The following is a 72,089-nucleotide window of genomic DNA, read 5'->3' as shown; positions in this document are numbered from 1 at the left end:
TGTTAGGAACTGCAAATTCAAACTTTGCGTGCATGCTTTACTTATGATTGACACCTTGCTGGACTGTGCAGGCCTAGATGGAGTGGAACTGCTCTTTAGGACAGATTTCTTCTATGTGTGAAAGCAGTACGGATTTTCTAGTAAGTCCTACAGCCCTATTCAATGATTTTCCACCTATATTATAAGGTCTACACCAGGTCAGTGCCACTGCTTGTAAAGTGTCTTTTGCACAGCTACCTGTGTGTAACTACCAGGCTGTACATGTGGTAGCCTAAAGCACAGCTTGCAGCCTACTCATGCGTGTTCAAGTGTACCCAGCACAGTACCTCCTACCCTAGAGATGCAACAGCAGCCCACTCTTAAAAGTGGACACTGGCGATAAAGACGCTAAGTCTTAGTATTGTGAATTTACAGTGAGTGAGGCTCACCCACAGTACAGTTCCAAAAATCAGGGTAGATGAAAGCAAAAAATCGTGGTGGACTAAATAGGCGTAGTCAGTTTTCGACAGGTGCCATCAGAAAACCTGTTCTCCACACAAGAACTATTTATATGGCTGACCAACCCCACACTCAGTGACAACGCTTGTCTCCTGCACTGCACTCTTCCAGCCCCAAAACTAGACTGAGATGCCTGGAAGGAGATTATCTGAGATGGGTCATCTTCTGTCACCTTGTCATCCATGCCACTGACACAGATCCTGGCCAAAAGAGTAGATCTGTTGTGCCAGTAAACTGTCCTCAGCTTACACAATACTGACATTTTGAACCACACCTCCCTGCTGCTGTATTCCTTCACTCACTTCTCCCTGATGAGAGCGAGCACATGGCATGACTGTTTTTAACTCCCTTGATTAGGAAGAGGATTGATGCTTGCACCAGGGCAGTCCATCCAATAATGCAAAGGCAATCAAGTACCAAGACGATACCCCACGTTCAAGCACCAAGAATATAGAAGAGGAAGGCGGGACTAGCTGATCCACACTGACCAACCTGATGCGCTCTCTTACATAGAAGAGAAGAACACTGCCATGGCCTTTGATCAGCCTTGATCATGCCTAAAGACTACCACCACTGACTGTGAGTGCATTGATTAAAGAAGAAAGAGTGGGAGAAGAGTACTGAGATGGGGGACAGCAAAGCCCCTTCATTTTAGAGATTTAATATGCAGTGAATGAGAAGACATCAGAGAATTGATAGACACGAGACAGCATGTGATGGGATGGGGAAGGACTGGGGCATGTGGCAATGTCATAACAGGACATAGTATCAAGTGAATTTCAAACACATATGTGTCAAATGCATACATTCACTAAACTTTCTAAGTAAAGCAGATAAAATGGTATTTGTTTTTAAACAAACTTTTTTGTTTATCATCACATATCAATATTGATTCAGTAATTAACCAACATATTATCAAAACATTGATGTAGAGCAAATTTGGCTTTTTCACTGTAGGGGGGTCATCATAATTAGGGCTCCCGATTTTATGGTATTTATTTTTTTAACATTTCCCTCTGTATTTATCCATATTTATTTTTTGCCCATCTTTTTGGTATTTATCCATATTTATTTTGTGTTTTGAGAATAAATGGAGCTGTACAATGGTATATTTCCACATTTATTTAACTGTTGAACGTGCACTCAGACATGGATGCTTGTCACGATTTAGCAAATTAAGCAGCCATGTATAACAACACACTACACTCACAGGTACACATTAGCATTGTACTACAAATATATGTTAACATATGCATGTATTTAAGGAAATCTCAACCTGTTTTTTAACTCTCCATGCTGTCTATCTGCTCAGCTGTTGCCTGGAATTCATGAAAGAGAGCATGGAGAGTCTCTCACAACAAACACTATTTTCATTATTTTTCCGCTTTTATAAAGGAATACAGACAGGAAACACATTGTTTTCTGTCTGTATTTATCTGTAAAAATCTGTAAAAAGGGAAAACCAAAAGCCTTGGTCATAATCACAAGTAGTCCACACCGAATCTATTTCTTTGTTGTATTAGCATGAGACAGTAGAACGTGAACTGTATTAACGTGAATTGTGATGTATTAGGGCCTTTTTAGTGCAAACGTGAGTGAAGAGATTAATGTTGAGATTATATGTGATTAGCCGAAAACATTAACCTGTAGAATTCGTACATGCTGCTGACAATTATTCACGTATTTGATGTGCTTATGTAACGCGTTAATTCAGAAGTGCTCAGTATATAGTGCTCACTTATATATATGTATTTCCATAAGGCCTGTGTGCTATTTCTTATGTTGGCCGATTTCTGTAGGCCTGAAATGCATTTTCCCTGGAAGCTCTCGCATTAGATTTAATAGTTTAATTTCATGTGTATATTGGATTTGGTCTTTCTCACGTTTCTGTGGCAGGTGGAAGAATCATCATTGTTACTTAGAATAATGTCTTTTTTTAGGAGTTAGACTTAGGGAGAAGAGGATACATTGAGCGTTGATACTGAAAATGGGAACTCATCGAACCATCGAACCAAGGTCATCTCACCAAAGCTTGGGAGCATCGCTGCCAAATGGAAAGTTACCTATGAGGAGGTGGTCTGACTGGATGGGGCAATTTGCAAAGCACCCTGGGATGCTACCGGTGGTATTGATGTATCGTAACTAGGGAAAGTGTCCCGGGACTTCTGCCTTGCCTTGAGAGAGAGAGAGCATCCGAGAATGAGCTCTGTATCTTTATACTACTTGATCCAACTGACTTGAAGAGACTTCTTAGGAAGTCTTCATGAGCTGACACCTTAACTGATCTTGCCTTGGGAAATGCTATGTAGGGATGTCATGTTCGTGTTAGTGTAGGGACAGATTAATGCTTTATACCCACAAACTTCCAATGAAGGGAAATCTAGATGCCTGCTCGATAATCTTTTGTATCCTGATCCTCAAACTAATTATTATATGGATGTTGCACTGCCTTAAATTCATCCTTAGATTTTCCTTTGTATTAAACTAACTAAACTTATTTGGGAGTCTGTGATTTTTAAGAGTGATATCAAATTGGAATTGAAATGATTGACATGCTAATGATTTCTCTCCCCTCCACGCTTTCATGTTTATAAAAAGAACCATCGACCTGGGATTCCAGAGCAGATCTAGAACAGGGAACCCGGCTCCTTTAGTTGGTAGCAGTGTAGGATGGTTACCACGTGAAGCGGGGGAAGAGTCCAGGAAAATCTAGAAAAGACCTAGACCCCAAGAACCCCAAGATAGAGCCCAATGATTGAAGACGGACAGCGACGGACCTTGGCAGAGACTGATGGAGTTTGATGGTGGGGCGAGAACAGCGACGAACACAGGAGTGAGTTTTAATAGAGATGCGCTGTGTATTAGATTGCGAGAGCAAGATGATTGTATGATGTCTGGCGGAGTTTGTGTGAATGTCGAATGAATGTGGTTTCGGGCCGGATTTGGTCCAGGGATTAAGATTTGAGTTTCAGGTCCCGAACTGGCCTAAGATCCCGGGATATATTAAAGGATGTAAAAAACACCGGGTTATTTTGATTGTCTGACCGCAGTTTTGAGGAGTTTTCATGAGACGTCATCGGCAGTTCCATCTAAGACAGGGAACTTTGTGTGAATGAGACATGTGGGAATTGTGTGGTAATCCTTGTGTACTTGGGTGGACTATATTGATTCAGGTGACTAGTGCAGGTCGAAGGTCTTTGTATGTAGATGTTCTTGCGTGATTGAATTCTATCGATCTTGTAGAAGACAGACTATTATGGAGTTGTGATTGCGTGAGTGAACATGGATGGAGAAATTGTGAAGGAGGGTAAACCGCTGCGAGGAGGAAAAAGGTGAAGTCAGAGGGTGCCGCGCTGCGATAGGTCGTTGGTGTAACACCATGCTGGGATTGGATGGTAGTCATCAGGAAGTTGTAATTGAGAAAAATCCTGTCTATCGAGGGGAAATTTTGATTTAATCATGCAATGTTTTAGGGTGTTACGAGATCTGTTCAGGGGAGGTCAGGGAGTTGTTACTTGAGTGGGTGAGGAAGCACCACCCGAGGATACTCCAGCACACTATATGGCAACAAACATAGGACTCCATACTATAGTTTGACTTCAAAATTGGCACAAAATTACTGAAAAAGAGAGGGATTTGGCATATGCACGTTATGGCTCATTTTGATTGGAGGTGTTGTATCAGTTGTGAGGATAGTGATGTCTTTGGTGCGGCATCTGCTCAGACCAACACAGTCTGAGGCATTAAATACATGGATGTGAGCAGCACATGCGAAGAATAGGGAGAGATTCCATGGACAAATGAAAAAGGTAATGAAGGCCTATCAGGGTGCACAGTGGGACACACAACATAAGATATGGAGAGTAGACACCATTGAGGGAGATAGGCTGTACCTGAGTTGGTGAGAGAGGGAAATAATCAGGATAGGAATGGGGGAGAAAATGGAAATGATGGGAGTGATATGGATGACAGCTTGTTAGACCGATTATTGTCAGAGCCTCCTCCACCTTACAATCCTCATTCAGAGGAAGGAAGGCGAGAACTGGAATATGCAGGGAAAGAATGTCAACACCTAAGACAGACCCTAGTGCAGGGGTAGTAGGAAGGATTTCAACTGGAGTAGAAGAAACAGGGATACCTGCTTTAGGAAGTGCAGAGTCAAGTGGAGTCAATGCTGCTTTATGGTTACCAGAAGCCCTTACGGTACCGGTCACCATCGAACAAGTAGACTTAGTGTATGACCCGAACTTAGTGGGAAACTCTAGTCAGCAACAATCAGGGTTTGTCTAAAAGAATCGGCTTAGGAGGGAACAAGACCAAGAACGGAAACAGTTCGTCTCTGGTGCCTGTGGAATCTAATACTCCTTTGCTGGCAACTGCAGATCCTTCGAGAATATGCATTGGGTCTAGTACCATACAATCTGTATCCTTAGCGAACTCAAATTCAGATTTCAGGATGCGGGAGGCTCCAGTTAGGGGACCCCTGAGAAGAACACCAGAGGCAAGTGCAGGTCAGGGATCTCTGGAAACCAGCATGTCCTAGAGAACTCAGATTTAGAAAATTGGCTGAAGAATCGGAATAGTGATAGAGAAGGACAGAATAGTACATCGAGACAGTGCATGATCAAGGCTGCGGTAAAGTAAAAATTGTTGGATGTGGTGATGTTGAAGACTGAGGTGGACGAAATAATCAGTGAAAGCTTGCCTTTGGAGAGGATAGAGACCTTATGAGCAAGACGAGCTATTGTTTGTGGCGAAGGACGTCACCCGTAAGGCGAGACTAGCAACATGAGAAATTGACGGAATTTGATCAAAAATATGACTTAGGTCTGTCTAAAACAAAGATGCTACAGTGAAACCATAGGTTGAACCACAGTGATCAGGTACTGGAAGAGAAAAGAGTAACAGGCTTGAAACCACACATTCGAGAGCTGATCATAGGGATACGCTCATGGAGTATGCTTGACAAATGGGAGGAAAGATGGTCAAAGAAAAAGAGGATTAAGATGGTGATGGGGGAAAGGCCGCCTCCGGGAGGGGGAACAGCGGGATTTGAGGTGTAGCCATTGCGACAAGTGTTTAGTGAAGGGTATATCATTGTCCCTTGGACCAGGGGTGATTTAGGCACGTTCACAAATGATTTTCTTTGGCTGAGGGAGAAGCCTGCTGAATAGTAGGCCTGGGCGGTAAATTCCGTTCCGCTCGCGGAATTTGTGGACTTTGGGTAATTTCGCGTTTCGCGGAATTGCCCAAGATTCTGCGTTCCGCGGAATTTTTTTACTTGTTTGCGTTCTCAAAATGCGTGTTTGCGAGATAATTCTTCCCGAGCATGCAAACAGCAATCGCAAGCAGGAAAAAAGCAACACGAACAAGCAATTCCACGTGTTCGCAGAATTTCTGCATGTTCGCGAGGATTTTTTACCGTTTCGCGGAGCTTTGCGTAGCGCGACTACGCAAATTCCGCCCACCCCTACGTCAATAGTACAAGCAAGTTGATAGTTTTGTAAAGATCTCGAAGGTGTTGTGGATAGACTTGAACACGTTGTTTGACATTGTGGTTCCCAGTGATTTATGGTCTGCATGTAAAATTGCTATTGATTGGCAGTCTGCGGAACTAGACAGAGATCCTTTAACCCACGGTCCTTCACCTTTGGTTATGAAAAAGTTTGAACAAGTGATTACATGGTTGCAGTCCAAAAATAACCCCACAAGATATCGATAAGGTTAAAATAGATTGAAAAACAAACACAGGAACCTAAAGAATCAGTAGATGCTTACTATGAACGGCTTTTTCAAGCCTTCAAGCAATACCCTTGACTCAAAGGACATGGGACAGTTTAGTTTCTAAATTTGTGATGGGTTTGAGACCAGAGATTAGCTTTATGATTCACAACATTTGATTTGTTGCCACAATAAGTCAGTGGATGAAATTTTACGGTATGCCAGGTATTGCGGTGTTGAGGTGGATTCCAAACACAGGAGGAATAAGGATAAGTTAATGCTGGTCCAAATGAGGAATGCACAAAGAGTAGATCAGGTGCAGACAAATGGGAGAACAATGGGTCAGAATAAGGGAAATAGTCAAGGAGGGGTTCAAAACGTTCCAAATAACTCTGAACAGCGAAAAGCGAGAGGTGTCCCTATAGACCCAAAACAGGTATAGACATTGCCACGCTAAAGAAAACAACCGCTTGCCATTTTAGTAAAAAAATCGGGCATTGGAAGTGCGAGTGTCGATTTAATGCAGCAAATCAGAAGCAAGAGGGAGAGCTAGTGCAAGTGCAAGTGCCAGATGTGATAAACACTGTGACATGGCCCAGATCCTACAATGAGGGAAGTCAGAATCAGTTAGTGCAAGTGCCACAACCTCCAAGAGTTCCGCAAAGTAATTGAGTGTACCACCAAATCCCTTTATGGCAACAATAGACATATTCTATCAGGTCCTGTTACAATGACGGTGCCTGAGGGGGGAAGAAGACTGTACCCTTGGAGCAGTCTTGGAGGTAGACCAGAGTGGACCATATGTTGAGGCAGATGTGGGCGGTCATCCCATTACATTCTTGATTGATACTGATGCTACCCGTTCTACTGTGAGATTAGCAGTTGTCCCAAACCTACCCTTCTCGGTACAATTGATTCAAGTTGTAGGAGTTGTCAATAAGAGAATGACAAACCCACTGACAAAAAAATACCAGTACAGATAGGAACCTTTCAAGACCGACACCAATTTGTGGTATGCGATTCGAGTCCAGTCTGTCTGTCAGGGTGTGATCTCTTATGTAAACTGAACTGTACCATTTATTGTACGCCAAAGGGAGTTGAACTGTAGACCAATGATGATGACATTGCATTCAAATTGGCAAATCAGAACCACTGCATAGACATGTTTCCCATATTAACAGTGGAAGACATTCAGCTGGATTTAAGAGACACCATCCTTCCAGTAGTGTGGGACTTCACCGGAGAAAGGATTGGGCTGATTTGAGGAGTTGAGCCAGTACGTATACAAATTAAGCCAAATGCAGAATTTCCAAGACTGCCCCAATGACCTTAGGAAAGTTAATGCGATTGTGACTCCATGTTGTCCTGTGGTACCGAATCCATGTGTGATCCTGTTTCAGATCCCTTGTGTAGCTGTTTGGTTTACCGTGATTGATCTGTGCCAAGCATTTTTCTCCATCCCATTGCATGAGGAAAGCCAATTTTTATTCGCTTTCCAGCTGGAAAATCGTGTTTTAACATGATGTCGTATACCTCAAGGATATACTGAAAGTCCATCTATCTTTAAGCACATTCTAAAAAAAGAACCTTGAGAGCTTGTTGTTGCCCCAGAATTCAGTGTTTCTGCAGTACATAGACGATCTCCTAATCGCATCGGAGACAGAAGAAGCTTGCAGGAACGATACTTTCACCTTACTGAGCCATTCCACTGAAAATGGACACAAGGTGTAGCCGAAGCTTCAGTACTGCTTGACAAAAGTTCAGTACTTGGATCATCGCATTAAGAAAGGTAAGAAAAAGGTGTCACCAGACCGCATTAAGGCGATCATGAAAATTAATGCACCTACCACTCAAAAAGAAGTCAGGATGTTTTTGAAAATGGTTGGCTATTGCCGAAATTGGATCCTGAATTTCTCCTTGAAGGCAAAGCCCTTACAGAGGCTGACCCACAAAGATATGAGCGATTCGGTACCCTGGGATAATGACTGCTTGGTTGCCTTCTTAGAGCTGAGAGAATGCCTTTGTCGAGCTCCAGCTTTGGGAATGCCTGATTACAACAAAAGCGTTTTCGCTATTTTACTGCGAGAGGGAGGGATGTGCTCTATACTACTAACCCAGACACACGGGGTGTCCGTAGACCAGTGGCCTACTTCTCTGCTATACTAGATCATGAAGCTTCAGTGTTGTCCGGATGTCTCAGTTCTGTTGCTGCAACAGGTATCCGCATTGAAAGATGTGAGAGTATTGTGATAGGTCATCCACTTATTGTATATGTTCCACACTCAGTTGCGCTTCTGATGACGAGAACTGAAACACAGCATTTGACGAATAATAGGCTGACAATGTATGAGCCGATTTTGCTGGCTGCTGAGAACGTGACCTTAAAGCGATGATCTGTGTTAAAATCCTGCTACCTTATTGTCTATCCCAAATGAAGATGGGGAAGATTGTCAGGACCATGACTGTCTGGATGTGACTGAACTTTGCACCAAACCGAGACCCGACATTATTGATGACCCACTGCCTGACTGTGACCAAATCCTTTTTGTTGATGGTTCAGGCTTAAGGGACAATGAGGGTTATTGTGAGCAGCGTTTGTACTATTTCTGGAGTTGTGGAAGCTGCTTGTTTACAGGGAGTATACTCCACACAAGTAGCTGAAATCATTGCCTTGACCCGTGCATGTCTTGCTTCTGATCAACAGAGTCACCATCTATACGATAGCCAGTATGGTTTCACTGTAGTTCATGACTTCAGACAGCTGTAGTCAAAGAGGGGGTTCTTAACGTCATTGGGATCTCCCATAAGAAACAGAGAGTATGTGAGACAACTGTTGGAAGCCTTGCAGCAACCAAAAGAAGTGCAGTCGTAAAATATGGGGCACATGGGTAAGGGGAAGACTTTGTGACTGCGGGCAATCGATACGCGGACGAAGTCGTCCGCTTTTGTGCAACCCATGCATGTATTTTGAATGGGGAATATTCCGGCGAGAGCACAGAAAGAAACTAGCTCAGCATGATACTAGCCATCGCAGATACCTGGGATGAGGTCAGACGTCTGCAGGGACAAGCATCAGATCAGAAACAGACTAATTGGATCAGAGCAGGATGCGAAAAAATGGAAGATGAAATTAGGGTTTCAACTGATAGTAGAGCAGTGTTGCTAGATTGTGTGCTGAGTCCTGCGGCGAAACAGATTCATGGAGCAGTTCATATTAGGAGAGATACAATAGTGAGATTGTTCAGGCAAACGTGGTTCAACCCGAGATTCAGTGTGATTGCTGATGCAGTGTGCCATTTATGTGTCACGTGGCAACAAATGATTGCTGGAAAGAAAAGAGTGGTCGCTTTGAGTCAAATTGGAATGTCAGGAGATCCTTTCAATTGAATACAGTTGGAGATTGTTGTGATGCCTAGATGTAATGGTTTGAGATACATTCTGGTTGTTGTGTGCATCTTTACACGGTAGGTGGAAGCTTATCCGACTAGAAGGTGCAATAGCCTCTCAGTAGCCAAGCTATTGCTAAGGAAGCTTATCACGCGCTTCAGGTTTTCAACTACATTATAGTCGGACAGAGGAACTCACTTCTATAGTGAGATCATGGAGCTATTGTGCACTGCCTTAAATGTTGATCAGAGACTGCATTATAGCTACAGGCCAGAGGCGTCAGGAATGGTGGGACAGATCAATGGAATTTTAATGATGAGAATAGCAAAGGTGTGTGCCTCGACATCCCTGAACTGGCCTGATGCATTGCCTTTGGTTTTGATGAATTTGCACAGCATCCCAGACAGAAGGACTGGGCTATACCCTCATGAAATCTTCATGGGGAGGGGATGCACTTGCCTGCAGTGCCATCTGCAGCGTTAATTAACATCACCAATGATTTGGTTATTGACTACTGTAAAGGATTGGCTGATGTGGTTCATTCTATGTCTCACCAGGTTGAAGTTGAGACTGCACCAACCTCAAAGAACCTCTGCCATGACTTGGGTCCAGGAGATTGGGTCCTGGTCCAATAACATGTGAGAAATAACTGTCTTGATGCATGTTGGCGAGATCCATACCAGGTGATCTTGGTGACGAACACTGTTGTGAAGTGTGGAGGGTTGCCAAACTGGATACATACCTCACACACCCGCAGAGTCTCAGGACCCTCGAAAGAAACAGCTCTTCTCCCTGAAGTGACTCCAGCTGTGGCTGCCAGACCACTGGAGAGGGCAAGCCAAGCTGTGGGGGTTCCTGACGAGACTGGATACCCACCAAGTCGAGCTGAGGGGTGTCACGCTACACAAGTCCCATGTATAGACTCTGAGGGAGACAGTAACGTTGCAAGTGGTATAGAGTTTGGCTCAGCTGAAGGGACAGTTATGGAAAATGGCCGTGTGCTGCGAAAGAAACCAGGGGTCGCCAGAGAATCATGGTCGGTGAGACAGAAAAGGTCAAACTTGAGACGTGTATTCGAGAGAGATCTTGCGCCCATATCTGAATCTTCTGAATCTGATTAACATGAGTCAGAACAATCCCAGGGGAGCTTGAAGAGATCAGGGAGAGCAAGAGTACCGTGCCAGCGATACGCCTCTCTGGAGTGGACTTACCTAGCTACAAATGCCGGGGAGACTGAGATCCGAGACATTGATACTGATAATTGAGATCGAGTTGATGGTCCCTGGAGTAAATGGCATTCTGAAATTGACAGTACCCTATCTACCGAGACTGAGTGGCTTACGGAGTTTGATTTTGGAAGATCTCACATTTACAACCTTTGGAAATCAGCCATTGCCTCAGGCGATTGAATCATTTCGCTTTGAACTTTTACGTCGTGCCATTGAAGAAGTTGGCTCTGCTCTCATAAGGGAAGTAAATTGAACTTTGTACTGTAAATAAATACAAATTATTTTGCTTAAGAAGATAACCTAGGCCCGAGTGGAAAAAGAATAAAAAATAGGGACCTTTCCATAGAAGAAGAAAGAGGGCTAGGGAAGTCTTTCAAGCTGTGCTAATATTGTGCCAAAGACGGATAATTGTTTCCACGATTTCAAGGAACTGTTTATGAACTTTACTGTGCAACACTGAGAAGCAGACGTTTGTAGATCAATTACAAAATAGACATGGGGAATTAACAGTTAAACTTGATAGTAGGTAAGAAGTTTTCAAATGGACCAAAGAAGAGTTAGCTCACAAGGCTGAGGAAAGGTATGGTCCAGTAGCTCTAGATTGGGAACAACGAGGAAAGCTTTGCATTCAACAAGTACAGACCCGCAATAACACTATCTTTGTGGGACAGAGTGCATGTGAACACACATTTCTGATTGATGTCTCTTCAAAGAAGTTCCTACAGGATGCAGTACAAGTGGTACCAAATGTGTAATTTGAATGTGGAGAAAATGCATATGCCCAACTATCGAACAATTGCTATGGTACTTGTTATGTAGCTGTTGTATTTCCTAAGATATAACATGTAGACGATTTGAAGAGTTTGGAAGGGAAGTCGCCGCATAGAGATAAACATGGTACCAGTGCAGGAGAGATTGTAGGAGACGTAGTTGGAGCAATGATACCTAGTTTGGAAGTGGTCTTAAATGATGTCAAGATAGAAGGTTGCCAACTATAATAGATACGTTGTCAATCAATACAGCTCAGTTGTTGTTTCTCGTAGATGGAGAGGTGGTTTGGATAAGAGCTATGGTGATGCAAAACCGCCTTGCTTTGGATGTGTTATTAGCAAAAGTGGGTGGCGTCTGTAAAATGTTGAAGGTCCAACAGCGCTGTACTTATATCCCTGACCATAGTAGGGATCTGAGGAAGTACATAAGTAACATCACCGAGATACATCATGACATACATGAATTGGCAACCAAGGAAAATTGGGATAAGGTTGGGAAAGGTTTTTGAAAAGTTGGAAATTGGTTTGCCAACCTTGAGAAGGGAATCCCTGGTTATATCTTGAAGCCAATAATGATAGTTGTGATCTGTGTCATCCTGCTGTTGGGAATAGTGAGAGCTTATAAGTGGCATCCCACATCGTAGTGCTCTAATATAAGGGTTCAAAACAGTCTTTGAGACCAGGGTGGTAGCCCTTACCTAAAATAGGTAGGACGGTGGCGGAGCGGAGGTGCCCCTTTTCTTAACATTACAACAAACAAAGGATGGACGGAATGCTGACAATGCAGACATTCTCCCCCAGTCAAGAGATCTGGGTTAAATCCATCGTTCTTTTGCCCAATACGCCACCCCAGTTTAGACATGGCCATATGCAAATCAGTCTTGACCCTGTGCCTCATGGGAACAGTCCAGCCCGAACTGCCAAGCCATGTCTTCCCTGGACCGGAATCAAGCATCCTAGGACCGGTTTCTGGCTATCAGCCGTCATCAGCCAGGATAGCTTGACTCCAGTGGCGTAGTGAGCACGGGTCCCACGTCTGGGAATGCCCATCCCACTTAGGGCGAAAAGCGTTACAACAAACAAAGGATGGACGGAATGCTGACAATGCAGACATTCTCCCCCAGTCAAGAGATCTGGGTTAAATCCATCGTTCTTTTGCCCACTACGCCACCCCAGTTTAGACATGGCCATATGCAAATTAGTCTTGACCCTGTGCCTCATGGGAACAGTCCAGCCCGAACTGCCAAGCCATGTCTTCCCTGGACCGGAATCAAGCATCCTAGGACCGGTTTCTGGCTATCAGCCGTCATCAGCCAGGATAGCTTGACTCCAGTGGCGTAGTGAGCACGGGTCCCACGTCTGGGAATGCCCATCCCACTTAGGGCGAAAAGCGTTACAACAAACAAAGGATGGACGGAATGCTGACAATGCAGACATTCTCCCCCAGTCAAGAGATCTGGGTTAAATCCATCGTTCTTTTGCCCACTACGCAACCCCAGTTTAGACATGGCCATATGCAAATCAGTCTTGACCCTGTGCCTCATGGGAACAGTCCAGCCCGAACTGCCAAGCCATGTCTTCCCTGGACCGGAATCAAGCATCCTAGGACCGGTTTCTGGCTATCAGCCGTCATCAGCCAGGATAGCTTGACTCCAGTGGCGTAGTGAGCACGGGTCCCACGTCTGGGAATGCCCATCCCACTTAGGGCGAAAAGCGTTACAACAAACAAAGGATGGACGGAATGCTGACAATGCAGACATTCTCCCCCAGTCAAGAGATCTGGGTTAAATCCATCGTTCTTTTGCCCACTACGCCACCCCAGTTTAGACATGGCCATATGCAAATCAGTCTTGACCCTGTGTCTCATGGGAACAGTCCAGCCCGAACTGCCAAGCCATGTCTTCCCTGGACCGGAATCAAGCATCCTAGGACCGGTTTCTGGCTATCAGCCGTCATCAGCCAGGATAGCTTGACTCCAGTGGCGTAGTGAGCACGGGTCCCACGTCTGGGAATGCCCATCCCACTTAGGGCGAAAAGCGTTACAACAAACAAAGGATGGACGGAATGCTGACAATGCAGACATTCTCCCCCAGTCAAGAGATCTGGGTTAAATCCATCGTTCTTTTGCCCACTACGCCACCCCAGTTTAGACATGGCCATATGCAAATCAGTCTTGACCCTGTGCCTCATGGGAACAGTCCAGCCCGAACTGCCAAGCCATGTCTTCCCTGGACCGGAATCAAGCATCCTAGGACCGGTTTCTGGCTATCAGCCGTCATCAGCCAGGATAGCTTGACTCCAGTGGCGTAGTGAGCACGGGTCCCACGTCTGGGAATGCCCATCCCACTTAGGGCGAAAAGCGTTACAACAAACAAAGGATGGACGGAATGCTGACAATGCAGACATTCTCCCCCAGTCAAGAGATCTGGGTTAAATCCATCGTTCTTTTGCCCACTACGCCACCCCAGTTTAGACATGGCCATATGCAAATCAGTCTTGACCCTGTGCCTCATGGGAACAGTCCAGCCCGAACTGCCAAGCCATGTCTTCCCTGGACCGGAATCAAGCATCCTAGGACCGGTTTCTGGCTATCAGCCGTCATCAGCCAGGATAGCTTGACTCCAGTGGCGTAGTGAGCACGGGTCCCACGTCTGGGAATGCCCATCCCACTTAGGGCGAAAAGCGTTACAACAAACAAAGGATGGACGGAATGCTGACAATGCAGACATTCTCCCCCAGTCAAGAGATCTGGGTTAAATCCATCGTTCTTTTGCCCACTACGCCACCCCAGTTTAGACATGGCCATATGCAAATCAGTCTTGACCCTGTGCCTCATGGAAACAGTCCAGCCCGAACTGCCAAGCCATGTCTTCCCTGGACCGGAATCAAGCATCCTAGGACCGGTTTCTGGCTATCAGCCGTCATCAGCCAGGATAGCTTGACTCCAGTGGCATAGTGAGCACGGGTCCCACGTCTGGGAATGCCCATCCCACTTAGGGCGAAAAGCGTTACAACAAACAAAGGATGGACGGAATGCTGACAATGCAGACATTCTCCCCCAGTCAAGAGATCTGGGTTAAATCCATCGTTCTTTTGCCCACTACGCCACCCCAGTTTAGACATGGCCATATGCAAATCAGTCTTGACCCTGTGCCTCATGGGAACAGTCCAGCCCGAACTGCCAAGCCATGTCTTCCCTGGACCGGAATCAAGCATCCTAGGACCGGTTTCTGGCTATCAGCCGTCATCAGCCAGGATAGCTTGACTCCAGTGGCGTAGTGAGCACGGGTCCCACGTCTGGGAATGCCCATCCCACTTAGGGCGAAAAGCGTTACAACAAACAAAGGATGGACGGAATGCTGACAATGCAGATATTCTCCCCCAGTCAAGAGATCTGGGTTAAATCCATCGTTCTTTTGCCCACTACGCCACCCCAGTTTAGACATGGCCATATGCAAATCAGTCTTGACCCTGTGCCTCATGGGAACAGTCCAGCCCGAACTGCCAAGCCATGTCTTCCCTGGACCGGAATCAAGCATCCTAGGACCGGTTTCTGGCTATCAGCCGTCATCAGCCAGGATAGCTTGACTCCAGTGGCGTAGTGAGCACGGGTCCCACGTCTGGGAATGCCCATCCCACTTAGGGCGAAAAGCGTTACAACAAACAAAGGATGGACGGAATGCTGACAATGCAGACATTCTCCCCCAGTCAAGAGATCTGGGTTAAATCCATCGTTCTTTTGCCCACTACGCCACCCCAGTTTAGACATGGCCATATGCAAATCAGTCTTGACCCTGTGCCTCATGGGAACAGTCCAGCCCGAACTGCCAAGCCATGTCTTCCCTGGACCGGAATCAAGCATCCTAGGACCGGTTTCTGGCTATCAGCCGTCATCAGCCAGGATAGCTTGACTCCAGTGGCGTAGTGAGCACGGGTCCCACGTCTGGGAATGCCCATCCCACTTAGGGCGAAAAGCGTCACAACAAACAAAGGATGGACGGAATGCTGACAATGCAGACATTCTCCCCCAGTCAAGAGATCTGGGTTAAATCCATCGTTCTTTTGCCCACTACGCCACCCCAGTTTAGACATGGCCATATGCAAATCAGTCTTGACCCTGTGCCTCATGGGAACAGTCCAGCCCGAACTGCCAAGCCATGTCTTCCCTGGACCGGAATCAAGCATCCTAGGACCGGTTTCTGGCTATCAGCCGTCATCAGCCAGGATAGCTTGACTCCAGTGGCGTAGTGAGCACGGGTCCCACGTCTGGGAATGCCCATCCCACTTAGGGCGAAAAGCGTTACAACAAACAAAGGATGGACGGAATGCTGACAATGCAGACATTCTCCCCCAGTCAAGAGATCTGGGTTAAATCCATCGTTCTTTTGCCCACTACGCCACCCCAGTTTAGACATGGCCATATGCAAATCAGTCTTGACCCTGTGCCTCATGGGAACAGTCCAGCCCGAACTGCCAAGCCATGTCTTCCCTGGACCGGAATCAAGCATCCTAGGACCGGTTTCTGGCTATCAGCCGTCATCAGCCAGGATAGCTTGACTCCAGTGGCGTAGTGAGCACGGGTCCCACGTCTGGGAATGCCCATCCCACTTAGGGCGAAAAGCGTTACAACAAACAAAGGATGGACGGAATGCTGACAATGCAGACATTCTCCCCCAGTCAAGAGATCTGGGTTAAATCCATCGTTCTTTTGCCCACTACGCCACCCCAGTTTAGACATGGCCATATGCAAATCAGTCTTGACCCTGTGCCTCATGGGAACAGTCCAGCCCGAACTGCCAAGCCATGTCTTCCCTGGACCGGAATCAAGCATCCTAGGACCGGTTTCTGGCTATCAGCCGTCATCAGCCAGGATAGCTTGACTCCAGTGGCGTAGTGAGCACGGGTCCCACGTCTGGGAATGCCCATCCCACTTAGGGCGAAAAGCGTTACAACAAACAAACAAAGGATGGACGGAATGCTGACAATGCAGACATTCTCCCCCAGTCAATAGGTAGGACGGTGGCGGAGCGGAGGTGCCCCTTTTCTTAACATTAGCCTCCTAGAACTCACATTGTCATTATTTACACACACTTTGATACCCCTGGCCACTACAAGATGGCCGTTAGACATGGTAGTACCGCCGCAACAACGGTTTAGCGCTCCAGTCTTCCAACGATAGAACCGATCATAACGAGCCTCGGTCCCTACTGGGATCACTATCCCGGGCACGCTGAAAATGTAAGTACTTTGGAAGTCGGCCTTCTCGGCTGGGCAACTTCTTTCCAATGCCCACTTTTCCCTGTGATTTCACAGCCGTCATACCTGCCACATTATTTTCAGATGGCACGCTTTAACACGGCACCTCCGCGCCACCTGATGATGCCACAGTCCTGCCTATTTTAGGTAAGCAACACCATCCCGGTCTCGAAGACTGTTTTGGACCCTTATATTAGAGCACTACGATTGATGACGCCACACGTGGGTTACGAGCACAGTGTCAAGGTGCATAATGCATATATGTTTTGCTGCCTAATTGCTCACCAGTTGTTTGTGTGTCAGCTACCACGAGCATTTTAAGGCATGAGTATTCAGGGGAACCATTACATGTTATACATGTTTGTATGCACCCTCTGTGTTTACGATGTCAGTCTCAATTCTGTGATAAAGATGGTCATTTCCTCCCCACAGCGATTTAATGGGGCATGATGTTCTTTGACAGTGATCTGCTTTGTGCCATATATCCTGAGATACATGCAACCTGAGATACGTTCCGGCAAGTACCGGCATAGTCATGACATACTCTTGATTTCTTGTGGCCATTTATATTCCATATATGGGGCATGATTTCCTGCGACAGTCATCTGTTTTGTGCCATTCTGTGATGCATACAATCTGAGAGATGCTCTGGCCAGCACCGGTGGTGATGACATACTTCAGATTTCGTGTGACTATTTACATGTACAAGCCCACGCCTTCGATACATATCCCCGATACTAAGGAGTGTGATGTATGTTGACCATGTGTACCAGCGTCGCAGTGATAACGTCACCTGCGGACATCACTGTGTTAGCTCAACCTGGGTGGTGCCCCACAGGGGTACTTACCTTGTGTCTTACAAGCTTTTATCCAAGCATGCATTTTTACATGCTTTCTTTCAGACCCCCAAAGATATTGCGGCATAGATTTGCACATTTAGCGGCACAAAAATGGAAATTTAGCTGCATTATTGCGGCACTTTATCTTAGTCGTTACCATTCCTTTTCAGCCTTAAGTCAATATAAACTGATTTATCAGGGTATTCCACTGTGAAACTGGCATGTTTCAAGTGTCTGCGGCTCTACGGAAGCACAGCTCCAATCTGCACCTCGTGAGATGGGGCCCTATTTCTCCCTGGGGTGTTCTAGAACCCATGTATGCACCCCTGCCGGGGCACCCCCCATCTATCTTACCTTGAGGATGAAGTAAAAAATACCACTAGGCCAACCCACCCTCACCATTTAGCCTCAGTCATCCATTTTAGATTTTGCCAAGGATTGCTCTGTCTGTAGCAGGGTAACATGTCCCTTGACCTCTTTAGGCCTTCCAAACTCAGAAAAGAACATCAAGATAAGCCTTCAAAAGGTTCCTGTCCCTTGCCCAACCTTCACCGATGTCATGCAAAAGTGAGCATGGGTCTGCAGGCCTGGGAGTAGAATGGGTACGCTTAGACGCCAATTCTACACTAATAACTGTAAAACTTAATCAGTGCAAAAAAGGTGTTTGCAACACACGAAACAGAGAAAATATATCATGTTTGCGTAAATCGATCAGTAAGTACAAAAATAATTTTTTATGGGTCAGTTGGTGAAAATGTTGCACCGGCATTGGTCATTCAAGGCATACATCTCTCTGTGCTGTGCAGTATAATAGAATCATGACTGTCATGAATGAAACAGGCCCTGGCACTTGGCCTGCTCTCAGAAATGCACTTCTTCTAAAATCTAGGGATTGAGAACAGTGGCTTCCTAGTTGAACTGGGCAACTCAAGTCTCGGCTCTGTTTGACTTTATGGAAGGATGCCAAGAAGTGTCTTAACGGCCTATTATGTCCGTCAGCTGCCATGCCATGCCATGTTCAGTACTAAAGAAGCCCGCTGGGGATGCCACTCGCCCTCTACTTGTCCTCGTGACTTTCTTGACCTTGCATCTATGTCCCCTGCTGACACAGAGTCAATTGAGGTGAGCAGTGGTACATTGTGGCTTTTTTTTATTATCGTTTAGGAGCGATCGTGGCCCCCTTCTCCATAAAGAAAACACATTTCCATCATGTGTACCCTGTGTTTTTATAATTTTTGGAACATACCATTCAACACGTAACATGGGGGCTCTTGCAGAAACACCTGTGTAGGAAAGCAATTTGGCTCCGCTTGAAAGGAACCAAATCTAAGCTTCTACTGACAGTAAGCATCTAGTGTGTGTGTGTGTGTCATTTCTGATCTGGCCTCATTCCGAAAGAATCGTGAAGCGAACAGTTGCTCTAACGATTATGTACAGCTAAGCCTCAAAGAGCCAGACTTTCTTCACACAACCATTCCTAGGGGATGTTTTGACTGTAGATTTTGTGAGCGCTCCACAAGCTGAGTGCAGAGAAATGCTGAGATTATTGGCAAGGGTACCTTGAAACCTGTGGCTATGATCAGACACGCTGCAGAGGGCTGAGTCTACAGAAGCTTTTCAACCAGGTAGCAGGGTCTGCCACTAACTTGTTTAACAGCCACTGTTGCCCTCAAAACAGCCACTGTTGCCCTCAGTTTGCAGGGGCGGCTGGTGACATTTGAAAATGGCGGGGCGTAAAAGTGCCCCGTAACAAAGTCGCGTCAAAACGCACTCTCAAACTAGGACCAAAACACGGGAACAATGCCTGGGAGCGCTCCCTTCCAGCCCCGCGTGGCTGGGTGCAGCTTCCTGACAAGCAGGTACAAAGGGCACGGGATTGACTCTGTCACTCACGGCGCCCGATGAAGATGGCATCATTACTTAACAAAACTGATTAGCAAAAAATTCATTTCACCCCAAGATGCTTTCCGGCATTCTCGCTGATTAGTAAGACCCGTAGGCAGCTGGGGAAACCGTCTTATCCGCCATGTACAAACAAGAAAATATAACCTGATAAAGAAATATTCCAACTCTGTATGGTTTTGTTGTTTAATGTGTTTATCTCGCAGCTTAAGGGTTCTCGATGCCTCCTCCCCGTCAGACCTATTTTATCATTTCCAACATTAACGCATAAACCTTACGACGCTTTATGCCACTCTTGTCCATTGTGGAAAACTCAAATTAAGTATTATTCCCAGGCACAGGCAGAATTAAACAGCAAGGGCCGAAAGCAATGATTTACTGCAAGCACAGAGAACAATCTATGCAGGGTGCAGAGCTCGGCAGAGGGAGATAGATATATTGTATTTTGAGGTAACTCTGAGGCCAGCCGATTGATTAAACACACTGAACAAACATTTTCAAGAAAATAAACTATACCCAGAGGCCACCCGGCATCTCATGGTCAGAGAAAAATATTCACTAATACTGAAAAAGGATTCGAGCAGAAAAAAGAGTAAAAGCTGCACTTCATGTATTATTAAAAATTAAAAAACACTTACCTGACCGCCTCTTCTCCTGGTCCGCGTTGGTGCCTCTCTGCCCCTTCAAACGGTCCGGAACACCACGTCCACGTGACGCAAGTGACTGCAACCCGGCCCTCAGCCAATCCTGGCGCTGCAGCAGCGCCAGGATTGGCTGACGGCACCGCCTACTCCTCGCCCGCCGCCTGCCCATTAGGAGACCGAGGGGCTCCTAATGGGCATGCGCAAGGCAGCAAAAACACAAGTACGCATGACTGGGCACGGAGTAAAAATTAAGCTCCATGCCCACTCATGCGCACTTGTGCTGCCTTTCCCAAAGCCGTCTGACAAAGATGTCAGTCAACATGACGCCGGACCGCCCACGGTCCGACGTCATGCTGACTGCCATTCACAGAGGAGGGAGCTAGGAGGGAGCTGCGGGCGCGGGCGCGGGCGTGGGGTCTACGCCCCCACGCCCCAATGGACGCACCGCGCCTGTCAGTTTGAGGTCTTGCAACTCAGCACAGACTAGTGCCGTTTTAGTTTGTCTCTGCATTCCTTCAATTTCGTGGGCACTTTTGTAAAAATTGCTGCATTTTTACAAAAGTGCCAATTTCACGAAAATCTCAAGGATATCATCAAGGATATTGCCGTTTTCCATGGAACATCACTGGAAAACCAGAGTTGGAGCATATTATCAAGCAGCAGTGATAATTATCGCTGACCGCTCTTAGAGCAAATATTCCTGGAACTTATCGCCATGTTAGCGCTGTATTAACAACGCTCAGCACTATGGCGATAAATATTCCAGCGATAGTGGGGATATCGCCGTTTTCCATGGAACAACGCTGGTTTTCCAGCGATCTTCCATGGAAAACGGCGATATCCTTGATGATAGGGTCTGTGGTCTTAGCCACACAATCCACCCCCCATGTCAGGTATGCCTTAGTCTGGAATTTAACAGACGTTAAATTCCAGCGTTAAGGCCCAGTTAGCGCGAAAAACAGCAGCGCTAAACTGGACGGGGCTTTGTTGTAAATACAGCGAAGCACCGTTATCGATATTTTATAATGTAGTTGGAAGGGGCATGCCTACCTTGCATCTCATTAGCGATGCAAGGCGAGGCGATAGGAAACCGGGCGCTAAGGCAAGGAAACACGCACTAGTGTGACCTTGTTAATAAAGCGATAAAATTATCGCCGCTTTTCATCCGAAAACGGACGCTAAAGCGGCGATAATGTTATCGCCAGCCCTTGATAATATGCCCCATTGTTCCATGGAAAATGGTGATATCCCCGTTATCGCTGGAATATTTATCGCCATAGCGCTTAGCGTTGTTAATACAGAGTTAACATGGCGATAAGTTCCAGCGATAGCTGGCGATAGGAATATTCGCGCTAAGAGCGGTCAGCGATAATTATCGCTGCTGCTTGATAATATGCCCCTATATGTTTTTTATCCTGATGAAGCGCTCCTGATCCCTATGACTAGATTAGGCACAAAACATTTTGACACACTTGTGAAGGAATGACCGAAGTTAGGTCTCTCCCTCGAGACGGTAGGAGACTCCCCCTACTTAGTCTCAACACCTAGATTACCTGGGTTCCTTTTAAACCCTGAGGTAGCACTCACTTGCCATATGTTTTTATGCCTGGAGGGGCAATCCCCTCATTAAAGAATAGTGCAGGATCTCCCTTACCAGTTGTATCCCTTTATTCACACCCCACCACTTCACCTGCACTCATCATACAGCAGCCTCTAAAGAGATCTCCGCCAAAGTGACCCGTAAGGCATTGCAGTGCTTGCCCAACGAGGAGCACTGACCTATGATGAAGCATGACATCCTCTAGGGGATGGGTGAGGGCAACATAAACTGTCCTGCTCACTGTCCCCATCCTACACTCTGGCCCAGGCACTCTCCACCTCCTGAGAGACTGTGCCTCCCCTTTTTCTCAGAAACATTAGCCCTTTGTTGATTTTCTATATAAAGGGGCCACCAGTAATTCATATTCAAGCAGTGATTCCATAGAGATGTCCGGCATTTCTGCTTTGTAGCTTAGTATTTGGGCAATCTGTACTGTACCTGCAGGACAGTCACTATGAGAGTTTTAAGCGCTTGGAGAGGTTTAGACAGGTGAGGCTGGCTACGACATCTGTTTGGATCGGTCCGCTCTATAGGGAGTTGAGGTGGGTGTGATGACACTTGTCATCAGAGGGGGGAACTGATGTAGCGCATATTTCACTTTTCATTGTAGGGGTGCATCATAATCATTAGAAATCCACACCCGCACGTATTTCTTTGTTGTATGAACATGAAACAGTAGAATGTGAACTGTAATAACGTGAATTGTGGTGTACTAGAGACATTTCAATGTAAACATGAAGAGATGAATGTTGAGATTATATGTGATTTGGCGAAAACATTAACGTGTAGAATTCGTATATGCTGGTGACAATTATTCACGTATTTGATGTGCTTATGCAGCGTGTTAATTTAGAAGTGCTCAGTAAATAGTGCTCACTTGTATATCTGAATTTTCGTAAGGCCTCTGTGCTATTTCTTATGTTGTCCGATTTCTGTAGGCCTGGAATGCATTTTTTCTGGAAGCTCTTGCATTAGATTTAATAGTTGAATTCCATGTGTATGTTGGATTTGGTCTTTCTGACATTTCTGTTGCAGGCGAAAGAATCATCCTTTGAATGTCTTTGTTTTAGGAGTTAGGCTTAGGGAGAAGAGGATACATTGAGCATTGATACTGATAATGGAGAACTGTTATACTTTCTCATCGAAGCAAGCCTAAATAGCGGGCTAGAGCAATAGGGGGCAGTGGGCATCCCTGTCTTATCTGGTGACCCAGTGGGAATTCCTCAGACAGAGTGTCATTCACTCATACTCAGGCCATCGGTCTAGTGTACAGTAATTGAACCTACCCTCTATACTTGGGGCCCAAGTCCATTTTGCACAGCACTGCCTTCAAATACGGCCACCCAAGGAACTCAAATGCCCTCTAAGCATCAAGGGATAAGAGAACTACTGATCTTGCCTCAGCTCTCTTCTCTGAAAGACCTCCGTATAATCACCAGAGATTATGTCGGGTGGATCTGTGCGGCATTGATCCAGTGCAATCAACTTTTTAATGTCAGGTAGCAGCTGATTGGTCAGTACTTTACCAATATGTTTGCATCTATATTGAGTAGGGAGGGAGAGTCTATATGAGGCACAGTCCTCCATCAATTTACCCAGTTTGTCTATAAGCACAATATTGGCTGTCCTAATATTGTGTGGTAGGCATTTCTCCCTACAGGCATCCCTAAACATGTGTAATAGGGTCCATTGATCTTCCCACCTACTCTTTTAAAGAACTCGAAGTGCAATCCATTTGGTTCCGGGTTTACGTGTTTTGGAGTTGTGTTATGGCTTCTTTTAACTCTGTTTTCTCCAATTTGCGGTCCTTTTGTTCCCCTTCTCCTTGGTCTACCATGGACGTCAATTGGAGGTAGTCAGGGTTCGCAGAGGAGGCTAAGGTTTTGCCCTCTCTGCAGCCAGGGGTCGCAAAGGAAGTGCCAGGAGTAGCAGGGAGCAAGCTAGAGGTCACAGATGCGACCCCTGACTACTTCCAAATGACGTCCATGTATAGAACCCCTATGGGGACATCCTTCACGAACCCCCATATCTTGGCTTCTGTACAATTATTGCCCATTTGATATAATCGTGGCAAATGTGTTGCCAATGTCCAAGCTATCTTGGGAGTGGAGTCAGTAATTTCCTCTATTGGGATTCTGAACCTTTGGATCCATCCTTGACCCTTTTCACATCATGCCACCCAGGCCAGTAGACTGCCCACTTCATTTCCGACCTCATATAATCTATGTTGTTTATCTCAATAAAATGCCGTTCTTAATTTTCCACAACTGTCTATACTGCTCCCTGGCCAGTGCTATTCTATTGCTCAGCTCCATGTTAGGGTTAAATATATAAATGTAAATCCAGTATTTGTAAAGCGCACAGCTACCCGTAGGCATCCAGGCGCTGGGGGCCGTCTGGAAGATTAAGCGAGCTATTGCCCAGAGTCACATGGTGCTGGGCTGACTTGCCGACGGTGCCGGGGATTGAACCAGAATCCCCAGCGTCCGGCGTCAGTCGCCCTGGCTGCTGCGCCACACCTCTTCCAAATATATAGTTAGACTCCTACCAGGTTAGGTGTATTTCCAACTGTTCAAATACTCTGTCTCTCTCCCTGCGCTTCTCGGTGATCCAGTAAATAAGCTGGCCCAAATCACCATTTTATACGCTTCTCGGATCATTATACCTGACTGTACTGAACCCACATTTTCAGCCAAGTAGGTTTCCACTGCCTCCCATGTACACTGTTTACTCTCCCTGTCCCTAATGTCCCAAGGATCCAACCTCGATTCTCCTCTGCACAACTTTATCTCCATATAAAGTGTTGTACATAGTAATAGAGTGATTGGAAATCCCTCTAGGCAGAAACGTTGTTTCATGGAACCGCTATATTCCATTGCCTGCAGGACCAGGTAATAGTCAAGGTGTGACATTTATTGCATTTGTTGGATACATAGGAAAAGAGTTTAGTGGTAGGGTGTTCCTCCCTTCATAAGACCCTTAATCATGTTGCCATTGCAAAGTATCTTAGTCTGTTGTCTGTCCTCCCTTGCATACCAAACCTCATGATCCTATCTATCTCGGGTTGCATAGTCAGGTTTAGTTTGCTCCCTATAATCAACAGCACATCTGGTGCTTGTACAATCCACCACCCCATCTTTTTAAGGGGTTTTAACTCTGGTGGGATATATGAGGTCAGCACCCTCACCCTGTCCCCATTCCACTCCCCTAAAATGGCAGCATAATGACCTTCCAGATACCTCCATGTCTGTGTAATCATCAAGGGGGTCATTCTACTGGCTAGAAGTCCCACCTCTGAGGCGCCCAATGTGAACCCTGAATAGACCAGTAGTCTATATCTACCCCACTCCAAGACATCATGTCTAGTACCTGCTAGGTGAGTTTCCTGGAGCAGAAACAAATCAGGGTTTTGTCTATATGAACATTTCTGTACAACCCCTCTTTTAATCCTATGGCTCAGGCCATTAACATTCCATATCATCATATTCAGGCCTAAATGATTAGACAGTTCATCCTGTGTCATAGTGGTGCATTATCCCACCCTACCCCATTTGATGTTCCTCATTTCCATTGTCGTTGTAGCCATGTGGAACACTATCAACATAAATCTCAAACTCTTCCCAACACCCCCACCCTACAACCTCATGCAGGAGGCTCATAACTGCCAATCTTCCCAAGGTTTGAGGCTCCTGTCACCCACCAACCACCAACTTCAAACTTAGTAAATGATTCCAAATACCAGAAACAGTCGTTATAACTGCCTTAATGGTCACCATTAAATCACTATTCAAACCAGCTTCTCTTCCATGTTACCATCTCTCCCATTTGTTCAGGTGAGAGCCTGGATTTCTATATCTAGCATATCTCCTCATGCTAGTTAGTTCACTCTGGTGTTTCATCCCAGAACCACACTCTCACTGTTGGTTCCCAGTGATCTTGTGGCTTTGTATTGCTTGCTTCCCACCGGATGCCAGCTTAACAACTACTCTAATGCTTCATCTGCTGACATGAAAAAACAGAATCTCCCATCTGTCTGCACTATGAATTTAGATGGAAAAAGTATTGCATATGTCAATACTCATTTGCGGAGTTTGGCTTTTACATTTTTAAAAGGTTTGTCAGTGTGCTTGCGCTTTCTGTGTGTAGTCTGGGAAGACCATTATTACTTGGTTTTCAAAGACCACTGGAGCCTGTAGGGGTGTCATACAAAGGATTGTGTTATAATCCCTGTATTTAAGTATGTGCACAATGATTGGTTGTGATCTCACCCCTGGTTTTGGCAGGAACAGGGCACTCTTAGTGCCCTCTCCACCACAAAGTGGGCAGACAAGTCTCTGGGCTTTAGGGTGGTTAGCACAAGGTTTGCTATGAAACATGTCACATTTGTTCCTTCCAACTTCTCTAGAAACCCTACCAACTGTCTATTGGTACGCCAAGATCTATCCTCATCATCTTCTGCTCTAGTGTGGAGACAGCTCGATGTTTCCTTCAGTGTTTTTACCTCAGCCTGGAGTGTTGTAATAGTATCGGCATGTTTCTTTAGCGTATCTTCAGCCGAGGTTAATCTTTTTCATATCAAGATATATTACCGTAATATCCACTGCCTCTGTGTCTATGTTTGGTTTATAGGGCAGTTCTGGTGTTTGTGATAGCCAGTAGTCATTCCTTCAGTGAAGGCTGTCTTCATGTCTGCCATGTGCTGCTGTGTCCCCCTAGGCACTGTATCATCCTTCGTCTCTCTGCTCCTATAAAAATATTTGTCCATTGTGTTGGTCTGATTAGTTTGGGGCAGTCTTGAGCCCCACCACCTTGGACCATCATTCACAAAAGCCAGACCACCAACCCCACCCCCCATCTCTGGCAGAGTCTGGGGAGCAGTGCCGGCCCCAGTGAATATTATAGTATCCAGTTTTGCCCATAACTTTGCTTGGGGGTGGTCCTAGGCAGATATGGGACCACCACTGAATCGTTCAGCGTGATATGCTTTTTGTGATCAAGGTATCTGCTTGGTCCTCACCCTAGGTTAGGGGGACCCCAAAATCATCACTTCTCTCATTGCCTAACATTTTTCAAAGCTCACTTTTGTGAATTAGTTATATGCTTTTTAACATGTAAGAATAAAGTTGTTTTATCAAAGGGTTGTAGGTGCCATAGCTAACTCCAGAGTCTTTGCATGAATTCCGTGTTGTTGTACTTAGCAAATCTCCACAACCCACTTGTGAAACTCATCTCATCCCAATTAATAAAACAGAAACCTCACATACCTTTAGTTAAACAAGCAAGTAACTCTATCTTTACATACTAAAATGCATATAGTCATCTCATAGAAATGAAAATATAGTAAGCAGTGATAGAGGTGATGATTTTGCGGTCCTCCCTAACCTAGGGAGAGAACCAAGCAGATGCCTTGAACACAAAGAGCGCATCATGCTGAACGTTCGGTGGTGATCCCATCCTTCTAGGACCACCCCAAGCACAGTTATAGGCAAAAATACAATCCCCACCAAAGGCCCTGCAAAGCATTATGGGACGAGATTCTAGAGTGTAGCGAATATTTTAATATCCAATATCAAAACATTTCTGAAGGGGCAGCAGCTCTCCCGGCTCAGCTGAGAGCTAATACTATAATATTCACTGCACTCTAGAATCTCGCCCCATAATGCTTTGCTGGGCCTTTGGTTGGCATTGTATTTTTGCCAATAACTTTGCTTGGGATGGTCCTAGGAGGATGGGACCACCACCGAATCGTTCAGCATGATAAGCTCTTTGTGTTCAAGGCATCTGCTTGGTCCTCCCCCTAGGTTAGAGGGACCCCAAAAGCATCACCTTTCTCATCGCCCGATATTTTTCAAAGCTCACTTTTGTGAATTGGTTATATGATTTTTAGCATGTAAAGGTGAAGTTGTTTTATTAAAGGGTTGTGGGTGTAGTAGCTAGCTCCGCTGTAATACTTAATTAGCAAATCTCTGCAATCTCGAGTTCATTACCCACGATTAGCCTTCTCATTAATGAATAGCCAGTTTATGTGGCAGTATCACTAGATAGCACTAGGTGCTATGTTTCGTTTAAATAGAAAGCTGTGCTTTTGGCAAAAAATGAAGAGTCCAGAGGGCCCTGATTACGTTTTTTCCCCAGACCTCACAAAGACTTTAAAAAACCCTACTACCGACCTGGGCGGTAAACTTCTTTCAGTTTGCGGAGTTTAATGAGTTTTCCGCACTCTGTGCTCAGTGGAGCAAGCGGAGTTCCGAAAAACTCAGCTCCGTAGCAGAGTTTTTTCCTTGCTCACGCATGTTAAGTTGGTCAGAGCAAATCCAACTCTAGACCACCTCCTAGCAAGATTTCTCAACATTGGCTGTCGCAGATGGTCACGTCCGCTCGCGTTGAGAAACCATTCGTTTGCATTGAGGAAGCAGCCACTTGAGTAGAAAAGCTACTCGAGCAGCAGAAAGAAGCAGCGCCCTCTTGCGATGCACATGGTGCAGTTCGCACTGATTTTCCAGTTTGGGACAAACACCCGGCGCTAAAAACTCAGCAGGAACAGCGCGATCTAATGCACTCTGCGGCCTGTGGAACTCTGCGTAGCGTGGCAGAGTTTTTGGGTCACTCCGTGAACTCTGCCCAGGCCTAATCACAATGCATTAACCGTTCACAGCCCATCTACCTCTCCTATCACTCGTTAATTTAATGTTTGTCTTTGAACCTGTACTGATCTCTGCAGCCTGTTGGCCAGGTTCACTCTACAGAAATGCCATATACATGCATACTTCAAAGCCCTCTACATTGTACACTGCACCCTTCATAGAAAAGGAACTTCCCTCCTTCCTTCTAAGGAACTAATGCACTCATTGATCTATACACAGTCTGTGCTCAAGGTCTAACTCCAAGTTTGAAATCCCCAACTTGAGTGGAATGAGACTTGGAGACACAACCTTCTCTATAGAAACAACAAGTCGGAGGACTTCCCTTCTAGTCTGCATCAGAAATATCCGTGATCATCTACAGTCTAGACTTTGGTAACACTCTCACAACAAGGTACTGCCCTCTGAAGTCAACAGCTGTCTATAGCATCCAAACCATAGATAAAAGCTTCCTTTGCAGCTGTTAAGAAATGATTGCTCCATAATCTTAGCCATGTTCACCGTCCCACCCTCAGAGCACATCTCTGGACCTTACGTCCTTTAAGAAAATTGCGGATTCCATGTCAATCCAATACTGGAAAGACGTGGGATGCCACTCAATGGGGTATCTTTATAATAATGGTTGTTTTTTGTTGTGAGAGGAAGCTACGACCACCTTTGATCTGGGTGCCGGACAATTCCTTTTGTACGGGAAGATTGCAGCTGTAGGCCCGGAGGTGAGGACCTCCTTTCCAGAGGAACCCCCTAGTACTGCAGTGCTAATGACACTCCTATCTATGTCAGGAGGGCATTGGCTAATTTCACACATTTGCAGAGCACTTCGGGACGATATATCCATCACAGTCCTCCCGATACAGGCAAGATGGGAGGAAGCCCTAGGCGAACCCATGTCAGACCGAGACTGGACGAGAGTTCATGAAGGGGTGCGGAGGGTGAGCGCCAACGCACAATTTAAATTAATTCAATATAACATATTACATCAAGTATATTTAACCCCATACAGATTAAGTAAAATCTACCTGGGTCATCAGGATGATTGCCCTAGATGCGAAGAATCGGAAGCTCGCTTCATCCACATGATGTGGGCATGGCGGAGTTTAATTCACTTCTGGGAGGGGGTGCTAGGAGGAATACATAATGCCACAGGTTGGTCCATTCCTAGGACAATACGAACAGTACTGTTAGGTTTAATACCCAGTCCAAAAGAGAAAAATCGCAGCAGAGAGTGTGTGCTCCTGGGGTTGGTTCTTGCACAAAGAAGAGTGGCAATTTTGTGGATGAGCCCGACTCCGCCGCTCATGAAAAGCTGGTTGAGAGATTTGAATGAATAGGCGACGGCTGAGTTGATCGTGATGAAACAAGTTAGGAAAGATGACAATCTTGAAGACGATGTACAAGCATGGACCGCTATGATAGCAGACCCAAGAGACCCACAAATGGCAGAAGTATGAGAAGGGGACAATACACAACAAAGTGAGGGAAACGAGAGGAGGAGAGAAGAAAGAACGAAATCTGAGTAGAATGTAATGCATTCAGGATGATGGTAATTGTGCTCAAGAAAGGAGAACAGATTTATGACATAATGACATGAAGGGGGTGGGAGGGTGAAAGGGAAGTTACAAATGTTATAACTGGCATTGAAATTACTAAACTGACCAAGATTATTTGAAGGTTGATATAATGAATGTGCTAAATGGAGACCAGATGCTAATAAGAAAGCAAAGAAGTGCTCTCAATATGTATCCTGTATGAGAAACAATGTTGAATTAATCTGCAAAATGCCAATAAAAATGTCTTTAAAAAAAGAATCACTGGCCTTTACGCACAACTCCTACACATTGCTCCTCCTTTGTACTCTTACACAGATGCACAACCAAAGCCTGTATCACCTACATCTGTCTTAATAGCCTCCACTCTAGTGACAGTTATATGAATGAAAACAACTGAGTCTGGATGATGGCTTTCTCAAGGTTAGGAAGTCTTTGAAAACTTGCCTTTTCACCCAGGCTTTTGGCTAACCCCCTCCTTTTACCTCTGTTGTATTTAAAGCTTGACTGTTCTTAGTATCAACTTCAACACTAAAATCATGTTCTCATCTGATTAGACACTCTAAGGCTAGCTGCTTCAACTTCTGAGACCAACTTATAAACATTACGTTTCTGCTACACTCTTAAGGCATTGAGATTACTAATCAGCCTACAAGGCAGACTGCCTTAAACTAATAAATGATGGGTCAAATTGGAGTTCATAGCTTTTTTTCTCTATCCTCCTTGTAAACGCTCCCGGGGTACTCTAAGAATACACATTTGGAACATTACTAAAAGCTCCAAATAATGACTTCCATTACTGATACCTAAACATTCTCTCTGCAGACATGATCTCTGCTAGCACAAGAACCCTTTCAACTATTTTTGGGATCTGCCTAAAAAGGGGCAAATGCAGAAGCACTGCACCGATCAGACTTTCCGAACTGCTTGGGTTTTCTGCCCACCAAAAATGTTCCCAGAAAATGTTTTTAGGTCTCGCCTGGCGTAGGCTGCGCACATGCGCAGTCTCGCTAGCGAGATATAACGCTTTAAGCCCCGCCCCTCTTTTCCATTGGCCGGCGTCACCGTTTATGCTAAACGGTGGCCAGCCATTGGAAAAGAGCTGGTAGTGACGTTTTCGTTCGGCTTTTTGAGCCGTCCCATTTGGACGGGCTCGTCTGCCTTCCGTGCATCGCGAAAAGTTTCTTATCTTTATGGGGCCAAACACATGGCCCCATAAAGATAAGAAACCTTTTAGCAGGCGAAGCCGTCCAAGTGGGACGGCAGACCATTAAAAGGCAAACGAAAACGTCATGGCGAGCGCTTGTTGACGTTCCGTACGGCAGCATTTTTGACACTTCCGGGTAGGCATTGGTTTAATTCGCTATGCCCTGATTCTTAAGGCAATAGGCACTTAAAACGACAGCGGCGGCCAACAGCGAACACTGTTTTCCGCAGCGCATGCGCCTTTTACTCTCTGACACTGATCCTAACGCGCCGGCACCCTGGGCCATAGACGGAAGCATGTAATGATTGTTCCCAGCACCCCCTGCGCCTCTGTCATCTCCTTTCAGCACTTTGCATGATGGCGTTTACGTTTGCGGCCTTTTGTTATATGCTGGCTCTGCTAATAATGGCGGCTCTCATCTTTTTTGCAATCTGTCATGTAAGTATGTGATTGTGCAGTATGAAAGTCCGAGACCGTAGAGGGTGTGGCTCCAACCCTTTTCATTCTTGTTGCGTGGATGTGGTGCCGGTGGCTGCAGAGAGGGAGCTGCAGCCCGTCTCTAGCACTGGACTGCACATCTGCCCTGCCAGAATCACAGGACGCTCCGCCGACTCCAGATTCCACTCTGGTTCCCCAGTTATAAAGCGGTGGTCAGGCCACATCTCCTCTCTGTTCTTTTATGCCTACTTGTACCTCGCCTTCATTTGGTTGCTGCTACTTTATTAGTGATTGATAATAACCCTCATAAAAATCTAAATACCTCCATGAACGTACACAGTTTTGCAATCCTGCATTACCTTATTTTTTCATCGTTCACTTTCGTGCAGAGATCTACAACCTTTTATATATCTAGAGCTACCCATGTTCAAAATAAATCACCCCGATTTATGGACACAACTTATTAGTGTCACACTGTGGTAAATATTCTTTTTACCTTGACTGAATTTCATGCGGAATCTAAAATAAAGTAAAATAGCTCAGAATAACAAGAGGCAGAATCCGTGGTATAAGAGATTTTCTGAATGGGCTTTATTCCAAAATGGCCGACTCGAGTGGCGGCCTTCAGGTTCCGTCACCACGAGGGTTCAGGAAGTGAAGTACAATACTTTATTGACAAGAAGTAACTTTTATAGGTCATACATTACAATGAAACGAATGCAAAAGGCGTAACAATTGATAAGAGGAATGACATAGTGGTACGTAATCGAAACTAGGCGTAATAAGGAGCAGAAAGAAACATGATTGGCTCTGATTATCATGCATAGGTGGATCTATAAGATAATACTTAACATAGATGCGCGCGCAGCAGCATGACGTGTGATTGACGTGCAACTAGGGGGTGAAGGGGACTTGACATTTAGCTCTACATGTGGAGACGAGAAGTCTGGGGGGTCAAGTCAACCTAATCCCAAATCATATCTAACATCCTATGTTTATGTTATCCACAAGAAAAGACTCTCGGACAGAATCTATTCTATACTGACTGTGTGTGCGTGTACAAGCGTCTAAGTGTCTATATGAGATGCGAGGGGCAGAAAACTTTCCATGGCAACAGGGCTATGAATTACTTGCAGGAGGACGGAAAGGCCGAGTCCTTTGCTTGTGAGCTAAAGGAAATGTTTACCTAAATCACTAGACAGGAATGCATCGGCTGAAGAGCAAAGTAGATAATTCGAAGGTGAAATACAGCTTCTTGGCAGGCAGGCAAAACTGGCCGAGGCAGGCACCGTTAGCTGCACAGGGAGTAGGACAAAGTTCATGGATACAGATGCGAGCTCAAGCTGAAGCTGTCAGAGACAGAGAGCAGGGAAGGCTTTGAGGACAGAATCGGGCCTACTTGCCTGAACTGTAAAAATGGAGTAACTTAGCCATATAAAGTCGGTGGCCTTTCATACTTAGGAATCGAATATCCAGCCCATTGATGGCGGATCTGACAGAGAACATGTTGACGGTGGACGCACATATGTTTGCGTTTTTGGAAACTGGAACTGGAGGGAACATACATGTACTTGTGACATGCACATAGAACCGTTGGGGTCCAAGATAGGGGACATAACGAATCAGGAAAATCCACATTTCCACATTCCCTCCTTGTCCCCTACTTGCCCTTCAAGAGATATCAATCTTCATCATTCCATCGATTTGCTCATGGAGCATCATTTCTTCTTCCTTCTTCTTCCGGCATTCTGAACGAGAACTTTGATATGGAATGCATGATGTGGCACACAGACCACAAATCGCTGGTCCACATTGCAGGCATAAACAACAACTGAAGAGCATAAGAAGGCCAATACCTAGGAACGATAGAACTCTCCATCCCCAGGCTGATATTACACTCCAAAACCACCCGGACCACGTCCAAGTGCCTGGATTCTCGTGTATCTGGCTCACAATCTTATGAAGGCGCGTTATAGCTTTATATACAGATGGCGAATTTTCTGGTATGAATATGCAGCAGCTGGATCCGATGACCCTGCAAGCTCCGCCCCTATCGGCCAGGATGACGTCAAGGACAAGACGATTCTGGAGAACAACAATTCTCATCACTGATTGTTCCTCTGTCAGATTGCCTAGGGCGGCTATAGTCTCGTTTACTACAGCTTCAAGAGTCTTGGTTAGTCTGCGTATCAGCTTACTATTTGATATTGTACCTATATAGGAAAAGATGCCTTTATTGAAATCTACATACTTGTCCCATGCCGTCTCAGTATAATCGACAACTGGGAGATCTCTTCGCTCTCTATTGTGTACTAAATGAACATTCCGATAATAATCAGGTGGAGCTAGGAAAACAGGTGGCAGAAGGAATGCTATGTAACAGGTACCATCCCAATCTAGAGGCAGACGCATATATGCCGTCTGACCACATATAAAGTAAGAATGGCGAGAAGCTCTAAATGAAGATTTACCTTGATCACTATATTCTACTGTAGTAACGCATTGGCTATGGCCCATATGTATGGAACCAACTTTTCTTACACATAATTCACCCTTAACTGGAAATACTGACATAGTGGGCAGAATTAGTTCAACTTCGGATTTGACATTCAGAATCATAAGATTAGGTGTAAAATTACCTAATTTATACACTTCATTTTCTAGATCAGTTCCTGTTCTACTGGGGTGACCCTCCTTATTAGGATGACAGACTTTGAATAAAACTAGATTCAGATTTCCCCATATCCAATGTTGTTGATAAACTGCTGTGTCTGGGTCTATGGAATTTAGTAAACTAAACCATGCTCCACAGGAGCCATTGTGTGTGAACGGATGTGGAAAGAAAGGCAGAACTCCTTTGTTATTCTGATAGGGAGGGAGTCGGCCACACACCCAACAATTGGTGGCATTACTAGTCTGATGGGAATGATGTAACATACTAATGAAGGTGTTATTGCGCAGCGCAAGTCTATAAGATAATTCATGTGGCGGTAGGTCACTAAAAGAATGTTCAGCAGCAACATTATAAACATGTCTAGAAATAGGATGATATATGTGCAAAATCACACTCGTAATAATTATTAAAACACTCAATAAAAACAAAATTAATAATGTCCTCATACAGTAGCTACGCAGTGATTTACAATACGCCTGTCGTTTCAACATTTCTCGGGTATTTTCTCTACTCAGGTCCAAGGGATACATGTCGGAGACAATTCAACCGCTTCACCTTGGAGAGGACTTAAACAATCAAATTGCTCGACTGTTTGGGCCTAAGCTTTAATTTATAGCACTGAGAGTCATTCTGTTCAACAAAAGGAAGTTTTGAATCAGTCTGTGAGGGAGTGCAGGGCACAGTGTCTATATCCGAGGATAGTCCATGAAATTTCTTAATGTGGCTGGAATGTATCCAGCCCTTGCGGCCCTCAACTTTCACGGCTGTTCTTGTGGTCAGCAGGACTAGCTTCGGTGCTTTCCACCTGGGCTCCAACTGGGTCTTCCGATCAAAATTTCTTACAAACACCAGATCCCCCGGAGCAACGTCATGGGGTTTCACCTCAGTGTTGTCAGGAAAAGCTGCAGCTACCTGTGAACGACAAGATTGTAGTGCAGACATCAAGGAAGCCAAGTAATCTGTCAGCATATTACAATTAACATCAGTTATTTTACGTGGTATAGGCGTCCCCCACATATTTGGTGGCCTTCCGAAGATCACCTCATACGGGGATAGCCCTGTTCGAGAGTGTGCTACCATTCTTATGTAAAATAGTGCAACTGGTAATGCTACTATCCAGTCAACACCTTTCTCCTTACATATTTTAGACAATCTGATTTTCAAAATTTGATTATGTCGTTCCACGAGACCTGCTGCCTCGGGGTGTCGGACACAGTGGAATTTCCACTGATATCCCAACAAAAGTGAGACATGTTTCATTAATTCGGATGAGAAAGGCTGGCCGTTATCTGAATATACAACACGTGGTAAACCGTACCGCGGGAAGAATTCTCGAACTAACTGTTTGGCAGTAGTCGGGGCCGTGTAATCTGATACTGGGTACGCCTCAGTCCATCGGGAGAGAGCGCAGACAACTACCAGAACATATTTGAATCCTCGACATCGTTCCATCTGGATATAATCCATTTGGAGCACTTCAAAAGGATGATCAGGAGTCTGGAATCCACCCTGTTCTACGGGAACACTTTTTCCTGGGTTGAACTGACAACATATCATACAGGTACGGACTTTTTGTTTAGCTGCTGCTCGTAAATGTTTGTTGAACCAAATGTGTTGAATGCTATCTAGCATAGCTTTCTCTCCTAAATGCGCTGGGCTGTGAATTGTAGCTATAATGGCTTGGACCATAGAGTCAGGAAGAAACCATACAGATTTCTCCTTCGTCATCCATCCCTGATCTGTCTGGATCCCTCCTAGTTCAGTCCATTTCTTTAATTCTTCTGCAGTAGCATGTGTCTGTATGTCAATTACGTCAAGTGCGGGATCCTTAATTGTCATACACTGTGTTGGTGTCTGAACTATTGGCTTTGTCATGTCTAATGTGCGATTCTGAGCAGTCTGTTTAGCTGTTCTGTCAGCTAAATCATTGCCTTGAGAAATGATATCAGTAACCTTCGTGTGTGCTTTACATTTCATAATCGATATGGCAGTTGGTAGATGTATTGCGTCTAACAAGGCATGAATGAGGGTTCCGTGCTGAATGTGGGCACCATGGGAGGTTAAATAACCTCTCTCTCGCCACAGCACGCCGAAGTCGTGTACAACTCCGAATGCATAACGTGAGTCAGTGTATACATTAACTTTCTTATTTGTGGCTTGAATACAGGCTTGTGTTAGAGCAATAAGTTCTGCTGCTTGGGCTGACAAAGTATCTATACAATTTGTCTCAATAACTTCAGTGTCTGTTGTGACTGCATACGCGGCCACTAAGTCTCCTGTACTTGCTCTCATGCACGATCCATCTACATACAACGTCAGGTCTGGATCTAACAATGGAACGTCTGTCAAGTCTTGTCTAGGTTTCGTCTTTATTTCAATAATTTCAACACAATCATGAGCTAGTGGGTCTGTTCCAATTACAGGTAATAGTGTAGCAGGATTCAATGTATTACACCGTCGGATCTCTATGTGTGGCTGAAACAATGTCAGTTCATAACCGGTAAGTCTTGCTATGGTCAAGTGTTGTGTTTGTGTTCGGTTCACAAGAACTTCTACTGCATGTGGTACTTGTACTGTCAATGGATGTCCTAACACTATGGCATCGCTTTGTCTGATTGCTAAAGCTGTTGCTGCCACTGATTTCAGGCACGCGGGCAAAGCCTGAGCTACGGGATCTAATGTACTGGAAAAATAAGCACATGGCTTGCGTGATCCTGCTTGATCCTGAGTGAGTACTGACAAAGCAGTACCTTCGCGTTCTGTAACAAAGAGTGTAAAATGTTTGCTATAACATGGTGTTGCTAAAACAGGTGCTTGGCATAAAGCTTCCTTTAGGCTTTCAAAAGCTTGTGTATGTTCCTGAGTCCAAGGGAGAACAGTCGATGTGGCTGCCTCCTGTGTGGTTAACTGAATGAGTGGTTTTGCTAGAAATGCGTACTGAGGGATCCACTGCCTACAATATGAAGTGAGGCCTATGAAAGCCCGCACCTCCTTTTGTGTCTGGGGTATTGACATGTTAGCAATTAACTGGATGCGATCTGGTGTAAGCTGCCTTCCCTCCTTGGACAGCGAGTGACCAAGATAAACAACTCGCTGGACACAGAATTGCAGCTTAGAAGGAGACACCTTGTGCCCCTTGTCGGCTAGAAAATGTAAAACTGTTAGAGAAGCCTTTTCACATTCAGGTTCGCTTCTCGCGGTGATCAGCAGATCATCGACATATTGAAGCAGTGCAGTGTTGACTGGCATGTGGATACTGTCAAGTTCTCGTTTCAGTGCTTGGCTGTAGATGCTGGGGCTTTCTGTGAATCCTTGGGGAGCGCGTGAGAATTTAAAGCTGCGCCCATTTAAACTGAATCCGAACAAATATTGGCTTTCCGGATCTATTGGGACGCTAAAAAAAGCATTCTTGAGATCAATTACAGTAAAGAATGTTGCTTCGGAATCAATTGCTGTCAATAATGATGATATATCGGGGACCACAGGAAATTGTGGCACAATGCACTTGTTTAGTTCACGCAAATCAATAACCAATCGGTATACTGGCGGAGCAGTAGGGTCAGTTCGTTTAAGAATCGGAATTATCGGCGAATTACATACATTGGAGTCTGTTTCTACAACTACTCCTTGGGCAATTAACTCATCAATGATTTTCAGCAAAGCCACTACAGCATCTTGCGGTAACTTGTATTGTCGCAATCGTGGTAATACCACTCCTGCCTTGAGTGTAACTCGGTATGGTGTAATGTTCATGCAACCAACATCAGTAGGGCCTTGTGCCCATAGATGTGCTGGTAAAGTCTGTAGTCGGGGATCCATGTCTCTAGACACATAGTGACCTTTAAAATCACGTAAAAACAACCTTATTCCTCCCGGAGAACAACATATTATGGCTCCTAGGGCTTTCAGAGTTTTAATTCCTAACAGATTTTCTGGGCATGATTTAGTAAGCAATAAATCTGTAGTTCGTGTCAAAGGTCCTATCGTAAGTGGAAGAGGCTGTGATACTTCATTAACAATAGGTTTTCCTGAAAAACCAAGGGAAACATTTTGAGAGCCTGAGAGGGGTGCCCCTGGAACTTCACTACGTTTTATAGTTGTTCGACTTGCCCCTGTATCGAGTAAGAATTTTCTATCTTGACCTAATAATTCACTATGTACATAAGGTCCTTCTTGATCTACAGGAATCTCGATAAGCGGTAAGTCAACTTCCCTCTCTAGGCTGGTTCATGCGTAACGCTGATACTCAGGATATTCATACTGTGCAGTCTGATACATTTGTCGTGTTGTGGTTTGTGTGGCAGTAACAGGCAACGGTGGTGCAGCTGGCACAAACTGTATTGGCTGTTGTGCGGCTGGCATGGCCTGGGAATGCGGCATAGTTCCTTGTTCATTCTGATCTTGTCTGAGTGGCCGTGATCTTTCTTGTGTTTTACCTATGGCGATATTATGTTTTAAAACTGGACAATCGTGTACGTAATGACCTGGCTTTTTGCAATAATTGCATGTCCCTTTTACCGGTCCTGCTGAATCGGAATGTGTCATACCCTTTTTATGTCCTTCAGCCGGTACTGTCTGAGACACTAGCATTTTCATTTTTGTATCTTTCATACGTCTTTGTTCGTGTTCTTGTTCATCTCTAATTCTATTGTGATGATACTGTAACATTTGTAGCATTTGTGACGGAGTGTTACTTTGCCAGGTACTCTCGAATTTCAATATTCTATTCTTTACTGGAGGTAAAGCATTTTCTACTAATTTTGTCACAAATAAATGTGGATACGACTCACTACTTGTTTTTATACCACTATTTATTCCAAAACATTTTTCAAATCGGGCATAATAGTCACTTGTGTCTTCATCATGCTTTTGTTTACAGGCCGTGATTGCACCCCAATCTTCCTTTTTCGTAGTTAATAAACGTGGCAGTACTTGTACTAGTAAACCTGGTAATGCTTTGACTTTATCCCCGAGCCCTGAACCTGCAGCTCGGGCCTTTTCTTCCGTCTCTAATGCTGTCCAATCTATCTTTTGGTCTCCCACTTCCCACTCTTTTTCTTTCAGTTTTTCATAAATGCCAGCAGGTAAGAGCACCTTTAATATCGTCATAATATCAGGATAGGTATACTCTCCCATCAGCAACATGTCCTTAATTTCTCGATGGAAACCCGCTGGGTCTTTGTCATGACTTGGTACTACTTTCTTCATTTCTAACAATTCAATTTTTGATATGGGTGTGTATACAAATACACGGTGAAACTCATTGTCTTCGCCTTTTATTGGGTGCACTTCTCGTAAGGGATTTTGTCTATCCATATAATACGGCGTTCTTTCTCTGCGGGGCAGCGAGAAAGAATCCGGACTTACAAAAAGGACATACTGTTTACGTGACACTAATATTTCTTTAATTAACTTGTTACTAGAACCTTTCCATCTGTTCGTGAGTAGTTCCGTTAATATATCAGGTAAAGGACCAGGGTCAGCATGTTGGCTCTTATATAGTATAAGGAGTTGCTGAATCATATAGATTCCAGCTAAACGTTGTTCATCTGCACTAAGGTTAAAAAACGTGTGTGCTACGGTCTTATCACCGTATTTTCCAGGACTGTCAATCCAGTGAACGGCTGATCTGGCCAATTCTTGCTCATCCATGGAATCGAGGAGGTGGTAACCCCTTCGTTCTCGTAGTAGTTTATCTGCGGCTTGGAACAAATGTTCAGGAGACTTTAAATTTATTACAGGCGTCGGATACGTTCTGCTATTATTTGGACATTCTGAGTGTATGGGATCAGAAAAGCATCTAGTATTATCACAGGATCTTCCTCTGCCTACGTATGCTATGGTTTCTGACTGTCTTGCGGAATTCCCTGATTCGGATACTTCATCTTGCTCGAACTCGTCTGTTTCCAATCTTTCTTCGTGAATACGTTCTATTTCTCTACGGATTTTTCGGCACATGGCTATTATACAGTTTTTCTTATCGTGTCTCCCTTCTGATATATTCTGGCTCCATCTTGTAAGAATAAGCATTGTATTCGGGTCTACCCCCGGACGGTCTTGATTTCTGATCACACAGTTTATGAGGAAACGTAACAGTTCCCCCTGTATCTCTACTTTCTGGAATTCCATAGCTCTGTTAATACATTCTGGGTCTCGCCCTGTTTGGACAAAATGATATATGTTATCTAGATGCGTAGTCATTCCTGGTAACCTCGCTAAATACTCTGCGGCTCGTCTGATACGTAATGATGCCAGGACCATTTCGTCCTCTTTACCGACCACCGGGTCATATCTACAATCTATAAGGAGTTCCTTAAGCGTACGTTCACTTACGAATTTGGGTGTACGTGAATGCGCTGATTCTTGAAAAACAAGTTTATTTATTCTAGGTGGCGTAAAAGTATTGCTTGCACCTCCCGTGGCCCCTTCAGGGGCGTCGGGTGTGAATGGATTCGTCGAACGTGACACAGCAACTATAGGTGTCGATACCACTGTAGAATCGATTGCGGGGACAGATGCGGAAACAGATGTGCTTGCCGGAGCTCGTGTCGGGACTTGCTGTTGCACGGGGACAGATACCTGATCCTGACGTTGAACCCCTCCGCCAGACGGTCTATGTGGTGTGGGGTTAGCATACTCGGGAGCTGCGTCATCTAGATATGAGGAAAGAAAAACATCTTCTGCGGTTCTGGGATGCCCTTTTGGATGTACCTTAATTGGAAATAATGGGGGTGGCAAGTCTTTTGGCATCTCTGGAACAGCCTTAGGTAGTCCTTCGGCTAGGAGAGGATACATACCACTCATAAGAGCGTTTCTTTGTCTATCTACTTGTTCTGATTTCACTCGGATACCTTCCTCAATTAATATATTTTCTTGAACTTCCTTTGAACTCTCTTTACTCCTCTCTTCTTGTCTACGTGCTTTTTCTGTACGTCTATGAGATTCTTTACGCCATAACTCAACAGCGTCTTTCTGTGACTGTCTGACTTTTCTTTTCCATAACTCTTCCTCCACTTTCATGATGCACTCTGCATCCCAGGTTCCCGCTGCGGGCCACCTTTGACTTTCCGGCAATCCCTTGGTATAATCTACCCATAGATCAAGAAACAATATGGCATCTAAGCCATGCTTGTGATACATAAAATGCCCTGGAGTGTCCCTAGGAGGAATAGGAACTGCTTCTTCAAGCACCCCTTTTCTAGTAGTAATCTGTCTTAACTTCGAAAAGAGCGGCATATTGACAACTGATCTGATACTTAATCTTGAACACACTTAATACAAAAGAAGCACAACAATGAACAATCATTCATACCACAATATGTAGGACATTTTAACACATAACCTTTAAAAATGACCAACAATGATGACAGTCTGCATAACTAATCACCAAGCAGAATTCTTGACAATAACTAGATACTTCGGAATACTTGATATACTGCTAAACAGTACATATACACTGCTAAACAGTGCAGACCGGATTTGTGTACCCAAATCCGTCTTGACCGGCACAACCTATGTGCGCGTCAACACGCCTCCCCGGCGATGGTACTCACCGGGTAGCTCCTTGAAACGGAAGGCCTCAGAGAATGGACGGGACTCGATGACTGCGGATAGCGGACCCTCTGGACATCGGGATTTCGAAAACCTGGTGGGCCTCTGTATACCTCGGATCTTGCTCTCTCAGCTAGGCTCTGGTCGGGATACTTCGCACTTCTCACCGCCTCGTCTGGGTTGATCGCAGCCTCAGTCGCCCCCGCTTGACCGGAGGGAGCTTACAGGAAATCCTGCTGGTACGCGTTTATGGTCCGTCCAGCTGTGGCAGGAGACCGGGCCTGCAACGCACCGCCGGCGCGTGAGATGAGAAAGTGTCCCTATTCGGGCGCCATTATGTGGTAAATATTCTTTTTACCTTGACTGAATTTCATGCGGAATCTAAAATAAAGTAAAATAGCTCAGAATAACAAGAGGCAGAATCCGTGGTATAAGAGATTTTCTGAATGGGCTTTATTCCAAAATGGCCGACTCGAGTGGCGGCCTTCAGGTTCCGTCACCACGAGGGTTCAGGAAGTGAAGTACAATACTTTATTGACAAGAAGTAACTTTTATAGGTCATACATTACAATGAAACGAATGCAAAAGGCGTAACAATTGATAAGAGGAATGACATAGTGGTACGTAATCGAAACTAGGCGTAATAAGGAGCAGAAAGAAACATGATTGGCTCTGATTATCATGCATAGGTGGATCTATAAGATAATACTTAACATAGATGCGCGCGCAGCAGCATGACGTGTGATTGACGTGCAACTAGGGGGTGAAGGGGACTTGACATTTAGCTCTACATGTGGAGACGAGAAGTCTGGGGGGTCAAGTCAACCTAATCCCAAATCATATCTAACATCCTATGTTTAGAGAACTATGTTATCCACAAGAAAAGACTCTCGGACAGAATCTATTCTATACTGACTGTGTGTGCGTGTACAAGCGTCTAAGTGTCTATATGAGATGCGAGGGGCAGAAAACTTTCCATGGCAACAGGGCTATGAATTACTTGCAGGAGGACGGAAAGGCCGAGTCCTTTGCTTGTGAGCTAAAGGAAATGTTTACCTAAATCACTAGACAGGAATGCATCGGCTGAAGAGCAAAGTAGATAATTCGAAGGTGAAATACAGCTTCTTGGCAGGCAGGCAAAACTGGCCGAGGCAGGCACCGTTAGCTGCACAGGGAGTAGGACAAAGTTCATGGATACAGATGCGAGCTCAAGCTGAAGCTGTCAGAGACAGAGAGCAGGGAAGGCTTTGAGGACAGAATCGGGCCTACTTGCCTGAACTGTAAAAATGGAGTAACTTAGCCATATAAAGTCGGTGGCCTTTCATACTTAGGAATCGAATATCCAGCCCATTGATGGCGGATCTGACAGAGAACATGTTGACGGTGGACGCACATATGTTTGCGTTTTTGGAAACTGGAACTGGAGGGAACATACATGTACTTGTGACATGCACATAGAACCGTTGGGGTCCAAGATAGGGGACATAACGAATCAGGAAAATCCACATTTCCACAACACTAGTGACCATTTCAGACAAGATTCCATTATTTGCCATTACATGCAGGATTACTAGCAGTGACAACGTTGCTGCATCATGCATTATTAGTTTTAATGGTGGATTACTCTTCATGTGATAGCAGTTGTATACACATTATTATGTGGCAAAAAAGAAAGAGCATAAGTAATAAGGGTCGCCTATGCACAATGAATTACCAGTAGCTCCTAGATTACTCGTTAATTGAGCCTGCTCTAGTAAGATCACCTTCTTAAATATCTGGTCTTACCCCAGTTCGAGAGTAAACAAGTCGACAAGTATGAGTATGTTACACCTGGGGGTAGACAAGCCAGCAAATTAATAGGGAGAGCCAAGCAAGGGGCCTAGCTTAGCCTTATGACCCAAAGCATGAGCCAAGCAGTTAGAATATTCGGCATGTAAATTACATGACCAACGTTTTGGAAAATGTGATAAAGTATTTACATTTAAAGTATCTGTTTTAAATGTTTGGATGTTTTAGTACATTAGGCTCTAGATGCTTTGTTTAGCTTTTAGTAAAAGAGACATTTTTGAAATGTGATCTTCGAAATATTCATGCCATCCCCACCAGCCCCAGCCATGACAATCAGGCCTCGAAAAATCATAAAATGTTTACTAAACCTGCAAGTCTAGTAACTTCAATAATCTACTCAACCTAACTATAATGTGCTTGACCCATAAACTGATGTCAAATTGTGTGATCCTAGGCAGATATTTTATTTTACAGAGCCGCCTTTGTCTTCATTATCCCATTGAGAGCACCTTCAGATATGTGACTTAAGCATTTCTGCTGTACAAAAAAACACTTTTGTTTGATTAATTAGACTAAACATTTGCTCCATGTATTATAAGAATCTAACCCATTTATACGATACACATGTTCTTTGACTTGCCTTTTAGTTCTGTAATAGCATTGCCATCAAGGCAGGGGCGTGAGTGTGTCTCAGTTCATGTTTAAAATCTTTTCTTTAATAAATATGTTACTAAAGCATGATGTGGTGGTGCACTGTCATTTAATGACAGTGAGTTTCCCATTGAAATGGCCAAAAACTTTCCTTTTAACATGGAGTTTTTTCTGCTACAATTGTATAATGTATAAACCATCTGTGAAATTTGAGTTGCAGCAAACATATTTATCACTTGCACATCACCAAGTAAGGTGTTTTGATTTGTTTTCATCCTATTAAAATAGGTTTTTCATCACATAGAATTACACAAAATGGGCTTTCATAACCACTGAAATATATTTTGAAATGTTTGTTCAGTTCGCTTATTCGCGTCATTTTATCCATTTGTGCGCAAAACAATCCCCGCTCTTTCTGGTTGTCTGCATTGTTCCGTTCTCTAGCGCTAAAATTTTACGTTAGGCTGCAGTGTAATACTCGCCGTTGCCTTATTTCAGGAATTTAGTGCAAAAAGTGTTACTCCAAAGCTTAGCAATAACTCCAGGCTCTATTTACACAGCCCGTTCCTGACTGGCAGCACTAGCATGCAGGACGGGCAAATCCCTGAACAAGGCAGCAGTAAACCAGACTTGCATTCTTACTCGAGTGTACCTTGTATCCAGCCCTCAGAGTTCGCTTTTTGATCACATTCTGCAGCATGTTTCTTTATTGACAGCCTTCCCCTTTTCCTAGAGACACATATCAACCTGCACATCCTCTGTAACCCGGACACATATCCCTGTTTAATGATGCCTAATACCGGTCTTGTGTACAATACCTACACCCTGGGCAGAGTCTGGGCAATGAAAATGCCGATGGCCATGTGACCCATGAAACAAGCATTTGCAATGCAATAGGTCTTGCATTATTAAAGTTTGAGCTATTGCATTGCTAATAATAATGCAACACCAATAGCTCAAACTTTAATAATGCGAGACCTATTGCACTGCGAATTCTTGTTTATAAGGTAAACGTGACATGGTGCACATGAAAATTCATGAACTCAGGAACTCTACCCTTTAGGGAGCAGAATCCTGATTGGAGCCAGAGGAAGTTTGTGATGTGGTCTTCTGATAGTAGCTAGCTCAATCAACAAGTAATTTGATTGTAAGTCACAACGACTCACAGATGGTGGAAATTTACATAGTGGGTATAGACACTGTCAGACTATAGTTCTTGATGGATCATACCAATGATCTTTTAGAAACTCTGCTCTGTGCTCTGCAGCAGTTGTAGATTAATCACAACTGTATGTATGCTGAATGTCCTTTGCAACCAGACATCCACTTGCATGTTCTTCCTTGCCTCAGGACACATTGTAACACCCAATAGTTGTCAACGTATTGTAAAATATTACATCTGCTTTCTGTTTGCTAATCAACTAAAGCTGTGTACAAAATATGTTACACAAATGGTGTAATTTGAAAGATTAACATAAAGTATCCTTGTGTCAAAGCCACAGAGTTTTGCCAGTGTCTACTGCGAGCATCACCCCGAGAGTGCAGTGGCTTTATTCAAATACGTGTACATTATGCGTAAAAATGGATTTTGGGGGATATGCCTGGTATAATTATCATGAAGAATTTCGGGCCAGGGTGAGCATAAGGTATGACAAAAATTGGGGGGAGTGGGCAAATTGCTAGTGGTCTTCACTACATTATCACCCCTTTCTCGGGTGCCCCATCCAAGGTGGGTCAGTGTATTTGGGAAAGGGACAGTCTAGCCTACTTGGTGGAGCATAGTGGGGATTCAATAAGGAAACCGGTTTCCGTCAGTTGTGCAGGTATAGATACGAGTGTTTAGGGTGTGGTGGGAGACATCTGCTTACCCAATGTTTTAGGTAAATCCAGCCAAGTGACCAGGGAAGGTATTTCAGGGAAAGGGGGCAACAAAACCACGGTACCTACACCAGTTAAAGTGTGCGAGATGGTTTGGTGGTTGGGGCTATATCCTAACAGGGGTGCAGCTAAGAGATTGAGTGGGGGCTTTGGGTGTGGATTCAGATATAGGCCCGAGGCCAAAGTGTTGGGTGGATAATTTGAAATTGGCTAAGGATCTTCCTGATGTGGTGGGAGAGAAATTGTGCATAGAAGTGCAAGTGGGAAGAATAGCAGGAGCATTGTTTGAGTGGGGGGGTGAGGGAGGGGTTCTCAAGAAAGTGCCTGGGAAATGCAGACTGATTCACCATTTACCGTGGCCAATGGGTGCATCAGTTAATGATTTTATTACAGATGATGATGCGTCTGTACAATAAGCTTCAGTGGATGATGCCATCAAATTTGCAAGGTGGTGTGGGTTTGGAGCTGAATTGGCAAAATGTGGTGTGAAATATACTTTTCGTATTTATCCTGTTCACCCTGTTGACTTCCGGCTCTTGGGCATGCAGATTGAGAGAGCAATCTATGTGGACAGGGGTTTACCTATGAGCTGTGCAATGCCCTGTTTTCTATTTGAAGAGTTTAGGGGCATATTAGCAAGAACCTCGTTAAAATTATCGCCGTTTTAGCGGCAGGAAACTGCCGCTAAAACGGCGATAATGGGCATGCTAATATGCATTATAGAATTCCAATAGAAGCCCCGGTTAGATGTGCAGGACATCTAACCTGGGCTTCTATTGGAATTCTATAACGCATATTAGCAAGCCCATTATCGCCAGGTTCCTGCCGCTAAAACAGCGATAATTTAAACGAGGTTCTTGCTAATATGCCCCTTAGTACTTTATTTCAGTGGCTGGTAATGAAACGGGCAGATTCCAAGTCGATATCGCATTATCTTTGTGGGGAGAAGTGGACCAGACAAATAAGTGTGCATGATTGCTGCATGTTTTTCAGGATGTCTCATATGAATTTGGAATGCCCCTAAACCAGAAAAGACTGTTGGTTCAAATACGCTCTTGCAGTTCCTGAGAATTCAACTGAATACCCAAAGGATGAAAGTTAGATTACCAGCTGATAAAGTAAAGGAGAGCATGTTTTTTTAGCAGAGGTGAGTGAGGCTTGAAAGTGGGAACTGAGTAAAGTTCAGCTGCTTTTGAGTCATCGTATTTTTGCATGTAGAGTTGTGCATGCAGGGAGGACATTTTGAGGGAGGATTCACTTAGCCATGACAGGAGCTGTGTTACAGCATCATAAGGTGAGGGTCACAGTGGCCTCGAGCTGATTTTCGAGTATGACAATATTTTTTTGATTGTTTCAATGGAGTTAGCATGTTTTTTGTCGATGAAGAAATCTGTGAGCATGTTCAGATTTTTTCAGATGCCGCTAATGCTGCAGGTTTTGACCTTTTCTAGGATAGTCGGTGGTGTGCAGATTGATATCTAGAGCATTGGTTGGCACAGGACAGGAGCAATGCCTTTAAAAAAAAAAATCAATTGTTCAAGGCATTGAAAGTATGGGGCAAGGAGCTGTCTAATGGACGGGTTTTGTTTATCATGGACAATCCACCCAGGCCTATTTTTTTCTTGGGTTGCAGCAAACAAAATGGTGACCTGGATAGTGGGACATTCCCTTGTGATATGGGCCACTATGTTTGCAGATAGTTGTCCTTGTGGCCATTCTATAGGCCTGCCAAGCAGTTGCCCTGAAGTCATTTGGTGGGGTAAGAGCGGTATGAGATGGGGGCAATTGTTGCCCTTCTTGGCGGAACTCTTTGTAGGGAGAGGATGTCCTGACTTTGTAGATGTCCATTTGGGAAGAAAGATTTACTCCAGCAGTTGGGTTTGACCCTGTTGAAAACTATCAGGGAGGACTTAACACACATTTGCCAGATCTGGACAGGCATGTGTTTGGTATGAACTGCTTTTGTTCACAGGAGACTTTGGCATGGGGCCATAAAACACACTGAAGCGGACAAAGCAAGGTGAAAACTGAACAGGGCTATTAACGTGTTTTTGTTAGGAAAGAGGTCAAAAGTGTTGACCCATGATCACATTTGGGAGGCAGATGTTACTTTATTTTGTGATGATGGGGTTAATTTATCACAGTTTGGTAATTTGTTTTATCTGTTGGAGCTAGGTGAGGAAACCTCTTAAGCAGGATTTTATTGGGTGGTGGCAGTTGGGGTGAGGGTGAGTCATGAGTGAGCGTATCCACCCCTCGGACGGGGTGTACAGTGCAGGTCCAGTTGAACAGCCCTGTGGACTGTTGCAGCTAGTTAGGCGTAAGAGATGGAAGAGTTTTGGAGCATACTTGGGTGAGGTGGCTGTAACAAGAATAGTGTGAGATGCAAAAGGGGAAAAATAAAGGGGACATAGGAGTGCTTTTGGGAAGATATTTGTTATGCTGGAAGGGAACCTTATGGGGGTTGTCAGGTTTGTTACCATGTATTAATGAGGCTTGAGGTTTTTCATAAATGTATTATGTGTTAATGAGGTTGATCTAATGCAGATGTGTCCAAATAAAGTGCCCTTTTTCACAACACACTGGTCTGTGGTGAAAGTGTAATCTTTAAGGGTGGGTAAAGTTGGTTGAGTACCACCACACAGAACTCAGCAGAGTTGATCCGTATAACTTTGCCTCATCCCAATTAATAAAACTGAAACCTCACATTCCTATGGTAAAACAAAAAGTAACTCTATCTTTACATGCTAAAATGCATATAGCCATTTCACCAAAGTGAAAAAGAAAATATAGAGCGCAGTGAGAGAGGTGATGATTTTGGGGTCCTGCCTAACCTAGGGAGAGAACCAAGCAGATGCCTTGAACACAAACAGTACATCAGGCTGAACAATTAGGTGGTGGTCCCATCCTCCTAGGACCACCCCAAGCACAGTTATGGGCACAAATACAATTCCAACCAAAGGCCCTGCAAAGCATTATGGGACGAGATTCTAGAGTGCAATGAATATTATAGTATCCAATATCAAAACATTCCTCAAGCAGCAGTGGCACTCCCGGCTCAGCTGAGAACCAATACTAAAATATTCACTGCACTCTAGAATCTCACCCCATAATGCTTTTCTGAACCTTTGGTTGGCACTGGATTTTTGCCTATAACTTTGCTTGGGGTGGTCCTGGTCGGATGGGACCACCACCGAATCTTTCAGCATGATATGCTCTTTGTGTTCAAGGCATCTGCTTGGTCCTCCCCCTAGGTTAGAGGAGACCCCAAAATCATCACCTCTCTCATTGCCTGATATTTTTCAAAGCTCACTTTTGTGAATTAGTTATATGCTTTTCAATATGTAAAGGTAAAGTTATAAACCAGGAGTTTTTTTTGCATGCATTCCTGTTTTCAATGTATGTAATCTGTGAATCTCTGCAACCCAACCCAGAAAACGTCCTGAAGCTCTTCTCATCCCAGTTAATAAAACAGAAACCTCATATACATTTAGTACAATAACGAGTAACTTTATTTTTACATGCTAGAATGCATATTGTCATTTCACAAAAAAGAAAGTAATGCAAGCAGTGAGAGAGGTGATGATTTTGGGGTTCTCCCTAACCTAGGGAGAGAACCAAGCAGATGCTTTGCACACAAAGAGCACATCATGCTGAACGATTCAGTGGTGGTCCCATCCTCCTAGGACCACCCCAAACACAGTTATGGGCAAAAATACAATCCCTACCAAAGGCCCTGCAAAGCATTATGGGACGAGATTCCAGACTGCAGTGAATATTATAGTATCAAATATCAAAACATTCCTCAAGGGGCAGTGGCTCTTCCAGCTCAGCTGAGAGCTAATACTATAATACTCACTGTACTATAGAATCTTGCCCCATAATGCTTTGCTGGGCCTTTGGTTGGCATTGTATTTTTGCCCATAACTTTGCTTGGGATGGTCCTAGGAGGATGGGACCACCACCGAATCGTTTAGCATGAAATGCTCTTCATGTTCAAGGCATCTGCTTGGTCCTCCCTCTAGGTTAGGGGGCACCCCAAAATCATCACCTCTCTCATTGCCTGATATTTTTTAAAGTTCTCTTTTGTGAATTGGTTATATGTTTTTTTAAGCATATAAAGGTAAAGTTGTTTTATAAAAGGGCTGTGGGTGCAGTTGCTAACTTTGCTATGTGGGTTTTTGCATGAATTGAGTGTTTGCAATATAATGTGTAGTTAGCAAATCTCCGCATGGAGTGGAGGGCTGGACAACTGATGTTTTTATAGGCACGATGTGAGTAAAAGACAAAAACCAAATGCTATTCACCATAAAGAAACCTAGCTGGTAAAGACATGTGACAAATCATTGACATACATATCAACAGGTGCACAAGGCACTCAACACAAGATTCTTACCAAAGAAGAATATAACCTAGCTGGTAAAGATATAAGATGAATCATTGACATACATTTCAACAGGTGCACAAGGCACTCAACACAATATTCCAACTATAGAAGACTGTAGCCCTTGAGAGGTATAATTTCTATCTTGCTGCAAAAGAAAATCAATGAGTGACTTCATAACCCGATTGCACAGCCTAGTTGTGCACTGCGAATTCGACAAAGGGGGTGTTTGCTGTGAGCAGCCTAGGATATTCTGGGCTGGAGGTGGTAAGCAGCTGTTCCCATGTGACCCACTCTCAGGCCCACAGATGCCTCAGGGGATTATATCCATCTGTGAAGTGACTGCACCGCAAAGCAAATATTTGTTTCCTTCTTGCAGTCATGCCTCATATCAGGAGTCTACGCTTTTTAATTAAATCAGAACTTCAATTTATCTGTTACAATTGTTATTTTACACACATAAAGAGATGCAATAAATGAGCTACAGATATTTAGAGATGTTTACACAATCAGTTTTCTAAATTCCTGTAAAGGTGCAATGATCTTTCTGAATCAAGGAGTGGAACAACCCTTGTTTGTTCTGTTTCATATCATAAGAATATGTTGCGGTATTGGTTTTCCCTTCTTGAGCCAACCCAAGGTCTCTATGACACAACAGAACTCTTTAAGAAGGAGAGAATAGAGAATTCCAGTCTGTTATAAACCAAGGAACAATCGTAATTTCTGACTTTTTTCTACTTAACATATTTTGCCTCCAAGCCATATTTTTACATTGCAACCATGCAAGTGCTATGAAGGTCCAGGTGGTGCATCTATCTTCAGTGTAACAGGTGCAGCGTTACCAGGCCCAGGAGTGTGAGCAACCCTCTGTACCTGAAGTATGGTTATTTTTCAATACCAAACTGTAGTTTGAGCCCAGGACACTCTTTCTAGGCTACTGTGAAGGTCATATCATAATTTGCACTATAGTGTCTTTAAAATCATGGGCGTTAGGCTCCTCGCTGTTCTTGGTGGACTTTAAATGAGGGACGCAAGTTACTGGGAGGTGTTAAGTTGTGGTTATTAAAGTCAAACACATAATGCATACAGTGTGTGATCGTATGCTGAAGAATAAAGACGTCTGTTACAGAGCTCTGTGTGTGGCGTGTTTAATTTGAATGCTCCCGGTCTGGGATGAGTAGGGGATACGTGCCCCAAAGAAACAAAATTGCTCTCCCTGAGAGTTTGTAACAGTCAAAAAACTGCTTGTGCATGCCACGTGTTCCCCAAATTGATGCAAAGCAGTCTGAGGTCGGTGTATGTGGAGTCAAAGCCCTGCTCCAGCCCGTACACAGCCCTAGAAGAAGTTGAAGGCCCAACAAAAGAGCACATTTGAAAAATGCTTTCCAGAATCTGCTGGCAAGGTTAAAAAAAGAGATATTGCACTGCACCACATCACAGAGCAATCATCCGTGCAAAGCAAATGCTAAAGGCAGTGATAACCAGGTACGAAAGCAGAAACTCACTTCTCGGCACTAGCGAGTGAAGCGCCACATGACCTCGAATTGAACGTGACGACCCGGGCCCAGTTGAGAGGCTAATGCGTGCAAACAGTGCAGATGCCATTCAGTTCAACTAATGCTGCCCAAACAGTATATACTTTCAATGGCGAAAGAAGGGAGCGTAAAATACGATGCTGTTGGGTTTCTGAAACCACAACCGCCATTCGGCACTGTTAAGAAGCAGAATATTGGTGCCAGATAGGCTGTAGGGATCAATACATATGATGACTCCATAGATGCGCTAGAAGAAGAAGATAAGAAGATTATTAAGGAAGCCGTCATCGGGGGATCCCTTTTCGCGCCAGGAGGCGTTTAAAATTGAGAGGTCTTCCCCGGTGGAGTGGGCGCTTGGCTGACATTAAATTGAGGAATTCTACCTGACTGGTGCTTCTGCCGATAGCTCTGGTCCCGCCGAAGGTCTCTCCCCGCTGCCGCGTCCTCTTCCAACAGCGCGGCCGCAGTGAGGGAGGGAGGAACTACATCACCCACGAACCTTTGCGGCAGGAAGCCGTCATCGGGGGATCCCTTTTCGCGCCAGGAGGCGTTTAAAATTGAGAGGTCTTCCCCGGTGGAGTGGGCGCTTGGCTGACATTAAATTGAGGAATTCTACCTGACTGGTGCTTCTGCCGATAGCTCTGGTCCCACCGAAGGTCTCTCCCCGCTGCCGCGTCCTCTTCCAACAGCGCGGCCGCAGTGAGGGAGGGAGGAACTACATCACCCACGAACCTTTGCGGCAGGAAGCCGTCATCGGGGGATCCCTTTTCGCGCCAGGAGGCGTTTAAAATTGAGAGGTCTTCCCCGGTGGAGTGGGCGCTTGGCTGACATTAAATTGAGGAATTCTACCTGACTGGTGCTTCTGCCGATAGCTCTGGTCCCGCCGAAGGTCTCTCCCCGCTGCCGCGTCCTCTTCCAACAGCGCGGCCGCAGTGAGGGAGGGAGGAACTACATCACCCACGAACCTTTGCGGCAGGAAGCCGTCATCGGGGGATCCCTTTTCGCGCCAGGAGGCGTTTAAAATTGAGAGGTCTTCCCCCGCGTCGCGGGACGCGCGCGGGACACGCCGGGCTAAGCCCGGGCAAAGGGCGGGCCGTTGTGTGGCCGTTAGGAGGCCGGAGGAGGTCGGGGTTGGGCCACCCCTCTTGAGTGCATTGTGGGCAAGGAAATTGCAAGTATAGTCACTCTATCAGGACATGGTCAGTCATAAGCTATTATTGAGTGCTCAATGTGGTTGTTAGCCGATCGATCCCATTGAGGCGCTGTGGTTTTGTTTCCCTTACAAAAGTCACACATCTTACTTCTGTTTTGCCTTATTATTGCATTATTGGTTGATTTTGTTCCCTTGGCATTTTCTCTGTATTTCCAAGTACACTAGTAACTGTTATCGTTGCTATGCCAAAAGCAAAAGTAACAATGGATAATTATCTGGTTAAAAGGGTCAGCATGATTAATAGTGAAAGACGTAAGTCACTAGGGAAGGAGTCCTCGGTAGATAATTTTGACAATTTGGAGCTATGTATAAATGATAGTGTCCATAAGCTAGCCACAGGGGACTCTGTAATTGATGTTATTCCGGTGGGGATGTCGACTCATAGTATTGTGGGCAATGAGGTCGCCACTTCAAGACAAGATCTATTGGAACCCTTAAGTGAGCTTGAATCACCTCCATCCCCCCCAAAAAGAGTAGTTAGGAAATGCAGAAAGCCTCATCCTAAGAAGAGTAGCGTGCACCAAAAGGTACCACAAGATCAACCTCGGAGAATTACCGTGGCTCATGCTAAAACACAGACCCCCATTGAGGCTGAGAATTCCACACTTTCAGAGGTTATAGCAAAAATTTTAGAAGAAAAACTAGTGCTTATGATTAAACCTCTGGTTGATAAAATTGAGATCCTGACAACAGAGGTATTGAGGCTGGGTGGTCTGTTAGACGACATAAGACAGCCCATTGCCTTGCTTAAGGAATCTTTAAAACCTGTTCCTATTGCCCCGGAACCTCCTCTCGAGGAGGGGACCTCAACTGGCTCTATGAGATTATTGCAACCAGTTAGTGACGGTATTCGAACTAATTTAGTTACATCTAGTTGCAGGGAACCTATAGCTAATGTACACAAATCAAACCACGTTAATCTTCCACCAGCCTGCGAGCCATATGTGATCATCCTGTCAAATGTTCCTCCACTCGAATCTGCAACCTCCAAATCCCAATATGAAACACATGACTCACTTAAGAGGAAATCAGTTGCTTGGTTAAACAAAAACTGTGGCTTTCCCATTAATTTTTCAAATCAAATATTGTCAACCAGACGTGTTGCCTGGTTAGGTAACACAAGGAAAACAAGCAAAGGGGATTGTGTTATAATAAATTTTAGACACCCCCAACACGTGGCAACTACCCTTTTAAGGGCAGCTTCTCTTGTTTTAGGAGAAAATGCTGTGCGTGTACATTCCTTGGGCTACTTCTATAGACACCTAGATAGACCACCACAAAAAATAACTTGGGGAAGTATTACCCGTATTAATAACCCTCCAACATTTGAAATCCCTATGGAAAATAGATACACAGTACTGAGCAACCTAGATGAAAATGATTGACTTCCAGAGGATGGCAAAAATAAAACTATGGTCCCAATAATGGTTGCCCACCCATTGGATATTTTAAATGGTAATGAAATCCGTGGGTTTAAAATCACGGTGACACCGAGGGTTCCATCAAAGCCACTGGACGGGCATCAACTACATATAGTTGGGACCCCTGGAGACGAGAGGGGAGAGCGAGCTGTAGCTGATTTAGCTATATCTCCAAGGTTATTCACAGCACCGGTAAAGTCATCAGGTGATAACATTGATATTGACGATGACAAAGTGGTAGTGGATAGCGTTCCAGCGTCAAATATTGTTAGTGACGACACTGGATTAAGGGAACCTTTTTTAAATATATTTGAGAATATTAATGTCAGTCTACTGTCATGGAATATTGCTGGACTCTCTAGGAACCTCATGGACGTAGAGGTATGTTCATTCTTTGATAAACATGATATTATTGTCCTCCAGGAAACCTGGATGGTAGAACCCCCCCACAGAGTAGGATATAAAACCTTTAGCTCTAAAGCAACACCGTCAAACAGGGGAAGAGCCTCTGGGGGGTTGGTTATGTGGGTAAAAGTTTCCCTAGAAATAGAGGTTAGCCAGCTGTTTATCCCCTGCCCTGATTTGTTAGGGGTAAAAATTGTAACCAGTAAGAAAAGTCTTATTTATTTAATAAACGTTTACAATAGACCTTACCCACCTAATAGAGAATCCAAGGTGATAGAAATTTTGGATTCCACCCTAGAGGGATTGGGAGATAATGATGATTACTTTTTAATTTGTGGAGATTTTAATTGTAAATACGAACCTATTCGGGTTCTAGATAGATTGTTTGATGAACAAGATATTGCTAGTGACATAATGCCCCTGGAGGCTTCAAGTTATGCTAAAAATACAATAGCAGCCACACAGATCCTACAGATGACTGTGTCACACGATTTGAGATCATGTAACGGTCGCTTCCCCTCAGACATTCCATCAGCTCCCACTTATTTTAAGGGAAGTCTCAGATCTCATATTGATTTTGTAATGGCCTCTAGGAATCTATGGAGTTCACTAATCGATTTTAAGATCGATTCTAGATTGGAGAGTGATCACTTTCCCCTCCAATTGTGGTTAGATCCTGCTCTCTTCCTTCTTAGACTACCTGTAGCAGGCCCGCTAAATTCTCCGATTGGAGATATACAGATTTCCAATAATAGGCGTGCCATAAAATGGTCTTACATTGTGGGTAAAAAAGAAGCACTGACCAACATTTATGATAAATTTAGTGAGATCATTGGGTCGACCCCAATGCCTTCTCTAGGCACTCGGGGAGTCCTTGATTTACATTTGAAGTTGGTCGACGCACTATCTCCCTTATTGAGTAAGGCCTATAAAAAAGAAGGGAATAAAATTACGGATCATGTAGAGTCAGAAAACCAGTGGTATAGCCAAGATTGTAGGATTGCAAAATCACAGTTGATCTGTACAGTAAAAAATGGGAGCCAATGTGAAATTAAAAATGCAAGACAGGTCTATAAAAATACTTTGTATCAAGCGAAAAAACTATGGGACGCTAACCTATGGGATGATTTACTAAGTGCAGCTAAGTTACGTGACCAAAGTACGTTCTGGAACTTAATCTCTAAGGGGAATAAGAAGGGTAGATCTCCCAAGGACATATTTCTGGATGAATCAACTTGGTGCGATCACTTTTCCAGACTTTATACGATTAGTAAGGATGATCTGGCCATAGATAATGCAGATATCATCCCAGTTACCAGTACCACATTATTACATTTCACTCTTGAAGAAACAGTACAGGCACTACTAGCTGTTAAAATAGGCAAGCTCCCGGCCCTGACAAAATTCCTGGTGACCTATTGAAACATGATGCTAAAGTGTGGGGACCATATATTAACTTTTTAAGCAACTCGATTGTGGCTGGTACACCAATTCCAGAATCATGGAAAGGGGCAGAAATCATAACAATTTTTAAAAAAGGTGATCGCCATGATCCTAGCAATTACCGTCCAATCAGTTTAATAGACGTTTTACAAAAAATTTTTGCCAGACATATTTTAAATAGGATTTTAGACTGGATTGAGGAGACAAAATTATTGTCCAAATACCAAGCAGGTTTTAGATCAAAAATAAGCACAGTTGACCAGGTGTTTAGATTCATGTGCATTTGTTGGAAATACATAAAGATCAGGCAGGGAAGTCTCTACGTGGCATTTATAGATCTAAGGGCTGCTTTCGACCTTGTTCCCCGCAAATTGTTGTGGTCTACATTAAAGAAGTTAGATATCCCTGGTGAGCTCCTTAATGAACTTATTAAACTTCACACAGGGAATTACGCAAAAATAAGATGGGGAAAAGCTGGAGAATTATCTAAAGCAATCCCTGTAGACAGGGGGGTGCGTCAAGGCTGCGTACTAGCACCCACATTGTTCTCATTGTATGTTAATGACATTCCAACATACTTGAGGAATTGTGCCCATGACTCCCCGAAGCTAGACGGTGAACCAATTACTTCTTTACTTTTCGCCGATGATACCATCCTTATTGCCCAGACCCCGAGAGGCTTGCAAAATTTGGTTAATTCCTTCCATAACTATTGTGTGGAAAAGGGGTTAGAAATTAACCCAACAAAAACAAAATATATGGCTTTAAACCCAACAAAAACGCCTAGGAAAAACTTGCTTTTAGAGAACCGTACACTGGAACAGGTGGAAAGTTTTAACTACTTGGGTTTGTTGTTGGATAATAGATTGACTTGGCGAGGTCAGCAGAATAAAAGTTTATTGTCCCTCAAACAAAACTCACTTCCCATCCTAAAGGTGCACGGAGCAAGTAGCTCCAAAGCTATTTCACCGGCATTGGAGGTTTTTAAAGCTAAAGCCCAATCAGCAGCGCTTTATGGTGCTGAGATATGGGGATACTGTAACTGCACCAAATTCGCCTTGATTGAAAACAAATTTGTGCGGAGTTTACTCAAAATACCGCCTCGTACTCCCGTTGTTCCTCTGTTTTTAGATATTAATCTTAAAAGAACAGAGCATCTAGCTTCATTAAGACCACTATTGTATTGGATCAGGGTATGGTCAACTCCTGAGTTGAGAGATTATAAGGCCGGCCTGATTGAACTAATTAAGCTGGATGTGCATTTGAAAACCCCATGGTTGAAGTATATTTGCACGTCACTTAAGAGACTAGGGCTCCTCAATTTTTGGGAGGAGCCCCATAATTTAACCCAGTCTTCCAAGAAACTCCTCAAAGCCACCTTCTGGTCACATGTTAATGATGAAATAATTCTGGGATCCCAAATAGGTATCCTGACTCAGAATTTTCTAAATGTAAAAGATACACCAAACTTTGAGGAATTTATGGATGAAATTGTTCCCCCCTTAGCAAAATCTCTCTACCTACAATTTAGGTACGGGGTGTTATTGATAAATTCCTATACATGTAGGTGGGCTGGAGAAGATGGTTCGGATGCGTGTATTATGTGTTCTCTTGGGGCCCGGGAAGATATCCCCCACATCTTTTTCTTCTGTACTGCCTATAAGAAACCAAGGTCTTCTTGGATTAAACCCCTCTGTAGAAACATGGGGGTACAGTCATACAAAATAGCAGAGCGTATATTAAAATCTAATTCCTCTCAAGTGATAGTATATGGCATAAGTAGATTTTTATTCAACGTATACATCATTAGGAAACGCTCCGGTTATAAACTGTAATTGCAGTAGGAAGACCTAAGGATCATCCTGTTTATAGCTTTAATTGACTAAGTCTACCTCAGTTTTTTAGCATTATTCATTTTATTAATTCTGGCTTTTAGATAATTTAATATGCTTATTTATATCTTATCTGGTATTGCTTAATCATGGAGAATTATTCACCCTTTTCAATTCTATGTAAATTGTATGTCATGAGCTATATGTATTGTTGTTCATGTATTTGACTTTTATGGCTACATAGCCGAAATAAAGTATTGACTGAAATACTTAATTAACCTTTCTGGTGATGGAGTGAAAGAAGTGATAAAGAAAGTCTCACCAACTGAGGCAAAATTGTACCAAATGATAAAAGAAACATTGGAAGCCAAGTTCAATCCAATGCCAAACGTCCTTTATGAAATATACATCTTCAACCAAGCATGACATCAGGTTGTTGAAACAATGGATGGAGTTTGCTGCAAGACTAGATACACCCATTAAGCATTGCGAGATCTGTGATTTCACCAACGAAAAAGCTTTGCGTCTCAGAATCATCAATGGCTGCCTTTCCGATTTGTTTAGAAGACGCTGGTTGAGAGAAACACACTGTCTGGAGAAAATGCTAATAGCTGTGAGAGCAGAAGAATGAGCAGATCAACAAGCTGCTGATATGGAAGAGGGAACTGCCCATCATGAATCGGCCCGACAGTGAAAAGTGAGCACAAGTGAAAAGAAGATGCAAGTAAGTCGACATCTTTAAAGAAATCAAAGTTATGTTTCCGATGTGGATTTTATTTCCTCATGAAGGTAACTGTCCAGCCATAGGAAGCATGCAAAGGTTGTGGGAAAGAAAACCACTTCATAATGCTTTGCAAGGCAAAAGAGAGATCAAATATGTCATAGAGAGAAGAGAAATTTGGCGCCAGAAGGTTCCAGAAACACTCTTGCCATACCCACTAAATCAAAAAGCAAGTAGCAACATCAACTACGATAAATTGAAACAAGGCTAGATCAATTGTCATTAAGCTCCTCATACAAAAGCACCTCGACATTGCTGTTGAGTACCGATGATGAAGAGGGTGTGCGCAAAAGGTAGTTACCAAAGAGTGGCATGCACATGTAAGATTAGCTGCATGTAAAGAAGACCACAGTTCAAAAGTAATTCACCAAACAAAACGAAAAACATCACACTCGAAGTGAATGATCAACCACTAACTTTTATCATAGACAGTGCTGCCTTGCTCAACATCATGCCAGTAGAAATGTTTAACAGTCTGTCCCCTGTGCCTCACCCCACTCCATCAGGCACAAAGGTATAAACTTGGGCTGCTTTTGAACCACTGCAAAGCCAAGGGCCATTCACAGCAACCATGAGACACAAAACGACATCAGTGCAAGCGACAATCCATGTCCTTCAGGGAACCTCATCCAGTGCATGCCTGCTCAGCTTTGCCACTGCTGCTTATATGGAACTGATATCTCTCAATCACAACCTTTGTACTCAGTCTAAAATTGTAAGTCAGTTACCATTGTTGTTTTATGGTTTAGGAAAACTCCTGAAAATGAAAGTGCAATTTCATATTGATGAGTACATTTACCCTGTTGCACAATGGCACCGTAGAGTCACTTTTTACTTGCAAGAAGCCGTTGAGAAAGAACTAGAAATGCTGTTGAAGCATGACATCATTGAATGCTCCACCTGTTCTATGCCATGGGGTCTCACCCATAGTGGTGGTGTCAAAAAGGACGGTGGAGGTGCAATGCGTATTTGTGTTGGTATGCGCCAGGCCAAGAAAGCAATTGAGAGAGAAAGACATACTGGTACCCACACAGCGGACATGATCATGCAATTAAACAGAGCTAATGTCTTCTCTCGCCTTGACTTGAACAAGGGATACCATCAACTCGAGCTAGAAGAGAATTGCAGGTACATTACTACTTTTTGGACTCATGTTGCTTTGTTCAGATACTAAAGACTACAATCTTGAGTGTCTTTGGCTGCAGAAATATTTCAGGATGTTCTACGCTGAGTAATTAAACCTGTTACATATGCTTTTAATTACAGTGATGAACATACCAGTATTTGGGACAACACGGACGGAGCATGAAAAAGCTTGTACATAAGTGTGTCAGACCAACCTTAAATTCTTTGGGCAGATATTCTTTGATGGGGGAATGGCTTCTGACCAAGATAAGGTGAAAGCACTGTCATCTACTTTTCCCCCACAATATGTAACCATCCTGTGATCCTTCTCAGGCATGACCAGTTACTGCTCAAGGTACATTCGTGACTGCCTCCATGGAAGCCTGGAATGCGAAGGCCCCTTTTGGTCTCGTGCCGGATATGGTGGTGAAGTCCGGTACCAGCTGTTGGGGTTGGGGTGCTTGCTGCGGTGACATCTTAACAGGGGAAATTGGTCCAAAACAGAACTCTCTTTACACATCAATCGTCTAAAACTGCTGGCCGATTCTTTTGTGATACTCTCCTTTTTGCCACATCATGCACATGTCTGCATCCTGCTAAAAATGGACAGTGTGCCTGCATTCTAATACGTCAATCGCTTAGGACACACATGCTCAAGACTCCTTGTAGAGAGAGCAAAGCACTTCTAGCATTATTTCCTTCAGAACCAGATCTCAGTCATAGCGATTTACCTCCCGGGCACTCAAAATTCAGTGGCCTATTAGAACTTGTAAGACCTTAGAGATATCAGTGAGTGGAGGTTAGATCTAAACCTGTTTTCCAGGTTCATGCAGAGATGGGGCCCATGCCAGATGGCCCTGTTTGCATCCCACCTAGCATTCCTTTTACCATCCTTCTACAGTTGGAGACTGCACCTGGTAGATTTAGCGATTGAAATGCTCTTGCAGATTTGGACCGGACTGAACTTTGCTTTTCCCCCTTTTTCTATGCGGTTGAGAGTGACCTTTCAGATCAGACATCAAGCAGCAGAGGTGATTCTGATCTCATTCTTTGGAGAACACAGAGTTAGTTTCTGACTTTGTCAGAACTGTCTTGGGATTGCCCTCTTCTACTTCCTTGGTTCCCGACTCTCCTCCTGACCCACCAAAGAACCAAGATCCTTTAGTAACAACAAATCAGCTGAGATTAGTAGCATAGAGACTTTCTGGAGATGGTGGCAAGTGCCGGAGCATTCGGAACAGGATCTTGACCTCACTGACAAAGCCTGAGCGGATTCCACACATAAAACCTATCAAACAGAATGGAACCAATGGTCTGGCTGGTGGTGTAACGGGGTTTGGATCCTGTTACAGCAGATGTGATGTATGTCACAAGTTTTTTTACCTCCCTAGCCTCTGACGGCCTCTCTTATCATACCATCAATTCTCCAAAAATAGGCTATTTTGGTGGGTCACCTCCCTGTTGCCCGCAAACCGGTGGATGAACATCTGCTTGTGTCCAAAATTCTCAGGTGAACATTTTTCTGTTCCTTCTCAACCAAAATATTCTTCTCTTTGGGATGTTTCCACTGTACTTAGTTTTCTTTAATCCTTACCTGACAATTCTTTGCTGTCCAGAAAACAACTGTCCGTGAAATTTATGCTCATACTGTACCTCATCTCCTGCAAACGAGTTTCAGATGTTCAAGCGCTTGATCTCGCAGGTTGATCCTTTATCCATGAAGGCATTTCATTCCTGATTTCCATGCAAACTGAATTTGCAGACAGTTGGTATTTTTGTCTCTTCTAGTGGACAGAAAACTCTGAGTGGTTCAATGCATATAGGATTACGAGAGAGTTACTGCCCCTTTGAGAAGCTCCGCTTCTGGTCCATGATTATACTCTTCATTACAACCTTATTCCCCAGTGTATATCTTTGACGGTCACTCAGTCTGAGGGGGCATGGCTTCAAAGTCTTTTAGAGTAGAAGCTCAGTTGGAAGAAATTATCTGATTGGCAGATTGATCATCAGATTCCATGTTTAAACTATTCTATCATAAACCAGTAAGTAATACATTTTCTATGGTTGTTCATAAGCTTTAAACTTGTATAATCTGAAGCCTCCGGTGCTGACATAAAATTGAAAATGTGATCAGCCGCGGTCCATGCAGGTAACAGAGGTGGGGCGGTGGGGCCTGTTTAGGGGGGGATTTCGAGGGATGATGCCGAGAGAAAATGAATTCTTTATTTAATTTTCCCTCCACATCGTCGCTCGAAACCCCCCTTACCCAGCCCCACTGCTGTTACCTACACGGACTGCAGCTGAATTTTATAACATTCTTGAACAAGAATTTTCAATTCTATGAAGGATACGGAGGTGAAGATTATTCCCCCCAGTAATTGTATACTTGAACAATTAGGATCCTGTTTACACTGATGATGTTGTGTGTTTAGGGTGTTCTCAGAAATGTGCAGTAATTTGACCCTCCTGGATATAGTACAGATATTTAGGTCTTTTATTTTTAGTTTCAGATCAAAAGCAAGAATGAAACTGTGAGTTTCATTACCCAAGAAAAGTTTTCCTTGCAGCAGAAAAGGCTGAGTTAATACTGTTCAACCGGTTTATACACTAAGGGCCATATTCACAAGGAACTATCGCCGACTTAACGGCACTTTATCGCAGCCAAAGTTGCGATAAACTTATCGCCCCAATCACAAGCTGGTGTTAACAGCCCACAGCACCAGTTTACCCGCGATAGCAGCGCAAAAAACATCGCCACGGATGACCACCGCAAATATCGCTAATGAGATGCAGAGTAGGCGTACCCGTGCCAAAAGCCGCGACAACCCCACTCCACAACATTCACAACAAACAGCCAGAACTGCGATAAGAACACAAAACAGGCGATAAGGCACGTTAGCAGCAGGAAAATAACACCTGCTCTAACCTGTTGCTAAGTTGGACCACAGCCTGCACCACAAAAGGGAGCACAGCCCACAGCCACATCGGATGGGCAGCAGAAGCCATGGAGCCACTGGTCATGCGACCCGGGCACCCAAGAGGGGCACAACACCCACCGCCACCACCCCAGGACCCCATATAGCACCTGGAACCCCCACCCCCCGACAACCACCCAGGCAGGGCTGACAAAGACAGCGGACCCCCAGGAAACACACCAGCCTCACAGACCCAACACCTGACAATGTCATAGCCCACTACAGGCTCAAAAGACAACCATCGCACGTATCATGACCAACAACGCCCAACAGACCGACGGCACCAACACAGGGGACAACCAACATCCCACCCCACACAAAGCTGCTGGCTGTGTCAGACCAACCTTAAATTCTTTGGGCAGATATTCTTTGATGGGGGAATGGCTTCTGACCAAGATAAGGTGAAAGCACTGTCATCTACTTTTCCCCCACAATATGTAACCATCCTGTGATCCTTCTCAGGCATGACCAGTTACTGCTCAAGGTACATTCGTGACTGCCTCCATGGAAGCCTGGAATGCGAAGGCCCCTTTTGGTGTCGTGCCGGATATGGTGGTGAAGTCCGGTACCAGCTGTTGGGGTTGGGGTGCTTGCTGCGGTGACATCTTAACAGGGGAAATTGGTCCAAAACAGAACTCTCTTTACACATCAATCGTCTAAAACTGCTGGCCGATTCTTTTGTGATACTCTCCTTTTTGCCACATCATGCACATGACTGCATCCTGCTAAAAATGGACAGTGTGCCTGCATTCTAATACATCAATCGCTTAGGACACACATGCTCATGACTCCTTGTAGAGAGAGCAAAGCACTTCTAGCATTATTTCCTTCAGAACCAGATCTCAGTCATAGCTATTTACCTCCCGGGCACTCAAAATTCAGTGGCCTATTAGAACTTGTAAGACCTTAGAGATATCAGTGAGTGGAGGTTAGATCTAAACCTGTTTTCCAGGTTCATGCAGAGATGGGGCCCATGCCAGATGGCCCTGTTTGCATCCCACCTAGCATTCCTTTTACCATCCTTCTACAGTTGGAGACTGCACCTGGTAGATTTAGCGATTGAAATGCTCTTGCAGATTTGGACCGGACTGAACTTTGCTTTTCCCCCTTTTTCTATGCGGTTGATAGTGACCTTACAGATCAGACATCAAGCAGCAGAGGTGATTCTGATCTCACCCCTTTGGAGAACACAGAGTTAATTTCTGACTTTGTCAGAACTGTCTTGGGATTGCCCTCTTCTACTTCCTTGGTTCCCGACTCTCCTCCTGACCCAGCAAAGAACCAAGATCCTTTAGTAACAACAAATCAGCTGAGATTAGTAGCATAGAGACTTTCTGGAGATGGTGGCAAGTGCCGGAGCATTCGGAACAGGATCTTGACCTCACTGACAAAGCCTGAGCGGATTCCACACATAAAACCTATCAAACAGCATGGAACCAATGGTCTGGCTGGTGGTGTAACGGGGTTTGGATCCTGTTACAGCAGATGTGATTTATGTCACAAGTTTTTTTTACCTCCCTAGCCTCTGACGGCCTCTCTTATCATACCATCAATTCTCAAAAATAGGCTATTTCGGTGGGTCACCTCCCTGTTGCCCGCAAACCGGTGGATGAACATCTGCTTGTGTCCAAAATTCTCATGTGAACATTTTTCTGTTCCTTCTCAACCAAAATATTCTTCTCTTTGGGATGTTTCCACTGTACTTAGTTTTCTTCAATCCTGACCTGACAAGTCTTTGCTGTCCAGAAAACAACTGTTCGTTAAATTTATGCTCATACTGTACCTCATCTCCTGCAAACGAGTTTCAGATGTTCAAGCGCTTGATCTCGCAGGTTGGTCCTTTACCCATGAAGGCATTTCATTCCTGATTTCCATGCAAACTGAATTTGCAGACAGTTGGTATTTTTGGCTCTTCTAGTGGACAGAAAACTCTGAGTGGTTCAATGCATATAGGATTACGAGAGAGTTACTGCCCCTTTGAGAAGCTCCGCTTCTGGTCCATGATTATCCTCTTCGTTACAACCTTATTCCCCAGTGTATATCTTTGACGGTCACTCAGTCTGAGGGGGCATGGCTTCAAAGTCTTTTAGAGTAGAAGCTCAGTTGGAAGAAATTATCTGATTGGCAGATTGATCATCAGATTCCATGTTTAAACTATTCTATCATAAACCAGTAAGTAATACATTTCCTATGGTGGTTCATAACCTTTAAACTTGTATAATCTGAAGCCTCCGGTGCTGACATAAAATTGAAAATGTGATCAGCCGCTGTCCATGCAGGTAACAGAGGTGGGGCGGTGGGGCCTGTTTAGGGGGGGATTTCGAGGGATGATGCCGAGAGAAAATGAATTCTTTATTTAATTTTCCCTCCACATCGTCGCTCGAAACCCCCCTTACCCAGCCCCACTGCTGTTACCTACACGGACTGCAGCTGAATTTTATAACATTCTTGAACAAGAATTTTCAATTCTATGAAGGATACGGAGGTGAAGATTATTCCCCCCAGTAATTGTATACTTGAACAATTAGGATCCTATTTACACTGATGATGTTGTGTGTTCAGGGTGTTCTCAGAAATGTGCAGTAATTTGACCCTCCTGGATATAGTACAGATATTTAGGTCTTTTATTTTTAGTTTCAGATCACAAGCAAGAATGAAACTGTGAGTTTCATTACCCAAGAAAAGTTTTCCTTGCAGCAGAAAAGGCTGAGTTAATACTGTTCAACCGGTTTATACACTAAGGGCCATATTCACAAGGAACTATCGCCGACTTAACGGCACTTTATCGCAGCCAAAGTTGCGATAAACTTATCGCCCCAATCACAAGCTGGTGTTAACAGCCCACAGCACCAGTTTACCCGCGATAGCAGCGCAAAAAACATCGCCACGGATGACCACCGCAAATATCGCTAATGAGATGCAGAGTAGGCGTACCCGTGCCAAAAGCCGCGACAACGCCACTCCACAACATTCACAACAAACAGCCAGAACTGCGATAAGAACACAAAACAGGCGATAAGGCACGTTAGCAGCAGGAAAATAACACCTGCTCTGACCTGTTGCTAAGTTGGACCACAGCCTGCACCACAAAAGGGAGCACAGCCCACAGCCACATCGGATGGGCAGCAGATGCCATGGAGCCACTGGTCATGCGACCCGGGCACCCAAGAGGGGCACAACACCCACCGCCACCACCCCAGGACCCCATATAGCACCTGGAACCCCCCACCCCCGACAACCACCCAGGCAGGGCTGATAAAGACAGCGGACCCCCAGGAAACACACCAGCCTCACAGACCCAACACCTGACAATGTCATTGCCCACTACAGGCTCAAAAGGACAACCATCGCACGTATCATGACCAACAACGCCCAACAGACCGACGGCACCAACACAGGGGACAACCAACATCCCACCCCACACAAAGCTACTGGCTGTGCTGCACCTGGTGGTCCCTGGTACCCCGCAACCAACGGATGTATGACGTTACAACGCACACTTTTACAACGCATGCACTTACAACGCATTTTTTACAACGCATAATCCATTACAACGCATTACACTTACAACGCATGACACTACAACGCATTTTAAAAAAATACCTTTACAACGCATACCATTACAACGCATAATATAACATTGCATTTAAGGTAAGTATTAGATAGTATAGGGGTAAAAATTACTTTTCTAACTCCAGGGGGTGCAACAGTAGGGTAAATGTTGGATAGTATAGGGGTAAAAGTTACTATTCTAACTCCAGGGGGTGCAACAGTAGGGTAAGTGTTGGATAGTATAGGGGTAAAAATTACTATTCTAACTCCAGGGGGTGCAACAGTAGGGTAAGTGTTGGATAGTATAGGGGTAAAAATTACTATTCTAACTCCAGGGGGTGCAACAGTAGGGTAAGTGTTGGATAGTATAGGGGTAAAAATTACTATTCTAACTCCAGGGGGTGCAACAGTAGGGTAAGTGTTGGATAGTATAGGGGTAAAAATTACTATTCTAACTCCAGGGGGTGCAACAGTAGGGTAAGTGTTGGATAGTATAGGGGTAAAAATTACTATTCTAACTCCAGGGGGTGCAACAGTAGGGTAAGTGTTGGATAGTATAGGGGTAAAAATTACTATTCTAACTCCAGGGGGTGCAACAGTAGGGTAAGTGTTGGATAGTATATGGGTAAAAATTACTATTCTAACTCCAGGGGGTGCAACAGTAGGGTAAGTGTTGGATAGTATAGGGGTAAAAATTACTATTCTAACTCCAGGGGGTGCAACAGTAGGGTAAGTGTTGGATAGTATAGGGGTAAAAATTACTATTCTAACTCCAGGGGGTGCAACAGTAGGGTAAGTGTTGGAAAGTGTAGTGTAATATTATGCGTTGTAATGGTAGGCGTTGTAATGGAATGCGTTGTAAAGGTAGTTTTTAAAAATGCGTTGTAGTGTCATGCGTTGTAAGTGTAGTGCGTTGTAATGGATTATGCGTTGTAAAAAATGCGTTGTAAGTGTAGTGCGTTGTAACAGTTGCGTTTTAAAGGTTGTTCCCCGCAACCAACACCGCCACAGTTGGAGGAGTCACACAGCCAGCCACATCGCAGTCCGTCACACCTGTCCTGGACATCACCATCAGGCTGGTACCCCAGTCCCCATACATCCAACATAATGCACAGGATCCGCTGGAGACCATGTAAGGACTACACGCCATAGCTGGATGCACACACGTGTTGGGGGCAATCCACAGCACACATGTCCTACCTGTGCCCCCTGGTGACACAGCACACAATCACTGCAACAGAAAGCACACATTTCACATCAATGTGCAGGCAACAACCGAACACCGTGGAACCTCCACCGATTGTCACCTAAAAATTCCCCGCCAGTGTGCATGATACCTTCATCCTCCGACAGTCCATCAGCACCCAGCCTTACCAGGATGGCACCAAGGGAAATGCACAGTCCCTTGGCAAGTACAAAATAAACACCCCACCCACCTCAACTCCACAACCGTGCAACTCACAACACTGGCAATGCACACGACACAAAATCACAACCAACATGCAAAACAACATGCCCACCCACCAGACACGACAGAACAACTCACAACGGTAACCTGGGCAAGCCGTGAACATGAGCCATCAACGGCATGGCACCCCACCCACACAATAGCCGAATGGGGGGAGAGGTGGCAACCAGGCATGTGTGGAGGAGGCAAGTGACCCATGAATAGGAAAGTACACAATGCCAAGAGTGGCGGAGATGTGCAGGACAGACTGCAGCACCCATATCCATGGCGACATACACCGCTCGTGTATGGAGTGTACTGGACAGTGGACGCAACCATGTCACCCCAGCCAGTGGGGGAGTTTGTGGAAATGTTGCCTGTTACGTCCCCCCCTGTAAGCGTGAGCGGAGTGGGATGGCCCGGCATACGCCAGGCCAGCGTAGGGGTGTGAATAAACAGCAGGTAGCCCTGGGAGTGGTCCACTTCCGGAAAGCCCAACGTCTCTGCCAGGGCGGCGTCACTCACCATGCCATGAGGCCAACGCCGTCCTCGTGAGCGAAGTTGCCTGCGATCCTGTGCGCCTGCCGTACCCCTGCCCACTGGACACCGAAGCCGTCAGGCCCATCCCTGCGCAGCCAGGCCACACTGATCAACTTCCGACATCGGCGTGTGTCAAGGAGGGCCCACCACATGCCTGCACAAGCTCCAAGCCCGAGTGCCGTGTCCTTGGCAGCCTCTCAGACCATCACAGCTTCCACGACACAGGCCCGCTTTAGACCTTTCGCGTTGACGTACTCTACTGCCGCCTCCGGCCTACACTACGGTCAAATAGGTCACACATTTGGAACTGAGTCTTGATTACACGATGAGAAAGTACATATGTTCATTGCAGAGTTTACATCAGTGTACTCCCTTTGATGTGGTGCCACCAACTCTGTGTATAGCATCACAACCACATGTGTCTGTGGGCCTTCGCGGACTAATGCCCTCGGCCTACGGTGCGCACGAGTAGGTCACAGAATTGGAACTGAACATCGATTTTTCAACGGCAGATAACATATCTTCGCACGCAAGGAGAGGCATGAGAGGATGATGCATTGAAACCCGGAGGGGATAGGATCATCGTTACGGAGGTGATCGAACACTACCAACAACTGCCCTGTTGCCACTAACTCAGTGTATCGCGAGCCAACGACCGGTGGCTCTGGGCCCTTGCTTACCGCTGCCCCTGGCCTACTGCGGTCGAATAGGTCACACACACCTTCAAATTCAGCCTCGATTTTTTAATGGAAGACTTCATGTCATTGTACAGGCCTCATCGCAGACTACATCCCCTTTCAGCCCGGTGCCAAGATGTCTATTCCCCAAGACCCATGGTCACTTTCTGGTTGGACTTTGGGGGTGACTGAGTCCATGGACTTGGGGTTTTCGTCGCCATCATGGTGGTGATACGGACTTCGTGGCGAAAACGAGGCCGTGGCATTCCACCCCCCCCATTTGCTGCTTCCGGATAACATCAGACCTTTCGCCTCATGCCCTGGAGAACACCTTCCACTGTCCTCCGCAACACTCTGCAACATACACCTCGGACATTGATGAGGACCCGCTCAGGTCGCATGGTCCATCTGACTGCACCGCAAGTCACTGTCCCGTGGCAGGGTGCCTGTGCTGGCCGCTGTGCATCCGGGGTCGCTAACTCTGTGCAGCTCACGTCAGGGACCCTGTCTGAATGGATGTTGGATGACCTCTGTGACGGTGGTCCTGGGGTCATCGACACCATGTGCATGTGGCCCTGCGCTGTCCGCTGCCTCCGGCCTCAACTGCAGACCACCAGGGCTCACACATCAAATCGAGTCCTGACCGGCCCGGACGTCGCATCACCGCAGGAGGCACACACCACCTCTGCTAGGACAACCTCCAACCACCATCTGCCAGAGTCGAAACGGTGGTCCTGACAAACCTACGGAGTTGCAAAACACCTGTCGTGGATGCCATCATCAGACTGATACCCTGCTCAGCACTCCAGGTGCCACCGACTCAGTGCCCCGCAAGCCATCGTTTGTTACTGATTGTGTTTTGAGCTGTGGAGAGGCTGCGCAGCAATGTCATCTCAAGCAGTGTGGCAGATCAGGGACGTTGTTGAGGAACCTGATGCAGGTCTCACACACCACACTGCATCTGCATCAGGAATATCTCGAAGGGACACAATCCGAGACTTTTTCTTCACATGAGCGCGCTCATCTCTAGTGCCCCAACCACAGTGCACTGCAACTCACGGACACTTCTGTTTGCATGTTTGCATGACTTTCTCCGTCTCCTTCCATGTTGCTCAGCAGTTGACTCTGTTATGCCGTATTTTCAGTTCCCGTTGCACTGGTGTCCACCGGTTGCCAGCACCAAGTACTCTGTGCGTGCTGGCTTACATTCACCCCACACAAATCCAGCACAGGCGTCACTGTACATGTGGCCCTGCAATACAGGGGCCAGGCGCACGTGCCCGTAGCCAGTTCAACATAATATCTGCGTGTGTCCCTGTGGTCTTGTTGTATTCATGAGGGCCTGGGGCCCTACGACATTACATTGTGCTGTGTACAGCAGATGCAGACATGTCACCGCAGGCAGCGGGTTGGAGCTTGGACATGTAGTTTTTTCAGCACCCACTCAATTCGTAAGGGGAGTAGGCTGGGCAATAGTAGGCAGAGCCGACATGGGTGTGTGACTGCTATTTGTGTGCCCCTGGGCGTGGTTCTGTACTGTGAATGTGCATCTGCATGTGTCTCTATGGCTGTGCGGGTCTCCTTTGTGGGGTGTTGATGGTCCCTGAAGTGTAATTGACTCCTCTATGTGATCTAGTTCACCTTCCATGGGTTCGGACCCCAACCACGCCTGTTTGGCCACCTCCTTTTGGCATGCTGACACATGGCAACGGGGTGCCATGTGTGGGTGGGTGAAGTGTCGTGAGCCAGGTGTGCTTGCAGGTGCTTCCTGCTGTGTGGTCTGTTGTAGGCTCTGTGTCCTCCTCTGTGTAGCTTGGCTGCCCGGGTCCTGGTGGTGGGTTGCGTGGGATGTACATGGTCTGTTTTAGGGCGTCATTGTCGAAGGTGTGGTGGTCCTCTCTGGCATCACAGTTGTGTTGTCTTGTGTGCTCTGCTAGAGGTGTTGTGTGCCCCTCTGCAATGTGAAGGGGAGATGCATGTTGACATTGTATTGACATGTATGTATGTTTGCGCATTGTTCTGGTCTTCATTCAGACTGTATGACAATGTACATTGTGATAGTTGAGGGGAACAGGAAAGATGGCTTTGATGGAGGAGGAGAGGAGACCCAGAAGTCTGGCTAGCTCTCTCAGAGATAAGTCTTTCTGTTTCAGGACGTGTCTTATTTCCTTCCTGATTTTGGTAATCTTTTTGTACGGTAGTAAAAGGAGACATTTCAATGTGTCTACTGTGAAACCTAGGAACTCCAGAGATCTGAAAGGGGACAGAATTGATTTTTCTTTGTTTATGATGAATCCTAAACTTTCTAGGAGATCCATCACAGTCTTCAGGTCTTTGGCTAGTTGTGAAGGATCTTGAGACATTATAAGAATGTCATCTAAGTAAATGATTAAACAAATGCCCCTTATTCTTTAGAGATGAGGCAACAGCTCTCATGACCTTGGTGAAGCACCAAGGGGCAGAGGAGAGTCCGAAGGGGAGAGCTTGAAATTGATAAAGGTGACTTCTCCAGACAAATTGAAGAAAGGGTTGTTGGGA

The 72,089-nt window shown here is 44.9% G+C and overlaps 1 long non-coding RNA gene across 1 annotated transcript; it reads left to right on the top strand.

The window, feature by feature from the left end:
• Positions 1-16,811: 16,811 nt before the first annotated feature.
• LOC146856392 (uncharacterized) lies at positions 16,812-59,073 on the top strand. The gene is made up of 3 exons (XR_014981474.1): positions 16,812-16,843; positions 16,946-17,008; positions 59,019-59,073. It is a non-coding gene; the product is annotated as an uncharacterized LOC146856392 (long non-coding RNA).
• Positions 59,074-72,089: the final 13,016 nt, after the last annotated feature.

The sequence above is a fragment of the Triturus cristatus genome, chromosome 4_1 (genome assembly GCF_964204655.1).
Source record: "Triturus cristatus chromosome 4_1, aTriCri1.1, whole genome shotgun sequence".
In the NCBI taxonomy this organism is placed as follows: Eukaryota; Metazoa; Chordata; class Amphibia; order Caudata; family Salamandridae; genus Triturus; species Triturus cristatus.
The sequence above is the reverse complement of the archived record's forward strand: the minus strand, read 5'-3'. Positions and strand labels throughout refer to the sequence as shown.